We start from the raw sequence: 72,089 nt of genomic DNA, 5'->3' as shown, positions 1-72,089 counted from the left end.
GGGGTCACCAACCGGCTATCTGTACCTGCGGGCATGAAACGCAGCCCTCGAAGAAAGGGGGTCAGTATGGAATATGTACTGAGTATATAAAGCATGAAATACAGTAAAAAGGATCATAACTGAAATAAGAAGTACAGAAAACAAGTACAATGTCCGGAATACCAAAACACTTGCCTTTGAACATAAATCATGCATGTCAATATCGTATATCATACCCGGCCCATTATGGGACTCGGTGACATAATCATATCATCATCATATATATATATACCGTACCCGACCCTCTTGTGAGGGACTCGGTGAATAAAGTCATCATATGCCCTCCTGGCCGCCATAACATATCATCATATCATATACATATATATACCGTACCCGGCCCTCTAGTGAGGGACTCGGTGAACAATACAGTGAAACTGTGCACGATAACATACCCGGCCCGGGACTCGGTGAAAGACATATTGAGGCATGCACGAGCAGAGTAGTGAGCAACCATATGCAATTTAAAACATTATCAAGACTCAAACGGAATAAGAAGAAGGGATTTACACCTGAGTATCAATTGCGACAATCATACCGAATATCCCTCGAACGTCATCATAAATAATATCAAAAGAGCCTTAAGAACCATAGACATATGTCAACATAGAATGAAATAGCCTATAGAAGTCAAGGACATCAGTTATTGTAGAGTTTCTAGGAATAGGAGCTTTTATATATATCGACTATTATCCAACGCATAGGGAACTGAAGAGGGAGGCTCAATCACTTAAGAGTTCTAAATCAAGAAGTGAATAAGAATGATGAATCACACTCAAAACTTATGAATATAATTACCCCAAAGCTCATATCATTCATCACTTAAATCTAAGACATGCCAAAAGAAAGAAGGGGCAGCTTTACATACCTGCTGAAGGTTATTCATAATCTCGTTCCCTTCGTCGCCTCTTTAGCCTATTTAATATAAGAGTAACGTTATCGTTAGTAACTACACCTTCTAGTTCATAAATCTGTAGCCCATCGCTTATAGAACTTATCCTTTAGCTTATACATTCTCATTTAGGGTTTTCCATTAGTTAAAGACTTAACGAAAATCGAGCAGCATTTCCCCTATATATTCGGCTAACCCGAATTTCCAATTCTCCTCCTGTCAACACAAAAATACAAACAACAGCAATATACACATAAAATTCTCACAACTCAGCTCATAACAATTCTAAATCCATTTCAACCCACGATTTCCTATAATATCAATTTTATGCATTTTCTTGCTTCCAATTTCGTCCAATCCAATTTTAATAACTCCATTACAACACTATTAACAGAACTACACCATAAAATAAGAAAATCTTACCACAATTTTCTCGGAGGAATTTCTACGCTCAATTGCTCCAATTTTACAATTTCTTCTTCTCCAACTTAATTTCCAATGTTGCTATCACCTCCTTAAACTTGTATATTACTTGGAACTTGATCAATGAGCAACAAAAACAATTGTTTTCCTCCAACCATGGCTGGCCGAGCAGCCATGGAAATGTTTCTTGTTTTTCTTAAGCTAATTTGTTTTTTGGAAATGAAAGTGAACTTCCAACTTTGAAAATCATTAACCATATCTTATATATGGTTGTCCCCTAAGGGACACGTACTCCCCTCCCTTTATGACTCACTACCTACATCATTTTAATTATCCATTCATTTATCATCTTTTTTTATTTTTTTATTTTATATATGGGTGGGGCCCACAAGTATAACAAAATTAATTAATTTTAACTAATCACTAATCCCTACTTAATAATTTAATCACAATTAATTAATCCCTAATCTTTATTAATATTTTTACACTAAATAAAATTTGTAAACATTTTATGTTCTAATTAATATTGAAAATTAAAAGTTTCTATTTCTTGTCCGAAAGTAATTCCGCCTTTAACTTGAGTCGATTTGCTTGCGAATAATTTGACATATAAATATACGGGGTATAACAATATCGCACTACCATCCTGTCACAACAGCCCACAATAATATTTCCTCACAGGGCTACAACACAATAGCAATATAAGTGGGCCACACACGACCCATATGCATAAAAAGAAACCATACATACCTCATAATCTTGATGTTTCATCGTGGATCTCTTCTAGGGGCTGAAATAAGTGCGGGTATTTGGATTTCATACTCTCTTCTGCTTCCCAAGCCATTTCTTCTCGGTTGTTATTTCGCCATAAGACTTTAACTGAGGCCACTTCCTTATTTCGAAGTTTCCGTACTTGCCTATCTAATATGACAATGGGCACTTCTTCATATACTAGTTTCTCTGTCATTTGAACATCATATATTGGGACAATCATCGTAGGATCTCCAACACACTTGTGCAGCCTTGAGATATGGAAAACTGGATGGACTGATTCAAGTTCTGGAGGTAAGTCTAATTCATAAGCCACTTGACCCACCTTGTGGATAATCTTATAGGGTCCAATGTATGGAGGACTTAGCTTTCCCTTCTTGCCAAACCTCATCACACCTTTCATTGGTGACACCTTTAAGAATACCCACTCATCAACTTGAAATTCTAAGTCTCGCCGGCGGTTGTCCGCATAAGATTCTTGGCGACTTTGGGCTGTTAATAATCGATCTCGGATCACCTTGACTTTTTCTACTGCTTGTTGAATAAACTCAGGGCCTATTAGTTGTACTTCTCCTACTTCAAACCATCCAATTGGAGATCTGCACTTCCTTCCATATAGAGCTTCATACGGAGCCATTTGGATACCAGAATGGTAGCTATTGTTGTATGCAAACTCGATTAGAGGTAAATGGTCATCCCAACTTCCACCAAAATCTAGCACACACGCCCGTAGCATGTCTTCCAAGATTTGAATAGTACGTTCGTCTTGCCTATCAGTTTGCGGATGAAATGCCGTGCTAAGCCTTAATTGAGTACCTAGAACTTCTTGGAAAGATTTCCAAAACTTGGCTGTAAATTGTGCTCCTCTATCTGTGATAATGGATATCGGAATACCATGGAGTCGCACAATCTCCTTAATATACAACCTTGCATAATCTTCAGCTGAGTATATGGTTCTGACTGGAAGAAAATGAGCTGCTTTCGTGAGTCTGTCCATGATCCCCCGTATAGAATCATACTTTCCTCGAGAACGGGGTAACCCCGCAATAAAATCCATGTTGATCACTTCCCATTTCCATGTGGGGATTTCTATTGCTTGCAATAATCCTCCTAGCTTTTAATGTTCGATTTTCACCTGCTGGAAATTTGGACATTGAGCTACAAATTCTGCTATGTCTCTCTTCATGCCATCCCACCAATACACAACTTGAGATCATGATACATCTTCGTTGCACCTGGATGAATAGAATACCGAAAATAATGAGCTTCTTTTAGAATCCGGCGGCGCAATCCTGCAACATTCAGAACACATAGCCTGCCTCGGTATCTGAGAATTCCATCCATCGACGTTTCAAATTGAGACTTCTCTTTTTCATGAAGTGTGTCTCTATAATGGCTCAACTGAGGATCTTCATATTGAAGCTCTTTTACTTCCATATTCAGGGACGATTCTGAGGAATCATTAATACCAATTCCTGCATTACCTGAATCAATCACACGTACTCTAAGATTAGCTAGTTGGTGGAGCTCATGAATCAACTATTTCCTTTCTGGAGGAACTTCACATAGGCTGCCCATTGATCGGCGGCTAAGCGCATCAGCTACTACATTTGCCTTTCCGGGGTGGTATAAAATACTCACATCATAATCTTTTAATAATTCTAACCACCACCTCTGCCGCAAATTCAACTCCTTCTATTTGAAAATGTACTGAAGACTCTTGTGATCTGTATAGATATCAACATGCACACCATACAAGTAATGTCTCCACATCTTTAACACATGAATAACTGCAGCCAATTCAAGATCATGAGTTGGGTAGTTCTTTTCATGTTTCCGTAGCTGCCTTGAAGCATAAGCGATGACTTTACGGTGTTGCATTAACACACATCCTAACCCAACACCAGAAGCATCACAATTTACAACATAACCATCCGACCCTTCTAGGAGTTTCATGACTGGGGCTGAGGTTAATCTGTCCTTCAACTCATGGAAGCTACGTTCACAAGCATCATTCCACTGAAACTTAGTTGACTGTTGGGTTAATTTCATCAATGAGGATGACATGGAGGAAAATCCCTCTACGAACCTTTTATAGTACCTTGCAAATCCCAGAAAACTACAGACTTCTGTAGGCGTCGTAGACCTTGGCCAAGTCTTCACCGCTTCAATTTTCTGAGTGTCAACTCGAATGCCATCATCTGAAATAACATGGCCCAAAAATGTCACAGAATTCAGCCAGAACTCGCACTTTGAAAATTTTGCATACAATTCTCGAGTTCGAAGAATACCAAGAACAATTCGTAAATGATCTGCATGTTCTGGTTCTGTGCGAGAGTATACCAGAATGTCGTCAATGAACACTATTACGAATAAATCCAAGAGAGGCCTGAATACGTTATTCATCAAATTCATGAAAACTGCCAGAGCATTGGTTAACCCAAACGACATCACCTGAAATTCATAATGGCCATATCTCGTTCTGAAAGCTGTCTTGGGAATATCTTCTTCTTTAACTCTCATTTGGTGATAACCTGACCTCAAGTCTATTTTGGAAAACCACTTGGCACCCTCTAGTTGGTCAAACAAATCATCAATCCTTGGGAGAGTATATTTGTTCTTTATCGTCACCTTATTCTACTGCCTATAATCGATACACATCCATAGGGAACCATCTTTCTTCCTCACAAATAGGACTGGTGCTCCCCACGGTGATAAACTGGGTCTAATAAACCCCTTCTCAAGCAAATCTTTCAACTGTGCCTTTAATTCATTCAATTCTGCCGGAGCCATTCGGTAAGAAGGAATAGAAATAGGCTTGGTGTCCGGCAATACATCAATAGCGAAATCAATCTCTATTTCCGGAGAAAGGCGTGGAAGTTCATCTAGAAATACATCTGGGAATTCACTCACTACCTGAACGAATTGGAAAGTTGGTGACTTTGCTTCGGTGTCATGAACTCGGACTAAGTGATAAATACAGCCCTTAGCTATCATTTATCTTGCCTTAAGGTAGGAAATAAACCTACCTCTTGGAGATGATATATTACCCTTCCATTCACGCACGGGCTCTCTCGGAAATTGAAATCGAACTACCTTTATTCGGCAATCAACATTAGCATAACATGAGGCCAACCAATCCATACCCATAATCGCATCAAAATCTAATATTTGCAGCTCAACTAAATCAGTTTTAGTCTGGCGGTCGCATATCACAATTATACAATTTTTGTACACTCATCCACGGGATCACCAAACGGAGTAGATACCTCAAAAGGTTTAATTGGCTCGGGTTTCACCCCAATACGACCAAAAACATACGGTGTAATATAAGATAGGGTAGTACCCGAATCTATCAATACATACACATCATGGGAATATACGAATAATGTACCTGTAACCACATCTGGGAGGACTAAAGATCCTATCGTCCGACTAAAGCATACTTACGGGGCCGAGTGGCACCTGAAGTAGATGCTCCCCCTCTGCCTCTACCTCGGCCTGTTGGAATCTGGGAAGTCTGCCTTACCAGGCGCACTGAAGAAGAACCAGCAGCTGATCCGGTGGGCTGAACCCCAGCTCTACCACTCATCGACGGGAAATCTCGCATCATGTGCTCAACCTGGCCACAGGCATAGCAAGCGTCTGAACCTTGGCTACACTGTCCGGAATGTAGTTTACCGCACTGGCTGCATCGAGGTACTTGGAGTCTCCTCTGGCTATAATCTCCCCTAAACTGAGAACTTGAAGCTCTCGAACTCTGACCCTGTTCTGAACGAAAAGAGCGATCAAACCTCCTACCTGCAAATTGAGGAGGCGCACTAGTCGTCGACTGGCCCGAATGTCTGGGATATGTCTGCCTTGACCCCCCTCTATAATTACTACCTGCCTCCATAGATCTGGCCCTTTTGCTTTGCCCTCTATCAATATCACGATCACCCCTTTACGGATGTTGTTGTCCTTTTAAATTCTGAGTATGGGCTTGAATGCGGGAAATATCCATCCCATCTTGCAACAAATCCGTCAAACAATCCTTGAACAGATGTGGCCCTAAGCCACTCACAAAACTGTGCACTCTATCTCCCATATCGACCACCATAGTCAGGGCATAACTAGTCAAAGAATTAAACTGAAGGCTATACTCCCGGGCACTCATATTTCCTTGTTTCAAATTTAAGAACCTATCCGCTCTAGCTCGGCGGACCTCGGGTGGCAAATAGTGGCGGATGAAGGCATTTACAAATTCTTGCCAAACGGGAGGTGGTGCATTCTATTTTCTTGATGATAGCTAATTATTATACCATAATACCGCCACGTCTCGAAGTCTATAAGATGCTAACTCCACAGATTCAGTTTCGGAGGCATGTATAATCTTCAACGTCCTCAACATTTCATCAATAAAACTTTGCGGGTCTTCATCCAGCTTTGACCCGAAAAACACCGGAGGATTCAAACTCATGAAATCGCGGGCCCTAGTACTAGTTGCCTGATCACTTGGACTCTCATTCTGCCGCTGTGCCTGGGCGGAAACTAACTGTGTCAATAGATGGATAACCTCGATCACTTGTTGACCCGAAGTAGCCGGTAGAGGAACTGCAGCTAAAACTCCTCCTCGTTCTTCTACATTAGGCGGGGTGGAGTAAGTATTAGATGGGGACCCATTACATGATTTTCCCTCTTCTACATTCATTGGCGGCTCTCTTTCGACCCGCCTTTTCATCGTAGTTGTCACGACCCGGCTAGGGGCTGTGACGGGTACCCGGGGCTAACCACCGAGCACCACTCGTTCTACTACTTATCATGCTCATTAAACGTTCTTTTATCAAATTCATACTCAAATCATAAAAAAAAATCATTTTTCTTTTGAGAACATAAATTCTTTTATATATACATAAGCCGTTTGGCCATCAAAATAATATATACATACATACATAATAGGAACCTCATGAGACCGCATAACCCACACTGCGTATCTACGAGCCTCTACTAGAGTACTAGACATAGGGACGGGACAAGGCCCTGTCGTGCCCAAAATACATATACATGAATATACACAAAAGAATGAACTAAGTAGCACCTCCGGAGCAATGGAGTGCTCTCAAGTCAGCTGACACCTACTACGAGTCAGGTTCAAGCTCACCTCCCTTTCTACCTGTGGGCATGAACACAGCGTCCAAAGAAAATGGACGTTAGTACGAACATTGTACTGAGTATAATAGGCAAAAACAATGGAAATATGTCCATGAGATAAATGAAGCATCAATAAGGGAACAACTGTATATGACCGTCACTTATAAAGTAATAACACATGCTGGCTTGCTTCATAATCATCATCATATCATATATGCATAAATGCATAAGTGTATAAGCATAAGCTGCCTGTCCATATAGGTATGGTGCGATAATAATTAACCTGCGTATAGGCCTCCCGCGTCTGGGGTATAAGCTTCCCACTATATTGGTGTGTGTCTGCCCGTCCATAGAGGCACGGTGTAATGTCATGAACATCTACTCATCATAATGCATGTATAATAACTAAAAGATAGTTATACTTTATCGGGGTGACATAAGGTCGTGAACCCCCGATTCCAATATGGAACATTCATAAGTATTCTGCCTCACCTTGAAGAAATAGTATATATATATATATATATATATATATATATATATATATATATATATATATATATATAAGGTGAGTGTATACAATATACGACATCATTAGCTTTATGGTTTTCTGCCTCACCTGGAAGGAAATAGTAAATAAGGTGAGTATATACAACATACGACATCACAAACTTTATGGTACTCTGCCTCACCTGGAAGGAAATAGTATATAAGGTGAGTGGATACAATGAATGACATCATTAACATCATAGGAACATCATATCATGAGCTCTAGAACCTTTCAACGTAAGCTCATCATTATCATTATTGAACTCATAATATGTCTCTTGTCTCGTATGGCTACTCATGATCCTAGACTCTTAGCTTACTGAAATATATAGAGGATTTATAAGTAAGAAGGAGAAATCATGCTATAGGATCATGCCATAGAAAGAAAGGACTAGCCTCACATACCTTTTGCGTTAAACTAATTTATTGCTTGCTTGTTCTCCGTCAATGCCCACGTTTCTACCTTCAAGAGAATTCGCATTAACATTAGCTAATTGATTACTTAAACGTACTTACTAGAGTTAAAGAAAATTGGGCAGCATTTCCTTTGTTTATACAACTTTCCCCATAACATATATCAACTCCCAACATCCATGACAACATTCACAATATCGCGAACAACAACCATCATTCGTCTACATTACCCACATTTCACTATTTCACTCCAATTTCTCCAAAATCATGGTCATAGTTTATTATTGCATTTTCTCACATATAATACTTATTCCATATTATAAATGTCATTCATAACATATTTACAATCATAACATACCAATAATCATACTTCATCCCAAACTACTACTCAACAATGACACTATTCACTCATTCATGACCCATTTACTATATCTTCTACAATCCATGTGTTTCAACCTTTCAAGTACCTCAAATAATATGTAAATACCATAAAACTCACCTTAAATGGTGTAGGAATAAGCTTTGGGTGGAAATAATTCACTTGAGCAAAACCCTAGTTTAACTTTCCATGGAATTTCTTGACTTTGATGAACTTTGATGTGTATCCCACACTTAGTTTTGTTAATTTGATGAAGTTGATCATCAATTTCACTTGGATTCTTGTATATGAGGAGTTTGGAAAGTTCTAGAGAGCTATTGGGTCGTGGAGAGAGAAAATAAAATGAATTAAATGAACTTGGGACATTATTTTATGAATGCAAAAGCTATCGCGACATCATTATACGGACACTTATACGGTCCGTATAAGTGACCGTAAAACTGCTCCAGTGATCATCCCATTCGGTGTCGATTTCACGGCACATTACACGGTCCGTATAAATTTATACGGTCCGTATAAGTGACCATGAAATCACCCCCCTCAACAAATTTATTCTGTGACAATCCTACGGTCTATTATATGGATCGTATAATCGACTGTATAATTCATCCTTTCACTGATCTTTTTGTTGTCACTTCGTTTGATCTCCAATCCTTAGGGAACCTTCTTAGCACTTGTTTATCACCTCTTTAACAATCTAAGGGATGTTATAACGCTTCTCCAAAGCACCTTTTGGTTATCATTAACTCGTTACTCGTAATTTCTTTCCGATACACATCGTATGCCTTGCCTTCTCTCGGAAACCTTTCTTATCTTATCTCAAATGCCTTTGAAATCTTAATTAGGGCCATCAAATGTTATTCCTTCCTTATTAAAATATAGTATACGTCGTGCTCTTCGCTAGCATATTCACTGTACGTTAACGGGGAATTTTTCCAAGGTGTAACATTCTTCCCCCCTTTTGGAACATTCGTCCTCGAATGTTAAACACTCGGGAATTCTATGAAAATTTCGAAAGAGTTTCCCCTGTAATATGGCACTACCATCCTGTCACAACAACCCATAATAATATTGCCTCACAGGGTTGCAACACAATAGCAACACATTTATGGCCACACACGACCAAAAGCATGAAAAGAATACAAACATCCCTTATAGTGTTGGTGTTTCATGTTGAATATCTCCTGGGGGTTGGAATAAGTGCGGATACTTGAACTTCATACTCTCTTCTGCTTCCCAGGTCATTTCTTCTCGGTTGTTGTTTCGCCACAAAACTTTGACTGAAGCTACTTCCTTATTTCAAAGTCTTTGTACTTGCCTGTCTAAGATGGAAATAGGCACTTCTTCATATGCTAGCTTTTCTGTCACTTGCACATCATCTATTGGAACAATTTTTGTGGGATCTCCGACACACTTGCGGAGCATTGAGACATGAAAGACTAGATGGACTGATTCAAACTCTGAAGGCAAGTCCAATTCATAGGCTACATGGCCCACCTTGGTGATAATTTTATAGGGTCCAATGTAACGGGGACTTAGCTTTCCTTTCTTGCCAAATCTCATCACCCCTTTCACTGGCGACACCTTCAGAAATACCCAATCATCAACCCGAAATTCCAAGTCTCGCCGGCGGTTGTCCGCATAAGATTTTTGGCGACTTTGGGCTGTCAGTAATCGATCTCGGATCACCTTGACTTTTTCTACTGCTTGCTGAATCAATTCAGGGCCTATTAGCTGTACTTCTCCTATTTCAAACCATCCGATTGGGGACCTACACTTCCTTCCATATAATGCTTTATACGGAGCCATTTGGATACTGGAATGGTAGCTGTTGTTATACGCAAACTCAATCAAAGGTAAATGACCATCCCAACTACCACCAAAGTTTAAAACACGTGCTCTTAGCATGTCCTCCAAGGTCTGAATAGTACGTTCGACTTGTCTATCAGTCTGCGGATGAAATGCCGTGCTAAGTTTCACCTGGGTACCTAGACCTTCTTGAAAGGATTTCCAGAACTTAGCTGTAAACTGTGCTCCTCTATCTGTGATAACAGATAGTGGAATACCATGGAGTCGCACAATTTCCTTGAGATACAACCTTGCATAATCTTTAGCCGAGTATATGGTTCTGACTGGAAGAAAATAAGCTGCCTTCGTGAGTCTGTCCACGATCACCCATATGGAATGATTCTTGCCTCGGGAATAAGGTAACCCCACAATAAAATCCATGTTGATCACTTCCTATTTCCAAGTAGGGATTTCCACTGCTTGCAATAATCCTCCTGGCTTTTGATGTTCGATCTTTACTTGTTAGCAATTTGGTCATTGGGCTACAAATTCTGCTATGTCTCTCTTCATGCCATCCCACCAATATATCAATTTCAGATCGTGATACATTTTGGTTGCACCTGGGTGAATAGAATACCGAGAATAATGAGCTTCTTCCAGAATTTATCGGCGCAACTCTGCCACATTCGGCACCCATAGCCTACCTCGATAGCAAAGAATTCCATCCATGGAAACATCAAACGGGGACTTCTCTTTTTCTTGAAATACGTCTCTATAATGGCTCAACTGAGGATCTTTATATTGTCGCTCTTTTACTTCCATATTCAGGGATGAAACTGTGGGATCATTAATACCAATCCCCGCACTACCCGAATCAATTACACGCACTCCAAGATTAGCTAGTTGATGGAGCTCATGAACCATCTCTTTCCTTTCCGGAGAAACTTCACATAGGCTGCCCATTGATTGGTGGCTAAGCGCATCAGCTACTACATTTGCTTTTCCGGGGTGGTATAAAATATTCACATCGTAATCTTTCAATAACTCTAACCACCGCCACTGCCGCAAATTTAACTCCTTCTGTTTGAAAATGTACTGAAGACTCTTGTGATCTGTATAGATATCAACATGCACTCCATACAAGTAATGTCTCCACATCTTTAATGCATGAATAACTGCAGCTAATTCGAGGTCATGAGTTGGATAAATCTTCTCATGTTTCCGCAACTTCCTCGAAGCATAAGCAATGAATTTACCGTGCTGCATTAACACACATCCTAACCCAACACCGGAGGCGTCACAGTACACAACATAACCATCTAGCCCTTCTGGAAGTGTTAGGACTGGAGCTTAATCTGTCCTTCAACTCTTGGAAGCTGCGTTCACAAGCATCATTCCATAGAAATTTAAATGAATTCTGGGTTAGCTTCGTCAATGGGGCTGAAATAGAGGAAAATCCCTCTACGAATCTTCTATAGTACCCTGCCAATCCCAGGAAACTACAGACTTCTGTAGGAGTCATAGGCTTCGGCCAAGTCTTCACAGCTTCAATTTTCTGAGTGTCGACTCGAATGCCATCATCCGAAATAACATGGCCCAGAAATGTCACAGAATTCAGCGAAAACTCGCACTTTGAAAATTTTGCATATAATTGTCAGGTTCGAAGAATTCCAAGAATGATACGTAAATGGTCTGCATGTTCTAATTCTGTGCGAGAATACACCAGAATATCATAAATAAATATTATCACGAATAAGTCCAAGAGTGGCCTGAACACATTATTCATCAGATTCATGAACACTGTCGGGGCATTAGTCAGCCCAAACGACATCACTTGGAACTTATAGTGGCCATATCTTGATCTAAAAGTTGTCTTGGGAATATCTTCTTCTCTAAGATGATAACCCGACCTCAAGTCTATTTTAGAAAACCACTTGGCACCCTGTAGTTGATCAAAAAAATCATCAATCCTTGGGAGAGGATACTTGTTCTTTATTGTCACTTTGTTCAACTGCCTATAATCGATGCACATTCGTAGGGAACCGTCTTTCTTTCTCACGAACAAGACCGGTGCTCCCCACGGTGATAAACTCGGTCTAATAAACCTCTTTTCAAGCAAATCATTCAACTGTGCCTTTAGCTCTTTCAATTCTGCCAGAGCCATTCGATACGGAGGAATAGAAATAGGCTTGGTGTCCGGCAACACATCGATGGCAAAATCAATCTCTCTTTCTGGAGGAAGGCCTGGAAGTTCATCTGGAAATACATCCGGGAATTCATTCACTACCGGAACGGATTGGAAAGTTGGTGACTTTGCTTCGATGTCATGTACTCGGACTAAGTGATAAATGTAGCCCTTGGCTATCATCTTTCTTGCCTTAAGGTAGGAAATAAACCTACCTTTTAGAGATGCTGTATTACCATTCCATTCAAGTACGGGCTCCCCCGGAAATTGAAATCGAACTACTTTCATTCAACAATAAACATTGGCGTAGCATGAAGCCAACCAATCCATACCCATAATCACATTGAAATCTAACATTTCCAGCTCGATTAAATCAGCTTTGGTCTGGCGATTGCATATCACAAGTACATAATTTTTATACACTTGTCTAGCTATCACGGGATCACCAACTGGAGTAGATACCTCAAAAGGTTTGATTGGCTCAGGTTTCACCCCAATACAACCACCAACATACGGAGTAATATAAGAGAATGTAGAACCTGAATCTATCAATGCATACACATCACGGGAAAATACGGATAATGTACCTGTAACCACATCCGGGGAGGACTCAAGATCCTGTCGTCCGGCTAAAGCATACACACGGGGCTGAGTGGCACCTGGAGTAGATGCTCCCCCTCGGCCTCTACCTCGACCTGCTGACATCTGGGGAGTCTGCCCTATCGGGCGCATTGAAGACGGACCAGCCACTGATCCTGTGGGCTGAAACCCAACTCTACCACTCATCGACGGGAAATCTCGCATCATATGCCCAACCCGACTACAGGCATAGCAGGCATCCAAACCCATACGACATCGTCCGGAATGTAACCTACCACACTGGCTGCATTGCGGTACTGGGGGTCTCCTCTGGCTATAATCTCCTGCCCCTCAACTGGGAATCTGAGGCCCTCGAACTCTGACCTGGTCCAGAACGAAAGGAGCGGTCAAATATCCTACCTACAAACCGTGGAGGTGCACTACTCACCGACTGGCCCGAGTGTCTAGAATGTGTCTGCCTTGATCCCCCTCTATAATCACTGCCTGTCCCCATAGATCTAGCTCTTTTGCTTTGCCTTATATCACTATCATGATCACCTCTCTGTGGTTGATGTCGTTGTCCTTCTATATTCTGGGCATGGGCTTGTATTCGGGAAATATCCATCCCATCTTGCAACGAAGCCGTCAAACAATCCTTAAATAAGTGTGGCCCTAAGCCACTCATAAACCTGTGTACTGTGTCTCCCATCTCGGCCACCATGGTCGGGGCATATCTAGCCAAAGAATTAAATTGAAGGTTATATTCCCGAGCACTCATATTTCCTTGATTTAGATTTAAGAACCTATCCGCTCTAGCTCGGCGGCCCTCAGGTGGTAAATAGTGGCGGATGAAAGCATCTACAAATTCTTGCCACACGGGAGGAGGAAAATTTTATCTTTTTGATGCTAGTCAATTATTGTACCACAATACCGCCACATCTCGGAGTCTATAAGATGTCAACTCCACAGATTCAGTTTTGTAGGCATGAATAATCCTCAATGTTCTTAGCATCTCATCAATAAAACCATGCGGGTCTTCATCCGGCTTTGACCCGAAAAACTCCGGAGGATTCAAACTCATAAAGTCGCGGGCTCTAGTACTAGCTGCCCGATCACTTGAACTCACATTTTTCCGCTGTGCCTGGGCGGCAACCAACTGTGTCAATTGTTGAATGGCCTCGGTCACTTGTTGACCCGAAGCAACCATTGGAGGAACTGGAGCTGAAGCTCCTCCTTGTTCTTCTACATTGAGCGGGGTGGAGGAAGTATTAGATAGGGCCTCATTATGAGACTCGCCCTCTTCTACATTCATCGGAGGCTCTCTTTCCATCCGCCTTTTCGTCGTAGTCTTGCCTTTCTGGGCGACTGTAGCTTTTCCCTTTGGCGGCATTTCTGAAATCATAGCACACTATTAAGAGGGGAAAATCTTATAACACAGCTCTATCGTACGATCTCTTAAGATGAAAGATGGTCATTTTTCCTAAATGCCCTGTAGCCTGTTGTTTATTGATGTGGCGCGCAACACACCATAAACAAAACTTTACTAGACACGGCTCGTAGACACTTCCTAGGACTGAGCTGCTCTGATACCACTTTTTTCACGACCCGGCTAGGGGCCGTGACGGGTACCCGGGGCTAACCACCGAGCACCACTCATTCTACTACTTATCATGCTTATTAAACGTTCTTTTATCAAATTCATACTCATATCATAAAAAAAAATCATTTTTCTTTTGAGAACATAAATTCTTTTATATATACATAAGCCTTTTGGCCATCAAAATAATATATACATACATACATAATAGCAACCTCGTGAGACCACATAACCCACACTGCGTATCTACGAGCCTCTACTAGAGTACTAGACATAGGGTCGGGACAAGACCCCGTCATGCCCAAAATACATATACATGAATATACACAAAAGAATGAACTAAGTAGCACCTCCAGAACAATGGAGTGTTCTCAAGTCAGCTGACAGCTACTACGAGTTTGGATCAAACTCACCTCCCTATCTACCTGTGGTTATGAACACAGAGTCCAAAGAAAACAAACATCAGTACGAACATTGTACTGAGTATGAGAGTCATAAACAAAGTAAATATGTCCATGAGATAAAGGTAGCATCAATAAGGGAAAAACTGTATATGACCGTCACTTATAAAAGTAATAACACATGTTGGCTTACTTCATAATCATCATCATATCATATATGCATAAATGTACAAGTGTATAAGCATAAGTTGCCCTTCCATATAGGTACGGTGCGATAATAATTAACCTGCGTCCAGGCCTCCCGCGTCCGGGGTATAAGCTGCCCACTATAGTTGTGTGTGTCTGCCCGTCCATATAGGCATGGTGTAATGTCATGAACATCTACTCATCATAATGCATGTATAATAACTCAAAGATAGTAATGCTTTATCAGGGTGACATAAGGTCATGAACCCCCGATTCCATTATGGAACATTCATAAGTATTCTGCCTCACCTTGAAGAAATAGTATATATATATACATAAGGTGAGTGTATACAATATACGACATCATTAGCTTTATGGTTTTTTGCGTCACTTGGAAGGAAATAGTATATAAGGTGAGTATATACAACATACGACATCACTAACTTTATGGTACTCTGCCTCACCTGGAAGGAAATAGTATATTAGGTGAGTGGATACAATGAATGACATCATTAACGTCATAGGAACATCATATCATGAGCTCTAGAACCTTTCGAGTTAAGCTCATCATTATAATTATTGAACTCATAATATGTCTCTTGTCTCGTATGGCTACTCATGATCCTAGACTCTTAGCTTTCTGAGATATATAGAGGATTTATAAGACAGAAGGAGAAATCATGCTATAGGATTCATGCCATAGAAAGAAAGGAATAGCCTCACATACCTTTTGTGTTAAACTAATTTATTGCTTGCTTGTTCTCCGTCAATGCCCACGTTTCTACCTTCAAGATAATTCGCATTAACATTAGCTAATCGATTATTTAAACATACTTACTAGAGTTAACGAAAATTTGGTAGCATTTCCTTTGTTTATACAACTTTTCCCCATATCATATATCAACTCCCAACATCCATGACAACATTCACAATATCGCGAACAACAACCATCATTCGTCTATATTACCCACATTTCACCATTTCACTCCAATTTCTCCATAATCATGGTCATAGTTTATTATTGCATTTTATCACATATAATACTTATTCCATATTCTAAATGTCATTCATAACATATTTACAGTCATAACATACCAATATTCATATTTCATCCCAAACTACTACTCAACAATGACACTATTCACTCATTCATGACCCATTTGCTATATCTTCTACAATCCATGTGTTTCAACCTTTCAAGTACCTCAAATACTATGTAAATACCATAAAACTCACCTTAGATGGTGTAGGAATAAGATTTGGGTAGAAATACTCCACTTGAGCAAAATCCTAGTTTCACTTTCCATGGAATTCTTGACTTGGATGAACTTTGATGTGTTTCCCACACTTAGTTTTGTTAATTTGATGAAGTTGATCATCAATTTCACTTGGATTCTCATATATGAGGAGTTTGGAAAGTTCTAGAGAGCTATAGGGTCGTGGAGAGAGAAAACAAAAAATGAATTAAATGAACTTGGGACATTATTTTATAAATGCAAAAGCTGTCCCGACATCATTATACGGACACTTATACGGTCCGTATAAGTGACCGTAAAACTGCTCCAGTGATCATCCCATTCGGTGTCAATTTCACGGCACATTATACGGTCCATATAAGTGACCGTGAAATCACCCCCCTCAACAACTTCGTTCTGTGACAATCCTACGGTCCATTATACGGACCGTATAACATTATACGGACCGTATAACATTATACGGACCGTATAATCGACCATATAATTCATCCTTTCACTGATCTTTTTCTTGTCACTTCGTTTGATCTCTAATCCTTAGGGAACCTTCTTAGCACTTGTTTATCACCTCTTTAACAATCTAAGGGACGTTATAACTCTTCTCCAAAGCACCTTTTGATTATCATTAACTCGTTACTCGTAATTTCTTTCTGATACACATCGTATGCCTTGCCTTCTCTCGACAAACTTTCTTCTCTTATCTCAAATGCCTTTGAAATCTTAATTAGGGTCATCAAACGTCATTCCTTTCTTATTAAAATATTGTATACGTCGTGCTCTTCGCTAGCCTATTCACTGTACGTTAAAGGGGAATTTTTCCAAGGTGTAACAGTAGTCTTGCCCTTCTGGGCGGCTATAGCTTTTCCCTTTGGCGGCATTTCTGAAATCATAGCACACTATTAAGGAGGAGATAATCTTATAACATAGCTCTATCGCACGATCTCATAAGATGAAAGATGGTCATTATTCCTAAACGCCCTGTAGCCTTCTATTTATTAGTATGGCATGCAACACACCATAAACAAGACTCTACTAGACACGGCTCGTAGACACTTCCTAGGACTGAACTGCTCTGATACCACTTTTGTCACTACCCGACTAGGGGCCATGACGGGTACCCGGGGCGAACCACCGAGCACCACCCATTCTGCTACTTATCGTACCCATTAAGCGTACATTCATTAATTATATACTCAGTCATAGGATAGCCATTTTTCAATTGGAAACATAATTACTTTTATATACATTAGCCCTTCGGCTATCGAAATAATAATAATACATATACAATAGTAACATCTTGAGACCATACTACCCACACATGTGTATCTACGAGCCTCTACTAGATTACTAGACATATGGATGGGACAGGACTCCGTCGTGCCCAAAATACGTATATGTACACAAAAGAATAACCCAAATAGCACCTCCGGAATAATGGAGTGCTCCTGTAAATCTGTTGATGGCTCCTATGGATCTGCACCGTCTCGCTGTCTACCTGTGGGCATGAACACAGCGTCCAAAGAAAATGGACGTCAGTACGAATGTTGTACGGAGTATGTAAGGCATAAACAATAATGATATATCAATAAAATACGGAGACATCGAGTGAAGAGCTATCTGTAACTGACTGTCACTTAAAACTGAAATAATGCATGCTAACTTACTTCATAATCATCATCATATCATGTATGCATATATGTATAAGCTGCCCGACCATATAGGTATGGTGTGATAATGATTAGCCCGCGTCCAGGCCTCCCGCGTCTGGGGTACCATCTCATGCCGCCCACTAGTGGTGTCTGCCCATGCCACTAGACATGGTGTATACGCTGCCCGCCTTAGCGGTGTCTGCCCGGCCATGTAGGCACGGTGTAATATCATCATCATATGCTTATTATAAATCATGCATAAGACTCAAGACTGACTATACATCTATCGGGGTGACAAAAGGTCGTGAACCCCCGATTTCATTATGGAGTATTCATGAGCATTCTGCCTCACCTTGAAGGAATTAGCATATAAGGTGAGTGTATACGATGAACAACATCAATGGATCATAATAAGAATCATTAGCTTTGTAGAAACATAGTATCATGGGCCTTAGACTCTTTAGACTTAGTCTCATCATTATCATGCTCGTAACATATCTCTTATCTTATCTCATATGAAGGTCTTTACTAAGATTGACTCATAATTTTCGGGATGTAGGAAATTCATGAAGAAGGAGGAAATATCATATCATAAGATTCATGCCTTAGAAAGAAGGGGCTAGCCTTACATACCTTTTTGTTTAGCTACTCTATCGCTTGAAAGTTCCTCTCCAATATTCACGTTTCTACCTTCAAGAGAGTTTATACTCATATTAGATAATTGATAACATAAGCGTGTTTGAACTAAAGCTATAGAAAATTGAGCAACATCTCCTTTGTTTCTACTACTTTCTCCATATCATATATAAACTCCCAAACGTCAATAATAACATTTATAATATCATCATCAATGACTTTAGTCAAATTCATCATTATCTAATCCCCACAATTTCCTCTCAAGGTCATCCATAATCATAATCATAATACAACGTTACATTCATTCTCATCTAATGTTTCTCTCATACTCTTAAAATCATTCATAATGTAATTACATCACAATCCTATCAATATTCATGATTCATATTAATCTACTATTCACAATTACCAAAAATTCCATATTTTGTAACCCCTTTTTCCATCTTCTTCCATAATCCAAGTGTTTCAACTTTTCAACACCTTAAACAACATGGAATAATCATAAAACTCACCTTTGAATGTGTAGGAACGGGTTTTGGTTGAGGTTGCTTCACTTGGAAAAAACCCTTGCTTCAATTCCAAAGGAAATTTCTAACTTCCATAACCCTAGAAAGCTTCTATATGGCTGATTTCACTTGATTTTGTCGTTTGATCCTTGGTTCCCTTTGATTTTATGTTGAAGATGTGTATAGAATAGTCTAGATGTTTGGAGAGAATTGGAGAAGTGGAAAGAATGAGAAAATAAAAGTGGGAACATGTATTTATAGTTACAACTTAATCAGTCTGTCGGGCATTATACGGACCACTTATACAGTCCGTATAACATTATACGGTCCGTATAAGTGTCTGTGGTTCACCACCATGGAAAACATTGTTGCTGTTGGGTTATATGGACCCTTATACGGTCCGTATAAAGTTTCACGGTCCGTATAAGGTGGTCGTGTAACTCACAGTTTTTCCGAAGTTGTCCTCGTCTATTTATAACTAAGGCATGCCAAACGAAGGAAGGTTTGAGCTTTACATACCTCGTACGCACTCCAAGCTAGCCCAACTCAAGCTAATCCCAACCTACGCCTCGGGCTCCCCAAGGTCTACAAATACGTCAACGAATATCAAACATTAGACATAGGCACTTGGGCGATTTATTCCAAACTAACACTCAATTCTACAGAACTTTGGGCAGCATTTCCCCTGTAAATAGGCCAACCCCGAGAATTTAACTCGGCCAAATCAACAATCACAACAACAATAACCAACCTAACAACTCCAATGACCAATCCGAAAGGCAATATAACATTAATAACTCTCTTTTACATCATTCAACAACATTCACAATATTCAATTCGACGGCTTACATTCAAGCCACATTACCGCTCATACATTCAATTACCAACCCGAACCCATACCAACAATATTCAAGGACATTTTAAACAATTTACAGAATATTTCCAACAATCCAACAATTGCTCCAATTTTCCCGAAAACAATCCCAAACCCGAGAACACAACCATAACCCATTCTTGTCATGAAATATGACCTACATTCGGTCACACTACACATATACATATATTGATGATTCTTATTCTTTTCTCCACACTACACAAATAATATGCTACATAGAATGAATTCATCAACCCAATCACAACACACACATCTACACGATCATACACACCATACACGGCTCACCTCCAACCTACTATATTTCACAAATTTCATCCATATTAACATACTACAACATGCGTAAAACATTCACAACACATAAAACAAGATCAAATCTTACCTTTCTTCTTCAACTCTACAATAGGCTAGGGTTTGCGATCTACTAGACGGATGGTTTGATCGCTCCAACAACACTTCCACGTTACTTAGGGACCTTCAATTAGTGGATTTGCACCAAAGAAATATTTTTGGGATGGCTAAAATTGGACTTGGTTTTTCTTAGGCTTGGCCGAATGGTTGTTGTTGTTTCTCTTCAACTTCTTGATTTTTTTCTAAGTGTGGAATGCTAGAAAATGACTTAAAAGTCATCTTTTAAGCTCCTAGGTGAAACCTCCATGTGTCCATGGCCCACACATGTGTTGGACCATTTAAAATTTGCCACAAAGTGTGTGGGACCACTTTCAAAGCCACACGGCCAAAGGGCCTCTTTTTGCAAGATTTACAACTCCCAAATATATGACTTTTGGTCCCAACTTTTCCTAAGTGTTTCATTCCAACAATTTCATGTACAACTTATGTCTCAAAATAAAATCAAAGGTCAAAAGTCCCGACTTCATGTCCCGGAATGGTCTTGGCCCTAACTTATCATAGTTAATCCAGATTGTCCCAATGTATAAAATACGGGACGTAACATCCTCCCCCACTTTAGAACATTCGTCCTCGAATGTTGGATTAATTCTTCGGGTCTTACTAACAATTCGGGGGAGTTTCTTTTATAGCCATCACATACAAGTCATTCACAAATCAACATATTCAAATAAAGGATTTGGATTACCTGTAGGTACCAGAAATAGGTGAGGATACTTTTTCTTCATCTGCTCCTCAGCTTCCCAGGTCATTTCTTCTCGGTTATTATTCCGCCACAACACTTTAACAGAAGCCACATCTTTATTCCGCAATTTTCTTACCTGACGATCCAATATGGCTATAGGCTGCTCTTCGTAAGATAGCTCCTATGTGACCTGTATATCACCTGTAGGAAAGGTTCTAGAAGGGTCACCAATACATTTACGAAGCATAGAAACATGGAATACCGGGTGCACCGCTCCCAAATCAGCTGGCAGATCTAATTCATAGGCAACTTTGCCTATTTTACGAATAATCTGATAAGGCCTAATATATCTCGGACTGAGCTTTCCTTTCTTGTCAAATCTCATAACACCTTTCATAGGTGACACTTTCAGGAACACCCAATCGCCAATCTGGAACTCTAACGGTCGACGTCGTTTATCAGCGTAAGATTTCTGTCGACTCTGGGCCGCTAATAGTCGCTCTCGAATCAGTTTCACTTTATCGACTTCCTGCTGGACCACATCTGGACCGATTAATTGAATTTCACCCACGTCAAACTAACCGATCGGAGATCTGCATTTCTTGCCATACAAAGCCTCGTATGGTGCCATCTGAATACTGGAGTGGTAACTGTTGTTGTAAGCAAATTCAACAAGCGGCAAATGATCATCCCAGCTACCCCTGAAATCCATAACACAGGCACGCAACATATCCTCCAGCGTCTGAATAGTGCGCTCGGCCTGTCCATCGGACTGAGGATGGAATGCTGTACTCATACTCACCTGGGTCCCCAATCCCTCCTGAATTGATCTCCAGAAATTAGCTATAAATTGGGCACCTCTGTCGGAGATAACAGACACGGGAACTCCGTGAAGTCTCATAATCTCCTTAATATATAGCCTGGCCTAATCTTCAGCTGAGTATGTAGTCCGAACTGGAAGAAAATGGGCTGATTTTGTCAGCCGATCAACGATAACCCATATGGAGTCGTACCTCCGTGGAGTGCGAGGCAAACCTACAATAAAATCCATGTTAATTATCTCCCACGTCCACGTCGGAATCTCCATCTCCTGCAATAACCCACCGGGCTTCTGATGCTCAATCTTCACTTGCAGACATTTTGGGCACTGGGCAACGAACTCTGCTATGTCCTTTTTCATACCGTCCCACCAATACAGGCATCTAAGATCATGATACATCTTCGTCGACCCTGAAGGAATAGAATATCTGGCATAATGTGCCTCGCCCATAACCTGTCGCCGCAGTCCCGCAACGTCAGGTACACATAATCTGCCCCTGTATAATAATACTCCATCGGATGTAATCTCAAACGGGGTCTTCTCCTTTTTCACGTGCTGCGTCTCTGTACTGTATCAGAACAGGATCGTCATATTGACGCCGCTTTATCTCACCCAGAATAGAGGATTCGGCCACTCCTCGAACAGAAATACCAGCATCTCCAGAAGCGGCCAAGCGGACTCCAAGACTAGCCCGCTGATGGATATCGCGAACCATTTCTTTCTTTTCTGAAGGCGTGTCCGCTAAACTTCCCATGGACTTACGGCTGAGTGCATCTGCCACGACATTAGCTTTCCCTGGATGGTATAGATTATCAACATCATAATCTTTCAGCAACTCTAACCACCGCCTCTGCCGCAAGTTCAGCTCCTTTTCCTTGAAGATGTACTGGAGGCTCTTATGATCTGTATAAATATCAACGTGAACCCCATATAAATAATGTCTCAACAGTTTCAAAGCATGAATCACCGCGGCTAGCTCCAAATCGTGAGTGGGATAATTTCTCTCGTGCTTTTTGAGCTGTCGGGAAGCATAAGCTATAACCCTACCGTGCTGCATCAATACACACCCCAAACCCATACTAGAGGCATCACAATAAATAACATACCCGTCTGGACCTTCAGGAAGAGTCAGGACTGGAGCTGTAGTCAACTTGTCTTTCAGTAACTGGAAGCTACGCTCGCAAGCATCAGACCACTGAAACTTAGCTCCGTTCTAAGTCAGCCTTGTCAAAGGAGCTGAAATTGAAGCAAATCCCTCTACAAATCTCCGGTAATAACTGGCCAACCCCAGGAAGCTACGCAACTCCGTAGGCGTCGTAGGTCTAGGCCAACTCTTTACGGCCTCGATCTTCTGGGTATCCACCCGGATGCCGTCCACTCCAATAACATGCCCCAGGAATGCCACTGAAGACAACCAGAATTCACATTTAGAAAATTTAGCATATAAATTCTGGTGCCGGAGTGTGCCAAGTACTGTCCTCAAATGATCTGCATGCTCTGCTTCTTATCGTGAATAAACCAAGATATCATCAATAAACACAATCACGAACATATCAAAAAATGGTCGGAATACCCGATTCATTAAATCCATGAATACCGCTGGAGCATTAGTCAGCCCAAAAGACATCACTCTGAATTCATAATGCCTGTAACGGGTCCTGAATGCTGTCTTAGGAATATCAGCCTCTCGTACCCGCACCTGATGATAGCCTGACCGCAGGTCTATCTTCGAAAAACACCTAGCACCCTGCAACTGATCAAACAAATCATCAATCCTGGGGAGGGGGTATTTATTCTTGATGGTTACCTTATTCAGCTATCTGTAATCAATACACATCCGCAGCGAGCCGTCTTTCTTTCTCACAAATAATACCGGAGCTCCCTAGGGAGATGTACTGGGTCGAATAAAGCCCTTCTCTAATAAATCTCTTAGCTGCTCTTTTAATTCCTTTAATTCTGCAGGTGCCATTCTGTACGGAGGAATAGATTTGGGCTGCGTATCTGGCAACAAATCTATAGTGAAGTCTATCTCCCGCTCGGGGGGAAGACCTGGAAGCTCGTCTGGGAATACATCTAGGAATTCATTAACCACTGGGACTGACTGAAGAGTCGGTGCCTCTGCCTCTAAATCATGTACACGGACCAGATGATAAATATAGCCCTTTCTGATCATTTTTCTTGCCTTGAGGTATGAAATAAACTTACCCCTCGGCGATGCTGTATTACTTGCCCACTCTACAACTGGTTCACCTGGAAACTGGAAACGGACTACCCTCTTTTGACAGTCAACATTAGCATAACAAGAAGCTAGCCAATACATACCCATAATAAAGTCGAACTCAATCATATCAAGCTCTACCAAATCTGCCTTAGTGCAGCGGCCACAAATAACCACCGAACAACCTCGATAAATTTGTCTGGCTATAACAGAATCCCCTACTGGTGTAGCTACCTCAATAGGCTCTATCGGCTCAGATTCTATCCCAATTTTATTAGCAACAAGTGGAGCGATATACGATAAAGTAGAACCAGGATCAATCAGTGCGTATACAGATCGGGAGAAAACCAGTAAGGTACCTGTAACAACATTTGGCGAAGCCTCCTGATCCTGACGGGTAGCCAATGCATATATGCGGTTCGATGGACCGCTAGAACCTGAAACACTGCCACGGCCTCGACCGCGGCCCGCCGGTGCCGACAAACCTCGCCCCACAGGGCGCATAGCTGAGGGAGTGGAAGATGAACCCGCGGCTGATCCCGTCGGCTGAACTGTACTACTAGAACCACTCGCAATCAGACAATCACGCATAACATGGCCCTGACGGCCGCAAGAAAACAGGCTCCGGTAGCTCGATAGCACTCCCCTAGGTGTGATCTCCCGCAATAAGAACAACGGGGCCTGGGTGGTCTGGACTGGCTGGGACCCGTGGCTGTCTGCGAACCTGATGCCCTGGAACTCTGACCGGCCCCAGATGGTCCTGTACTGTCAAATCGCCTACTGGCGGACTGTGTACCCCGGCCTGACGGAGGAGGATATCTACCTGACTGCTGCGACTGGGGCAGCCCGCCTCGAAAATCTCCAGAACATCCCGCGGATCTGGCCCTCTTGGGCGGCCTCCTGTCACGATCTCTGCCCGACCGGTCCTCTCTGTGCCGGTCCTCCATACCCTGCGCGTAGGCCTGTAACCGGGCGATGTCCATATCAGTCTGCGATGCCATCGCCATGCAGCTGTTAACTAAGTAACGATCCAGCCCTATCACGTACCGGTGCATCCGGTCAGCCATGTCAGCCACTATAGCAGGTGCATATCGAGCCAAGGAATCAAACTCCAAATTATACTCACGAACACTCCGACCTCTCTGCTGCAGCTGTAAAAATCTATCAACCCGCGCCCGTCGTAACTCCGGGGGCAAAAAGTGGCGGAGAAAAGCGGCCACAAACTCATCCCAAGTAGCTGGGGGAGCACCCTCACCTCTGGACAGCTCCCAGGACTCATACCAATTAGCCGCAACATCTCGTAATCTGTGCGAGGCTAACTCAACGGACTCGGTCTCTGAAGCCCTGACCAGTCCCAATGAGCGCCTCATCCCCCGAATGAAGTCGTGGGGGTCCTCCCCGGGCTTAGACCCGAAAAACTCTGGGGGACTACATGTCAGAAAATCACGAACCCTCAGGCTATCACGCCTGTCATCATCATCATCACCTCTCAGCCCGCGTCTGCGAGTCTGTCCCGCTACCAAAGTCGTCAGTAACTGTACGACCTCCCTCAATGTCCTATCCTCCGCGCCTGGCTGAGGAGCCGGAGGCTCGGGCGCTGGAGCGTCTGGAGCTAATGATGGATCTGCTCCAGGATCTTCCGGTGGTGTAGCAGAACCCCCCGACTGGGGCACAACATCAGGCAAATCCTGAGCACGAGCCCGGGTAACCCTCTGCACCTGACTAGTCCCTCCTACCACCGCCTTGACCTTCTGGGAAGCCGTTGCCTTCTTCGGAGGCATCACTGAAAAATACAACAATCGGTCAGAAAAGAGTCATCCTAATAGCACATCTCTATCGCACGATCTAAGATTCAAAGAAAAGTAACACCCTAAATGTCCTGTAGCCTCCTGTTTATAGACGTGGTGCACAACACACCGTAGGCCGTGACTAGTGCTCGAACTGGGCACCCGAACACACTCATCCAATTCGAATCACATACAAATAGCGTATACAGGCACAAATATCACACACTACCTCAAATTATATCAAACTGTCTCAGATACATTTCGACACAACCATATATATATATATATATCAGAAGCCGACAAGGATATCAAATGGCGCAACGGCCCAAAACATATACAAGTGCACGCCGACAAGGCTGCCATGGCGAGTGGGATCATACAAACACATCAGTACAGAAGTAGGCACAAACCCACATATACGTCTACAGACCTCTAAACAGACCAACCGAAACATATGGCGGGACAGGGCCCCGCCGTACCCCTGAACAAATATATACATATGCAACGAACGAATATATATACCAAAATGTAGGCTCCGGGAAAAGGGGAGCACTTCAAACAGCAGAAGCGGGTGTCCTAAACTGGTGGATCACCAAACTGTGCGTCTCTACCTGCGGGCATGAAACGCAGCCCCCCGAAGAAAGGGGGTCAGTACGAAATATGTACTGAGTATGCAAAGCAGAAGATACAGAAAACAAATCTGAGGCATAAACGAAATAGAAGTACAGAAAATAAGTGCAAGTCCAAAATATCAAAATGTTTACTCTCAAAATATAAGTCATGCATAGGGCACAGAAAATATGGTCGCCCGCCCGTCGATGGCGCCATAACACAGCATAACACCAGAAGGTTTCACATCTCCGTGTCCCCGTCACACATCACAACACAACATAACGCCATACATAGCATAACACCCAATATAAGTGGAACCCGACTCTCTAGTGAGTGGCTCGGTGAACCATAAACACAGCATAACACCGGAGTAAATCAAAGTGCGCACGACAACAGAACCGGCCCGGGACTCGGCGAAAGATATAACAGAACGCACGAGTAGAGTCGTGAGTAACCATATGCATAAAATCATTATCATGGACTCAAATATATGTAAAATGACCAAACTTGAGAATCAAAATAATAGTCATACCAAATTCATTCAACAGTCTTCCGAATTACATAAAGGAAAGTCGCGGGACCCACGGACGGGTATCGACCCGAGCCGGGCCCGCCTATGGGGAACATACTCATCATATGCCATGCAAACTCTTACGAAAATATCGGAGCAATCCGAACGTCATCACATCAAACATACGAATGCCACGAAATATATATAAGAGTCATAACGTGCTCGGATTGCGAATTTAGAATTTCCTCAAGGCTCGTGACATAATCTATTTATAACTAAGGCATGCCAAAAGAATGAAGGTTTGAGCTTTACATACCTCGTACGCACTCCAAGCTAGCCCAACTCATGCTAATCCCAACCTACGCCTCGGGCTCCCCAAGGTCTACAAATACGTCAACGAATATCAAACGTTAGACATAGGCACTTAGGCGATTTATTCCAAACTAACACTCAATTCTACAGAAATTTGGGCAGCATTTCCCCTGTAAATAGGCCAACCCCGAGAATTTAACTCGGCCAAATCAACAATCACAACAACAATAACCAACCTATCAACTCCAATGACCAATCTGAAAGGCAATATAACATTAATAACTCTCTTTTACATCATTCAACAACATTCACAATATTTAATTCGACGGCTTACATTCAAGCCACATTCCCGCTCTTACATTCAATTACCAACCCGAAACCATACCAACAATATTCAAGGACATTTTAAACAATTTACACAATATTTCCAACAATCCAACAATTGCTCCAATTTTCCCGAAAACAATCCCAAACCCGAGAACACCCATTCTTGTCATAAAATATGACCTACATTCGGCCACACTACACATATACATATATTGATGATTCTTATTCTTTTCTCCACACTACACAACTAAATATGCTACATAGAATGAATTCATCAACCCAATCACAACACACACATCTACACGATCATACACACTATACATGGCTCACCTCCAACCTACTATATTTCACAAATTTCATCCATATTAACATACTACAACATGCGTAAAACATTCACAACACATAAAACAAGATCAAATCTTACCTTTCTTCGTCAACTCTACAATAGGCTAGGGTTTGCGATCTACTAGACGGATGGTTTGATCGCTCCAACAACACTTCCACGTTACTTAGGGACCTTCAATTAGTGGATTTGCACCAAATAAATATTTTTGGGATGGCTAAAATTGGACTTGGTTTTTCTTAGGCTTGGCCGAATGGTTGTTGTTGTTGCTCTTCAACTTCTTGATTTTTTTCTAAGTGTGGAATGCTAGAAGATGACTTAAAAGTCATCTTTTAATCTCCTAGGTGAAACCTCCATGTGTCCATGGCCCACACATGTGTTGGACCATTTACAATTTGCCACAAAGTGTGTGAGACCACTTTCAAAGCCACACGGCCAAAGGGCCTCTTTTTCCAAGATTTACAACTCCCAAATATATGACTTTTGGTCCCAACTTTTCCTAAGTGTTTCATGCCAACAATTTCATGTACAACTTATGTCTCAAAATAAAATCAAAGGTCAAAAGTCCCGGCTTCATGTCCCAGAATGGTCTTGGCCCTAACTTATCATAGTTAATCCGGATTGTCCCAATGTATAAAATACGGGACGTAACATAAATGAGGAGAGGGAATTGTAAATAAGAAGAGAGAAGTGAGGGTGTGAATGAATAAAGCAAATCAGATTTTTGGCCATGAAAGGCCCCTTTTTGCTTTTGTTTATTCCCAACAAATCTGATCATTTCCTTTTTAAGTAGGTAGGCGATGCACCAACTTGTCACCAACTTTCTTAATTAAATAGGTGTCAGTTGCTGGTCCATTGAATTTAACACGTGTCTCGTCCTTACTTCGTAGTTAAGATATGTATTAAGTAGCTCAAAGCAAGTAGGACGGGAAGTAAGTTGGTGGGCAGGCACGTCGAGTTAGCAAGCAGCTCATTTTTATTTGCCCAAAATCTTATTTCTTGTGTTTAGGTGCATTCTTCCACCTCAACTTAGTCGTGTATATGTTGAACGAAAATACGGGATGTAACATGTGGTGTATATGCCTAGTTGTGAACTTAGAAGTCTGTTCAGGAGAAGTTATGGGTTAATGGTCCCACTTAATATTGTTTGGTATGGTAATTACTGCAAATTGTTCATCAAGGCTTGATATAGGATTGGTTAGAAGCTGTATTTTAGTTTATGACTGATTGTTACCCCATTTTCCCAAATCTCGTTATTATATCGGTATGGTAGTATTAGAGGCAAACTTGGTATACTTAGTTGTGGATGTTACTGTCACACCCGAACCATGACCTGGATGTAACACGGCACTCGGTGCCTTACTGCATGTGATCGAGCAAACCACATGGCTTGCTGAATCATCATGAGGCATAACATGAGCGGAATATAACATGAAACATGATGAGCCTCACTAAAGTATGAGAAGTCATAATATTTAAGAAAAATACTTGTATAAATCGTTAATGCGAAAATATCATAAACTGAGCCAAAGGTGGCTACATAAATCTGAGTATCTGACATAACTAACTGACTAGTCTATGAAACCGCTATCATGAATCTGAACAGTAATGACGGAGAAAATCATCAAAAAACTCTTACCATACCGGGGGAGGTGCATTTGCTCCCCGTGAAGCCATCCATACCGTATACCACTGAATCGAGACAACTCTCAATATATATGACGCTAACTCCACTGACTCGGTGTCCGAAGCATGTATCAACCGGAGTGTCCTTAGCATGCCATTAATAAAGTCCTGGGGATCCTCCTCCGGTTTTGACCCAAAGAATTCCGGAGGGTTCAAAGTAATGAAATCACGGGCTCTTGCACTAACAGCCCTATCACCATACCCTGAACTATGCCTCTGAGCCTGGGCCGCAACCAATTGAGTCAATAAAGTAATGGCCTCTTTTACATCTTGGCCCGAAGCATTTGGTGGAGGAGCTGGAGGTGCTGGAGCTGGGGCTGAGGCTCTCTCACGCTCCACAGTAATAGGCACTGTCTGGGAGGATTGAGATTGAGCCGCACTCTGGGACTCATCTTCCTCTACTACCGGTGGCGGTGCTCTTTCAGCCCGCGTTTCTTCCACCGTCTTGCCCTTTTGGGTTGCTGCAGCCTTTTTCTTTTTAGGCATCTCTGAAATACACAACACACGATTTAGGAACAAGAATTTCTTACATCATAGCTCTATCGCACGACTTTTATGAAGAAAGAAGGTCATTTATTCCTAAACTGTCTGCAGCTTCTTGTTTATAAGTGTGGCGCGTAACACACCCATAACCAACACTCTACTAGACACGGCTCGTAGACACACCCTAGGATTGAACTGCTCTGATACCACTTTTGTCATGACCCGACTCGGGGCCGCGACGAGCACCCGGTGCTAGCCCACCCGGGCACCCTCTTAGCTTACTCTTATGCATACATCTAGGTGAACCACATAATTATACATGCATTTCCATTCATTCGTCAACTAGTCCCATTTGGACAACAACACATTTATATCATCATAGGCATCTATGCTACATCAATGTACATGGACCAACGTGGCCGACAAAATGATATACAAAACATAGGCCGACAAGGCCGGACATATCTAACCATATACACGTGACTACGAGCCTCTAAGAGTATAACATATCACATGAGCGGGACAAGACCCCGCTATGCCCATAATTATATACACAAAAGAATAAGTACCCAAAAGCTACGGCTCCGAATGAAATGGAGCTCTGCTATGCAATCTCTGAATAAGCAGCTATGGATCAATTCTGTCTCCCTGTGCACCTGCGGGCATGACGCAGCGTCCACAAACATAAGGACGTCAGTACGAAGAATGTACTGAGTATGTAAAGCATGATCAACATCGATATATAAGCATGATGAACAACATATGAAATAGCATAGGAGGGGGAGACAATAATATCATCGTCATAGCACTTACCTGCCTTTCGTAGGACTTTCTATTTTTAATACGTGTATTTGTACACCTACGTCATCATCCGTATTCCATAATAGTACTCGTACCATACTTGTGCTCATATTCGTATACATGTCCTTATTCGTATTCTTATATGTAGTCTTATCACATTCATATTCATATTATATACATAGCATTTACATAGCATACCCGACCTCATAGGATCAGTGTTTCATACATACTTGGCCAACCAAGGCTCAAGGTTACTCATACCTGGCCCTACCAAGGCTTCAGGGTTATCCGTACCATCTGCAGAGGTGTGCGCGCGTTTCGTAATCATATACATACTTTATACATATTCATATACATATATCCTACCCGGCGTTATAAGCTCGGGGTGTCATTATAGCCCTTCATAGGCACATGTAAGTATAATATCCCGTAGGCACCTTTAGCATCATTATTATTATCATCGTCATCACTATCATCATCATTTTCGCTACATCTATATCTTATGTTTACTCGTCATATGGGTTGCGTCGTACAATCGTAGCACATATCGAGGATCGTGAGCTTATGAGCTCGGAGTGTCAATCATTTGAATACAACATACTCATCTAGAGGATTTATGAGTTTGGCCAAGGAACCATGCCTTATGAAAGAAGGGTTAGCCTTACATACCTTTTCGTCGGACTATTCTACACTTGCACGCTTCCTTCCAATGCTAGCGTCTATACCTTCATTAATATCATAACAATGGCCATTAGCCATTCATATTATCCACATTATCTAGATTCCTTAATTTGCCTCTAATTCAGTCATATTCATGGTCATAACATCCAACTTCGTCCATTCATCTAAAGTGTCTAGTTCATGATCTTAGTATCATTTATAATACATTCATATCACAACACAACAACATTCATGATTTAATTCAAACTATTCCTCAAAATGACACTATTCATCATTCATGACCTACTTGACCATATTTTCTACAATCCATGTATTTCAACTCTTCAATACCTTAAACATCATGTAAAAATCATGAATCTTACCTTAGAAGTTATAGGAACAAGCTTTGGTTAATAATACTCCACTTTGAGCAAAACCCTAGTTTTTCTCAATTTGGATTTCTTGACCTAAATGATCTTTGATGATGTTCTTACTCTTGATTCACTTTGTTTTATGTTGTTGATCCTCAAATATCCTTGAAAACTTGTATAATAAATGTAGAGAGAGGTTTTAGAGAGAAGTGGTGTAATGTTGTAATGAAATAAAACAAGTGTTGGTCCCTTTATTTAATGACTTGCAAAATCTGTGCTGAGGTGAACAGTGGTCATCCATCATGGTTTACGGCCCGTATTGCAGTTTATGGACCGTCCATCGCGATCGTCTTTAACCATTTCTAGAACCAAAAGCTTTGGCTGCTTGCATGGTGATTTATGACCATGGTTTACGGGCCGTAAATCACTTTACGGTCCGTCCTCCAGGTCGTATTTTACCATTTCTCGGCTGGCAGAAAGTTGAAGCCTTGCATGACAGTTTACGACCTGCTAGTTTACGGACCGTATACCAGTTTACGGTCCGTCCTAGCACTTTACGACCACTGGGCAGTTGCAATTCTGCAACTTCCCATATTTCTTAGAATTCTCATTTTAATCACCTACGTCCATGCACATGCATTGCTAACCTTATATCTCATCTTAATTTAGCCAACTTTCTCATCTCACATCGGATACCTTCGAAATCTCGCCTAAGGTCATCAAACGTCGTTTCTTGCTCATGGACATCATGCACTCATACTTATCACTAGTTCGTTCACTTACGTACCAACGGAAAATTTTTTCGAGGTGTAACATTCTTCCCCCCTTAAGAACATTCGTCCCAGAATGTTAAGGTGCTCGGGAATTCTACCAAAATTTCGCCAGAGTTTCCCTTATAATATGGCGCTACCATCCTGCCACAACAACCCATAATATCGATGCCACACAGGGCCATAACATAACAACATAAAATTTTGGCCACACATGACCCAAAAGCATAAAAGAAAAATATACATACCTTATGATCTTAACGTCTCATCTTGGGCTTCTTCCAAGGGCTGAAATAAATGTGGGTATTTGGATCGCATACTTTCTTCTGCTTCCCATGTCATCTCCTCTCGGTTACTGCTTCACCATAGAACCTTAACCGAGGCCAGCTCTTTGTTTCTAAGCCTCCGTATTTGCCTGTCTAATATGGAAATGGGTTCCTCTTCATAAGTCAATTTCTCTGTCACTTGCACATCATTTACTGGGACGATCCTAGTGGGATCTCCAACACATTTTCGAAGCATCGAGACATGAAATACTGGATGGACTGACTCCAATTCCGGAGGTAGATCTAACTCATAGGCCACTTTGCCTATCTTTCGTACAATCTCATATGGCCCAATATACCGGGGACTAAGCTTTCCCTTTTTGCCAAATCTCATAACGCCCTTCATCGGCGACACTTTCAAGAACACCCAATCTTTCACTGTGAACTCTAAGTCCCTTCGACGATTATCCGCATAGGACTTTTGACGACTTTGGGCTGCTAACAACCGATCTTGTATGAGCTTAACTTTCTCTATAGCTTGCTGGACCAAGTCTGGCCCTATTAACTTAGTCTCTCCGGTTTCAAACCACCCGATCGGGGATCTACACTTCCGCCCATATAAAGCCTCATACGGTGCCATTTGAATGCTGGAATGATAACTATTATTGTAAGCAAATTCAATGAGTGGCAAATGATCATCCCAATTTCCTCAAAAATCTATCATACATGCTCGTAACATATCCTCAAGAGTCTGAATAGTACGTTCAGCTTGTCCATCGGTCTGGGGATGAAATGCCGTGCTAAGGCTAACTCCGGTCCCTAAAGCCTCTTGGAAAGACCTCCAAAACTTAGCTGTAAACTGGGTCCCTCTGTCGGAGATAATAGATACCGGGACGCCATGGCTGGACGCTAAGATCTTGAGTCTTCTCCTGACGTAGTCACAGGTATATTGTCGGTATTCTCTCATGATGTATATGCTTTTATTGATCCGGGCTCCACATTGTCCTGTGTTACTCCATATATTGCGGGTCGATTTAAAGTCGAGCCGGAATCGATCAAACCCTTTGAGGTGTCTACACCCATGGGTGAATCGGTAATAACTAGCCGAGTATATCGAGATTGTGTAGTTGTGATATGTGACCGCCGTACTATAGTTGACTTGCATGAACTAAAGATGGTAGATTTTGACGTCATTATGGGCATGGACTGGTTGGCTTCTTGTTATGCGAATGTTGATTGTAGAATGAAAATAGTTCGTTTCCAATTTCCGGGAGAACCAGTTTTAGAATGGAAAGGGAATACGACATCACCAAAAGGTAGGTTTATTTCCTATCTAAAGGCAAGTAAAATTATCACGAAAGGGTGCATTTATCATTTAGTGCGAGTTCAACATGTAGAAGCTGAGTCGCCCACTCTTCAATCATTCCCTGTAGTAAACGAATTTCTGGATGTGTTCCTGGGAGAGCTTCCAGGCTTTCCTCCCGAGCGGGAGATCGACTTTGCTATTGATGTGTTGCTAGACAATAAGCCTATATCTATCCCTCCTTATAGAATGGCACCTGCAGAACTGAAGGAGTTGAAGGAGCAATTGAAAGACTTGCTTGAGAAAGGTTTCATTAGGCCTAGTTCGTCCCCGTGGGGAGCGCCCGTATTGTTTTTCCAAAAGAAAGATAGCTCCTTGAGAATGTGCACTGATTATTGGCAATTGAATAGAGTGACGATTAAGAACAAATATCCTCTTCCGAGGATTGATGACTTATTTGATCAGTTACAAGGTGCCAAGTGGTTTTCAAAGATAGACTTGAGGTCCGGGTATCACCAGGTTAGAGTTAGGGAGAAAGATATCCCTAAGACGGCCTTTAGGACAAGATATGGTCATTTTGAGTTCCGGGTAATGTCATTTGGGCTAACCAATGGACCGGCGGTGTTTATGGGTTTAATGAACAATGTGTTCAGGCCCTTTCTGGATTTGTTCGTGATTGTATTCATCAACGATATCTTGGTGTGTTCTAGATCCAAGGCAGAGCATGCGGATCATTTGCGTATTGTCCTTGGAGTTCTTCGGACTCGAGAGTTGTTTGCAAAATTCTCCAAGTGTGAGTTTTGGCTAAACTCAGTGTCATTCCTGGGGCATATTGTTGCAGCCGATGGTATTCGAGTGGATAGTCAAAAGATTGAGGCCCTGAAGACATGGCCAAGGCCCACGACTCCTACAGAGGTTCGTAGCTTTCTAGGCTTAGCAAGATATTACCGAAGATTTGTTGAAGGTTTCTCTTCTATTTTAGCCCAAATCACAAAGTTGACCCAGAAATCGGCAAAGTTTCAATGGATAGATGTTTGTGAACATAGCTTCCAAGAGTTGAAAGATAGGTTGACTTCTGCCCCAGTCTTGACACTTCCAGAGGGATTGTAAGGATATGTTGTATATTGCGATGCTTCAGGTGTTGGGCTAGGCTGTGTATTGATGCAACATGGCAAGGTGATTGCGTATGCTTCAAGGCAGTTACGGAAGCATGAACAGAATTACCCGACCCATGATTTAGAATTAGCTGCAGTGGTTCATGCATTAAAGATATGGAGACATTACTTATATGGTGTCCATGTGGATATTTATACAGATCATAAGAGTCTCCATTATATCTTCAAGCAGGAAGAGTTAAATTTGCAGCAACAATGATGGTTGGAGCTGCTAAAGGATTATGATGTTGATATCTTGTACCACCCCGGAATGGCGAATGTGGTGGCTGATGCTCTTAGTCGCAGATCTATGGGAAGTTTATGTGATGTACGACAAGAAAAGAGAGAAATGACTCGTGAGCTCCAGCAGTTAGCTAGTCTAGGAGTCCGAGTGATGGATTCGGGTAGCCGGGGAACTACCATTCAGAATTCGGCAGTTTCGTCGCTAGTGGCGGAAGTGAAAGCGCGGCAATATGAGGATTCCATGCTAATGCAATACATAGATTCACTCCCTCAGAAAGAGGAATCATTATTTGATATTTCGGGAGACGGAGTTCTCCGATGTCGAGGCAGATTATGTGTTCCTGACGTGGCAGGTCTACGCCACCAGATTTTGAGAGAAGCTCATTGTTCCCGTTATTCTAATCACCCCGGAGCGATGAAAATGTATCATGATCTTAAGTCTATATATTGGTGGAATGGAATGAAGAAAGATATAGCAAGTGAAAATAGAGCACCAAAAGCTGGGCGGATTGTTGCAGGCTATAGAAATCCCAACTTGGAAGTGGGAAGTAATTAACATGGATTTTATCACAGGCTTACCCCGTTCTCGACGTAAGTATGATTCTATATGGGTGATTGTAGATAGACTCACAAAGTCAGCTCATTTCTTACCGGTCAGAACGACCTATGTGGCAGAAGATTATGCAAAGCTGTATGTTAAAGAGATAGTGAGGCTCCATGGTGTTCCAGTATCTATTATCTCAGACAGAGGAACTCAGTTTACAACTAAATTTTGGGAGTCTTTCCAAGAGGGTTTAGGGACCCAAGTAAGCCTTAGCATGGCATTTCATCGATAGACCGATGGACAAGCTGAATGTACTATTCAGACTCTTGAAGATATGTTACGGGCATGTTTGATAGATTTTGGAGGTAGTTGGGATGACCATTTGCCACTCATTGAATTTGCCTACAATAATAGTTATTATTCTAGCATTCAAATGGCACCGTATGAGGCTTTATATGGGCGAAGGTGTAGATCCCCAATTGGGTGGTTCGAGATAGGCGAGACTAAATTGATAGGACCAGACTTGGTCCAGCAGGCCATAGAGAAAGTCAAGCTCATACAAGATAGGTTGTTGGCCGCTCAAAGTCGTCAAAAGTCCTATGCGGATAATCGTCGAAGAGACTTAGAGTTCCAAGTGAAAGATTGGGTGTTCTTGAAAGTATCGCCAATGAAGGGTGTTATGAGATTTGGCAAGAAGGGGAAGCTCAGTCCCCGATACATTGGGCCTTATGAGATCGTGCGCAAAATAGGCAAAGTGGCCTATGAGTTAGATTTACCTCAGGAGTTAGAGTCCGTTCATCCAGTGTTCCATGTCTCGATGCTTCGAAAATGCGTTGGAGATCCTGCGAGGATCGTCCCAGTAAATGATGTCCAAGTGACAGAAAAGTTAACTTATGAAGAAATACCCATTGCCATATTAGATAGGCAAGTACGGAGGCTTAGAAACAAAGAAGTGGCATCAATCAAAGTTTTGTGGAGGAATAATAACCGAGAGGAAATGACATGGGAAATGGAAGAGATCATGAGATCCAGATACCCGCAATTTTTTCAGCCCTTGGAAGAGATCCAAGACGACATATCAAGATCATAAGGTATGTATGCTTTCCTTTTATGCTTTTGGGTCGGGTGTGGCCAAATGCTATTATTGTTATGTTGTTGCCCTGTGAGGCAGTGTTATTGTGGGCTGTTGTGACATGATGGTAGTGCCATATTATAGGGGAGACTCTGGCAAATTTTTTATAGAATCCTTGAAGACCTTAACATTCGAGGACGAATATTCTTAAGGGGGGGAGAATTTTACACCTCGGAAAAATCCTCCATTGTTACCCAAGTGAATGGACCCGCGAGGGGTACGAGTATCCGATATTTTCATAACTAAGAAATAACATTTGACGACCCTAAGTGAGATTCCGAAGGTAATTGGAATAAGCGATAGGTTATGCCCCATGGTGACTAATTATAGGTTCTGAAAAAATGTGGGAATTTGCAGATCTGCATTTTGGCCAGTTGCACATAAAATGAAATACGGACCTTAAAGTGGTATACGGTCCGTAAACTGTCATATCATATTTTGGCTTCCAAAACTTCAACTTTCTGCCAAATGATCAAATGGCTAAAAACGACCTGGAATACGGACCGTAAAGTGGTTTATGGCCCGTAAACTGAGACCGTAAATCACTATGTCTTCAGCCTGCCTTTCTAGATTTTGATACGCTTAAATACGGTCACGAAATACGGTCCGTAAATTGGAATACAGACCGTAAACCCAGTTTACGACCACTGTAGTGTTTATTCCGGATCAGATTTAAGTCATTAAATAAGGGATCCACGTTTATTATTTAATTTCCACATTTCATCCCTTCTCTCTAAAAACATCTCTCTACATTTATTTCCACAAGTTTTCAAGGGGTTTTAGTGACCAACAACATAAACCAAGTGAATCAAGTGTAAGAAAACCCATTAAAATCATTCAAGTCAAGAAAACTCATCAAAGGGAAAACTAGGGTTTTTGTTCAAGTGGAGTATTTTGACCAAGGCTCGTTCCTACAACATCTAAGGTAATATTTATGGTATTTATATGATGTTTAAGGTATTTGAGAGTTAAAATTGTTGGAAATTAGATGAGTATAGGAAAATGGGTCATGAATGATGAATAGTGACGTTTTGAGAAATAGTTTGAATTGAATTGCGATTCTTATGGTTAATGTAAACGATTAATGGCCATTGTTATGGTATTGTGAATGTATTGTTGACGTTTGGGAGTTGAATTACGATATGGAGGAATGTTGCATAAATAAAGGAGATGATGTCCGATTTTCTCTAGCTTTAGCCATGTGTGCTAGTTGTCGATTCTAATGATAGCATGATTTTAATGAAGGTAGACACATAAGCTTCGGAGGAGAACAAGCATGTATAGAATAATTGAACGGAAAGGTATGTAAGGCTAACCCTTCTTTCATAAGGCATGGTTCTTTGGCCAAACGTCTAAATCTTCTATAAGACTATGATTTCTTCAAATGACTTGATCTTCCGAGCTAGTAAGCTCACGATCCTCGATACACTATGATTGTACTAGATCCCTCGTATGACGAGTACGCCTAGAAAGATAGACGTGACGAATGACGATAATAGTGATAATAATAGTAATGATGATGAGAATAATATGATGCTAAAGGTGCCAACGGGCTATTGTATGTACATGTGCCTATGAAGGGCTATAATAAGACCCCGAGCTTATGATGCCGGGTAGAATATATGTTTATGAATATGTATAGAGTATGTATATGAATATGAAATGCGCGCGCACTTCTGCAGAAGGTATGGATCACCCTGATGCCTTGGTAGGGCCAGGTATGTATGACCTTGAGCCTTGGTTGGCCAAGTATGTATGAAACACCGAACCCTCGTGGTCGGGCATGCTATATTTGTATATATAGATATGTTATGTATATGACATCTATATGAGTACGAATATGTTATGTATATGAGATGTAAATGATATGAATGTGAGTAAGGATATGTAAATGGTTACGGGTATGGGGATGGAGCTATGTACACAAATACACATTAGAAATGAAAAGTTCCTATGTAAGGTAAGTAATTGCCTGTGACGATGAGATTACTGTTTCTCATCTTATGCTAATTCTCATGATTGTTCATTTTTCTTCTATATCGATATTGATCATGCTTTAAATACTAAGTAAATTCTTCGTACTGACATCCTTTTGTTTGTGGACGCTGCGTCATGCCCGCCAGTGCACAAGGAGACAGACTTGATCCTTAGCTGCTTTATCAGAGATTACATAGCAGAGCTCCATTTCATTCGGAGTCGTAGCTTTTGGGTAGTTATTCTTTTGTGTACATAATTATGGGCATAGCAGGGTCCTGTCCCGCTCATGTGATATGTTATACTCTTCTTAGAGGCTCGTAGACATGTGTATGTGGTTAGGTGTGTTTGGCCTTGTTGGCCTATATTTTGTATATTATTTTGTTGGCCTCGTCGGCCCATGTACATTGTTGTGGCATAGATGCCTATGATGATATAAGAAATGTTGTCGCCTAATGGGACTAGTATGATGGATGACTAGAATGCATGATTTGATTTATGGCTCACCTAGATTTTATGTGAAAGTATGTCAAGGGGGTGCCCGGGTGGGATAGCATCGGGTGCTCGTCGCGGCCCCCTAGTCGGGTCGTGACATAGAGAAAATTGGGAAGCATCTCGTTTGTTTATACAACTTCCTCCATATCATATATCAACTCTAAACGTCAATAATAACATTCACAACATCATAACAATAGTCTTTATTCACCTACATTATCCTTACTTCTCAATTCACTTCCAATCATCCATATCCGTGGTCATGGAACACTATTACGTTCACTCATATACAATGTCTATCCCATGTTCTTAACATCATTTATAACATAATCATAATCACAACATATCAAGAATCATGACTCAATCCAAGCTATTACTAAAAAATGACACTATTCCCACATTCATGACCCATTTTCTATTTCCTTCTACAATCCAAGTCTTTCAACCTCTCAAAACCTTAAACAATATGGAAATACCATAAAACTTACCTTAGATTGTGTAGGAATGAACCTCGACTCGAAACACTTCACTTGAGCAAAACCCTTGTCTTGGATGAACTTTAATGAGTTTCTTACACTTGATTCACTTGGATTGATGAAGTTGATCACTAATATCTCTTGAATTCTTATGGGAGAAGAGTGGAGAAATATTCTAGAGAGTTCTAGAGAGAAGGGGAGTGAAGAGGAAATAAAATGAAATGAACTTGGTCCCTTATTAATAATACTCCATCTGGCCCGACCAATTTCTACGGACCAACATACGGTCCGTATAAATTATACTGACCGTATGTCTGGCCGTAGATTTGGTCCAGTGAGGCTTGCCATCTGGGCTAATTATACGGCCAAACATACGGCCAGTATATTTTATACGACCAGTATGTTGGGTCGTATAATGCCCAGTTACTCCGAACTCATTCCCGTCGACTCGTTTGATCTCCAATCCTTATGGAACCTTCTTAACATTTGTTTATCACCTTATTAACAATCTAAGGGACGTTATAAATCTTCTCCAAAACATCGTTAAATCATCATTAACTTGTTACTCGTAAATCCTTCCCGATACATATCGTATGCCTTGCCTTCTCTTGGCAAACTTTCTTCTCTTACCTCGAATGTCATTGAAATCTCAATTAGGGTCATCAAATGTCATTCCTTACTTATTGCAACACCGTATACTTCGTGCTCTTCTTTATTCTATTCACTGTGCATCAACGAAATTTTTTCCGAGGGGTAACATATTCATGCTTCGTATTTGGGTTCTAGACTTGAACCACATTAAAATTCATCTTGTGATCGCATGCATACATACATACATATATATATGTATGTATGTATGTATGTAGGCACATTTGACAGGGGGTGAGGATGTGGCCTAGTTATGGGCTCATGATCCGAGGTCAGTTCCGAAATAAATGGTACATAGATACCATGGGTCCCCTGCAGATCATGCTATTATACGAACAGTGCCCTTAGCATGTATTTACGGTTGTGTTACTTATCGTTGTTTTCATTGTACTAGACACCATTATACTTTTGAGATTATTATTATTGATTGGTCGTAGTTGATTTACTTGTTGCTGTGTGGTGTGTGTGCCTACTTGTGAACTTAGAAGTCTGTTCAATTACTAGGAGAAGTTTATGGGTTAGTGGTCCCACTTAATATTGTTTGGTATGGGAATTACTGTGAGTTGTTCATTAAAGCTTGGAATAGGACTGGTTAGAAGCTCTATTTTAGTTTATGATTGATTATTACCCCATTTGGCAGAATCCCATTATCATATCCGTATTGTAGTATTAGAGGAGAACTTGGTATACTTAGTTGTGGATGTTACCTTATAGTTAGGATTCATAAATGTGTGTACGAAGGTACTTGTCTGTTTATCTTGATTGATTCTATGCCTTATGCGTGAACTAAGCTTAGTCAGCCTATGATACTTACCAGTACGTATGGTGTACTGATACTACTCTTGCCACATTCCTTTTGGGGTGTAGATGTGTTTCAGGTTATTGCTTGAAGTCTCGCTAGCTGGAGTAGCGGATGTCTTCCTAAAGCTTATGTATATCTCATTCTAACAGCAGAAGTTGTGTTACTTTATTTTTGGTTATTTCCTCTGTATTGTAGAAGCTCTTGTACGAGTCTAGACCTAGTCTTTGGGAATTTTTAGTTAAATAATAAAAGTGTCAGTTTTACTTTTGTCTTATTGACTATTTTCACTTGTTATTTACTTGTCAACTGAAATTTTTAGTTGGTTGGTTATTAAGGGTTTCCTACTAAAGGGATAAGGTAGGTGCCTGCACGAACCGTGAATTCGGTCGTGACATTTACTATCTATGGATAAATAAATAATTCATGGGACAAATTCTCTTCTCAATTATTAAATTCTCTTGACTGATTATTTGAAGTTTCAAATGGTGAATATGACTAGAAGACTCATTAGCTGAAAGATAAAAGCTAGAAACCGACTGAAGGTAATCGCAAAATTTCAATATTGTAAAAGTGAAGCTGGACCTTTTAAAGACAGCATCAACGAAGGTCTGATGTGACAATTGTTTGGATAAAGATCTGATGCGGGAGGTATAAGAAGAGAACAAGAAGCTGAAGGATGTTCTAAAGTTGGAATGAAGTCTGCAATCTTCATATGCCCTTATTTGCACACGTAATGTAGAAAATTTGAAACCTTAATCAATCTATTTTATTACAATGTTCTATTTCAATTGGGAAGAATGTTTCAATGTGCTTCCGTTTATATCCAAGAATAATATTTGTCAGTGTGGTCTTCTTATTAGTGTATATATACCTTTTCAAACCCAAGCATTGATTAGAAAGAGCCTGATATAGCTGCTTTGTGACATAAAAACAACAAATTTCTCAGAAAAAAACAAACATTAGTTGAATGCATTAGAGTACATTGGTACAAAATCAGCAAGAGCTCTTTTTTCTGTGATTATAGAGTTGAAATTAAATTATGATGCTTCAGGTATTAAAAGAATAGTGTCACTAACTTTTACTACATTTAAAGAAAACGTAAGACACCTTCAGATTTGACTTTTGTTTGAGATGTGGCTATTTTTCTAATAAGACATGGAGCAAATGTGAATGTAGAGGATAAGAAAGGATGCAGGGTGCTTGAACAAGCTTCAGATGAGCCCAGCGTTAGTTGATGCTGGTAAGAAAATTTCTGGATGTAAAACCACCTAGTGTCATTAGCCACTCGATATATTCAAGGGCATATTCTATAAATGGGTTATGCAAGGATTGCTCAATTTTTTTTTGAAGTTGGCTGATCCTGATCCTTCTTTAGTTCTTTGGTAAATATTTTGTAGAGTAATAGGCTGATTAGTGTTAGACTAACTTTGAGAATTCTATGATTTTCCTTTATGGAAAAAGAGTTAAGATGATTTGTAACTTCCTAATTTAGCTTAGAGTTTGGATTGGAGAGTTGATCTCCTAAGTCAGCTTCTTTAAACATCCTTTGATCTTATAATTGTAAAGATGATTACTTTATAACCCACATGTCCATTTTTACTTTTGCAGAATTGAAGTTTTAATTTCATTTAAGTTCATTTCTCTCATCTTTATATTCGATCAGAACTAAACAATACATACAAACAATAATGTTGGTGTAACGACCCATTTCGTCGTAACTGTTAAATTCTAAGGAAGGCGACAACTATGGGGCTTAACGATGTCTCCGCCTTCTCGCATCTTGCAAACCTTTCAAGACAAACCAAAATCGTCGTACGCATCGCGTAAGCAATAGAAGTGTGAGCAAACAAATAGAGCCAGACCGCTATAGCGGTCTCGTGGATGCTACAGCGGTGCCGCTATGGCGGTATACCAACTGCCATAGCGGTAATTGCATGGGACTGTTCGATCGCCAAAGCGGTGTGTTAGCCGCCTTGGAGGTACCGCTGCAGCGGTACACCTACCGCTGGGGCGGTTTCGCACAGAGAATTCCATCTATTTAAGTGACATTTCGGGAATTGACTTCATTTCTCAAATCCCTAGAGAGTCCAGCCGTCTTTGGAGTAATTTTGGAGCCAAAAATGATACTTCATTGGGAAAGGTTATTTCCCTAACCTCTTCCATCCATTCCCCCAACATTGATTCTCATTAAGGATCCTTGTCTAGAGTCACAAATGGGAATCTCAAATATCTCAAGTTCCAAAATGATGAACCCTTGTCCTTCCAGATATAAAGTCCTTGGAATACTTTCTTATGCTCATCATCCTAAATGATTTCCCAACCAAATCCTTCACTTATCCCATTAAAATACCTATGGGTCCCTATTTTAGATCTTGAAAATGGGTTTCTTGAAACAAGCCTAAAATGGCCATATGACAAACTAGTGACTTTGATATGGTCATGAATGTCCGAAAAAAGGGTTGATTGACCAACTAGCGTTGTCATAGTGAACTTTTAGGTAGGATAAAACTCCATATCTACCTTAGAAATTTCGAAGTCCTTGGGCAGGACTCTAATGATGAATTCTACTCTTGGGTCTCATAGTTGTCTTCGAGCTTTTCATATGGATTACGCGGTGGTGATTAATTGAGGTATCATTAGATGTTCGTGGCACCTGCTCGGTCATGAGGTAGGTTATGGTTTTCTTTCGGTAGACTCCGGATAGTTTTCCGTATTGTGGTGTAGAAGAAATGGAGAATGCATGTATAAGAATCGGAGATTTAGGATGGAACTTTAGGATGGCATTGTTGTGTGTGACATATTTGTTTGGGCTCGTGGCTTGTAGACTCCTTAGGTATTGATGTGGCCTTGTTGATTATCGGTGGATTTATGTGACTTGGGAGTAGCAGACAGAATCTAATTATGCCTATCGATGAGATTATTGTAGTGAATCTAAGCGCTAGCTGGAAATATAAATGAATCACGGTAGTGAATGATGTCCTAATTAAATGGTGACGACTGACTCGAGTGTAGTGTGAGATTCTTATCCTAAGCAAATATGCTTATTAAGGAAATGGTAATACCGTATGTTAAATTATTGACTTGATGTGTGTTGGGGCTAGCCACATCATTATGTGTGTTTGATTGTTCAGTTGTGTCAGCTTGATGCCAAGTGTAGTTGGTTGATATTAAATGTTGCTTGTTGTCCTGGTTCGGATAGGATTGACATACCCATTGTTGGTATTGGTACTCAGATATATTGTAAGCGTACCCACTTTTGGTACTTGCGTTATTGATACATGTTGGCATATCGACTGTGGGTATTGTGATGTGATACGTTGTGGACATAACCGTTGTGGTATTTGTGATATTAAGCTCGATTGTTGATGATTGGCATATGCATTGTACGCATTCTCTCATATTTATCATGTATGGCTGATATCCGGTGATGATCCGATATCTTTGATGAGCGAAACTGATATTTGATAAACTCTTTTACTTGAGTGTCTTGTGAAAAGTCTGATGTCCGAAGATCCATTCTGGAATCGTTGTTTATATGAAACTGACACTTGATAAACTCTTTTATTGGAGCGATTATGAGGGGGCCGATGTCCGAGGTTCAATTCCGGAATCGTTGATTTATGAAACTGATATTTGACAACTCTTTTGAGTGATTGTGAGGAGGCCGATGTCCGATGGTTATATTCGGGCATCATTGTTGCATGGCTGATTCCAATGTTATTCCGAAATCGATTGTAGTGCATGGGCTCCGTGAGTCCCCCAGAGTGGTGCCGGTGAGATTCCCCCCGTGAGCAATTAGCCAGGGTTCTGTCTGTCTGTTTGGCAAAGATCTGAGATGGGTGGCACTTAGACTTCGAGAGTCATACTGGGTTGTGTTACCGAGACGTCGATATTTCCGTCCAGAGTGCATGTGTACACCTCATTTGCATAGCATGGCATGGCATCACATTCATACCATTATTGCCTTACATTGCATTATGACTTGAGTGAGATGTCGTGATGACTATATTGTGACGATTGTGTTGCTGATGATTGGACAGTGATGATTCTATTGTGGTGATTGTTTCAAGATTAGATATACTCAGTCTTATCTTATGAGGTTTAGATGCCATACATAGGTAATGATGAACATTTGGACTCGACTCTTGTGACTTATATTGTTGACTTTTGTGCCTGTTAAACGAACCTAAAACTAGTAGTGTATCGTATGTCACGACCCAACCCCGTAGGCCGTGACTAGTGCCCGAATTGGACACTCATTTCACCTGTTAACTATAATCAGTTACAGCTAGCATGTCGTGACCTTATTTGTTTAAAAAGGCAGGACGTTATTTTAAAGTTATCACAATTCTGTAAGTCATAGGCACCTGTCTCCTGAGGAGTTACAATTTTTCAGCAGCAACATATATATATACACGCAAGCCGACAAGGCTGCCACTACACGCAACATTCCAAACATACATACATATGCAAGCCGACAAGGCTGCCATCACGAATGGGTACGCCCCAAACATAAGTCATGTTCATACAATGCAACAACAACTATATACAGACCCACACAGATGTCCACAGACCTCTAAGAGTAATGATAGTATCATATGACGGGACAGGGCCCCGCCGTACCCCGAATAAACACATACATATACGACAAAAGGGAGTTATACCACAAGCTAGGCTCCGGAACAAAGGAGCACTTCAAAGTAGCTGAATAAGTATCCTAAGTTGGCGGATCTCCAAAATGAGCGTCTGTACCTGCGGGCATGAACGCAGCCCCGCGAAGAGGGTCAGTACGGAATATGTACTGAGTATGTAAAGCATGAAATATAGTAATGGACTCATACTGAGACAAGGTGTATAGGACCCAATGCAACAAACAGAATTTCATAAAATTTGCCTTTGAACATATTTCATCTGTATCATTCTCATTTCAATATCAATGTAGAGTGTTGTAATCAAAGCTACATAATCATTCTGTATATAACATATATAACATGTCCCGGCCCTTTAGTAAGGGACTCGGTAATTAAAATCATAGCATCATAAACATAAATAAATACGTGTCCCGGCCCTTTAGTGAGGGACTCGGTAATTAAGGAATATATGCCCTCCTGGCCACCATCTCCATATCATATCATCATATCATCATCATATTATCATATATATATATATATATATAGCGTGTCCCGGTCCTCTAGTGAGGGACTCGGTGAGTAATATAGTAAATATGCGCACGAAAACGTGTCCTGGCCCGGGACTCAGTGAAGGATATAGCGGTAAGCACGAGCAGAATAATAAGCAACCACATATATGCAATTCATCTTTTGAGACTCAATAGATAAGCAACTAACCAGCTCTATAGTAATGGGATAATAATCATATTCAATTCTTTTTAAATCTCATAAGCAACTACAACAAGAAACGTTTCAGATTTCATGTACATGTATCAATTTAACATAGTGTGGCTTTTGAAAGTCAAGTATACCTCTAGTTGTGCGATTCTTTAAGAGTAGGAACTTCTATACATCATTCATTAGTCAATCATATAGTAGGCTCGTGACAATAACATTACAGAATGAAAGAATCACAAATCATGCTTGGAACTAGAGAGTAGAGTTTACCCCAAGGTTCATATAATTTCATACTTACGTCTAGGACATGCCAAAAGAAAGAAGGAACAGGCTTTACATACCTTTAGCGTTTAGTCGTATTATAACTTGTACTTGCTGCCCAAAAACACTTATCCTATATCAAGATATCAAGAGCTACAATCAGTCTAGAAAAGAATTTAATACATATTTTGACGCTCACAATCCCTTTCTAACATTTAAACGACGTTTCGTTCGCATTCAAACCAACTAGTGCTACAAGCTAACATTGCTAATCATTCTTTCATATATCAATCCAAACTTGTTTAACATGACTTAGGGGACTTTGGACAGCTTGCACATCATTCAAATCAGTCCCAAACTCATGGACAAACAGCACATACCACAATACCATTTTCACTTAGCAATTTTTCAATTTTAACTTACAACGACAACAACACGTTTAATAACACTACTTTCACGATTCTTGGAACTGTTTTAGCATCATTTTTATTCTTACAACAGCCCACAAATCATTTCAATTTTAACTTGAATCATTGCACTTCACTTTCACTATATGTTCATAACAACATTCAACATTCAACATACACTAATTCACTTCTAACTTTAAAACAGTCCACGGTTTTGGACTGCTTGTATACTTCAACATGATTCGTTTCATTAACACCTCAATTCACATATTCAACATGCATACAATATACCACAATGTCCATAACAACAACAATCAAAACTTGGCACAAAACAGTCCACAATCCCCCTAAAACAATCCCCTTACACGGCTTCAACACCACTCCAACAACTTCATGATTTTCATCCATTTATCCATACTACAACACATTCAATCCACTTCCAATACATGTACAAGAAGATTAAACATGATTCCATTAAAGCCTACAACACACGGCTCATTTAAATTTTAAGAAAAACAGTCCAATACCAACATGCAACATCATAAACCAACTTCTACAATCTTTGTTCATTTACATATGTTGACACACATTAAATTCATCAACAATACATGCAAAATGAAACCAACCATGGCTTCACCAAGCTCACGGCTCACCCCCTACTTCAACCACAACAAAAATCCAACAACAACATGCATGAATTATACATTCAAATCATGATGCAACACAAGAACAATGATCATTCTTACCTTGTAACTACACTTCAATCGGCTAGCCTTCACTTTCACTTCTTGAATTTTAACACTTGTTCTTGCTATATCAATGGATGCTACACGTTAATATACCTTCAATGGAGTTGGATTGCTTAGGAAAAACTGAATATTTTGGAGAAATTTGGACCCTCACTCTCGGCTAGCTCTAGGCCGAGAGTTTCCCTTTTTCTCTCTATGTGTTCTTAACTTGTAATTGTTGAAATGATGTAGTGAGTTGTGGAGTGAATCATATTTTCACTATATGTATTCCCTACAAGACTTGGACATGTGTCCACTCAAGTTTTTGGGTCAAAAACCATTGACCATTCCACTATTATGCACGGCCACACATGGTTTAAAAAAATGGGCACATTTTTGTTCCCAATCCCACTTAATAATCCACTTATGGTTAGTTTAATCGCAATTTTCTATTAATATTTCAATGCCAAACGAAATTTCTAGTTAAATTGACTTGAAACAAAACCGGAAGTTAAAGTCTCTACTTCGTATCTTGAGATAGTCTTGTCTTTAACTTGTCGCGTTTATTTTAAAACGTCCCAATGTATGAAAATATGGGTTATAACATCGTGTTAAGCGAGTTTAGACATGAAGGTGTCATACTAATGAGTTCGCTCCTAAAACACGGACGGGTAACCCGAGAATGGTCAAGATGTTGAGAATCTGTATATGTGTTTGGCCAACTTATAATTTATGATAGATTAGTTGTGACTTAAGTTAGATTGAAGTTGTGACCTGTTGTTTGGGAATATGTGACTTGATTTAGTGATTATCATCATTATTCATGAATTCTTTTCCAGTAAGTGTTACTAACCATTGTCGGCCTATGATAGTTACTCAGTATGTATGGTTCTACTGATATTTAACTTGCTACACACCCTTTTTGGGGTGTAGATTGTTTCAGGTGATTGATCAGTATATGCGGAAGTTATGCGGTGCTTGTTTGGAAGGCCTCCTCCTGTTTCATTCCGGGATTGGAGGTTGAGTCTTAGAATATGAAGTTGCTCTGAAATTTACTTAGTCGCTCTTGTATTAGTCTAGACCAGGTCATGGAAAATTGTATGGAGTCTGCAAAATGTATTGTCAAATTATGTAACATGCGAGTTTGTATTTATAAACGAAATTCCGCTGTTTTGCTTAATTTCCAAATGCTTTTGAAAGGAAAGTTATGTGATTGAAGCGTTGTATAAGAGAGAGGGTTTGCCTACCAAGGTGGGAAGGTAGGTGCCCGCACGAGCCCAAAACGGGTCGTGACAAGTTGGTATGAGAACCTAGGTTACCGGTCTACTAGGTACAAGAGCAATTTCTAGTAGAGTCTCGTAGAATGGTACGTAGACGTCCATACCCGTCCACGGGAGGCTATAAGGCATCAAGGAAAATTCCCCTTCTTTCTTTCAAATCGTGCTACTGCGATCAAATTGGTATCTCAGTGAACCCAATTGGTATCTAGCTGATTCCAATTGGTATCTACGTGCAAAAAGTAAGTTATATTTCAGAGTTAGATATAGCTGCATTGTAAGAGGTGAGTTAGATTTTGGATATGAGATAAATTGGGCATGCCACTGCCAGATGCACCGCCCCAGCGGCCAGCCCACCGCTGCGGCGCCGCCGCCATAGCGGTGGCACAACTGCTGAAGCAGTGATCCATCTTCCCAAAGGGACCGCTCCTGCGGCCCCCTTGCTGCCAAGCGGCACTGCTGGAATCAGAGACCTGCACTTTACCTGTTACTAGGCCAGTTCCCTGTTAACCCTCAACAGATCAGATAGAAACAGTAGTATGACCAACCAACAAGCTGTATAAAAGAAAGCCGACAAGGGCAACAAACAATCAAGTCACTATCGCGAAACCAACTACCATTACTAAAAGCAAGGAAAGTAAATAGTTCAACATCCAAACAATTATCCAGACAATGGCCATAAACCAGGCCAACCAAAAACCAAAACAAAATTATCTAAAAATAAAGAGGCAAACCAACAAAAGATTGTCCAGAAATAAAGGCCTTACAAGGGCAACCGAGCATAAAAAGAGAGGGAAATGTTACAACTCGAAAATTTTTCCATTGATGCACAGTAAATGGACTAACGGAGAGTAAGATTTTACAATCTTTCACTAAGTAAGGAAGGGCGTTTGATGACCTTAATTAAGATTTCGAAGACGTACGAGGTAGGAGGAGAAAGTTTGCCAAAAGAAGGAAAGGCATACGATAAGTATCGAAAAGGAATTATGAGAAACGTGTTAATGATGATTTAATGATGCTTTGGAGAAGAGATATAACGTCCCATAGATTGCTAATGAGGTGATAAACAAGTGCTAAGAAGGTTCCCTAAGGATTGGAGATCGAACGAAGTGACAAGAAAAAGTTCAGTGAAATGATTAGTTATACGGTCGATTATACGGTCCATATAATGGACCGTAGGATTGTCACAGTGAAGCCCCTCATGGGTGAGATTTTACGGTCACTTATACGGACCGTATAAAATTATACGAACCGTATAAAGTGCCGTCAAATGGTCACAGAACCGAGTGTTAAAGGGGACGATTTCACGGTCACTTATACGGACCGTATAAGTTTATACGGACCGTATAAGTGTCTGTATAATTTGCCCGACAGATCAGATTTCACGATATTAAAAAGAGACCAAGTCGTTATTTTCATTTAATTTTTCATCAACACTTCAAGAACTCTCTAGAAACCCTCTCGACTCTTTATCTACAAGAACACAAGAGAAATCTATGATCTACTTCATCAAACTAAGCAAACCAAGTGTAAGAAACTCATTAAAGATCATCCAAGTCATGAAATCTCATTGGGGGTGAAACTAGGGTTTTGCTCAAGTGAAGTATTTTCACCCAAAGCTTATTCCTACACCATCTAAGGTACGATTTATGGTATTCCCATGTTATTTAAGGTATTTGAAAGTCAAAACACTTGGATTGTACAAGGATGTAGGAAATGAGTCTTGAATGTGAGAATAGTGATGTTTGTGAATAGTAGTTTGGGTTAAGTAGTGATTCTTGATATGCGATGATTGTAAGCACGTTATAAATGATATTGGGAACATGGGATAAACATTGTACATAAGCGAATGTAATAGTGTGCTATACCCGTGGATATAGGTGACTTGAAGTGAATTGATGAATATGGATAATGTAGGGGAATAAAGACTATTATTATGATATTGTGAATGTATTATCGGCGTTTGGGAGTTGATTTACGATATGGAGGAATGTCGTTTAAACAAAGGAGATGCTGTCCGATTTTCTCTAGCTTTAGTCGTGTATGCTAGCCGTCAATTTCTAACGATAGTATGACTTTAATGAAGGTAGAAACGTGAGCTTCAGAGGAGAACGTGCAAGTGTAGAATAGTTGAACGGAAAGGTATGTAAGGCTAAACCCTTCTTTCATAAGCCATGGTTCTTTGGCCAATCATCTAAATCTTCTATAAGTCTATGACATATTCAAAATGATTCTATCTTCAAAATCTACTAAGCTTATGACTCTCGATATGTATTACGACTGTACTAAGTTCCTCATATGACGAGTAATCCTATAAGGATAGATGTAATGAACGACGATGATAGTGATAACGATAATGATAACGATGATAATGGGGATGACGATAATGATAGTGATGATAATAGTAAAATGCTTATGAGCTATTATGTATGTGTATCTATGTATGGCTATTATGGAACCCCGACCTTATGAGGCCGGGTAGGATATGTATCTATTTACGTAACGCGCTCACACTTCTGTAGATGGTACAGATAACCCTGAAGCCCTGGTAGGGCCAGGTAGATGTAACCCTGAAGCCTTAGTAGGGCCAGGTATGTGTAACCTTGAGCCTTGGTTGGCCAAGTATGTATGAAACACCAAACCTTCGTGGTCGGGCATGCTATGCAAATGCTATGTATATGCTATGGTTATGTATATGATATAAATATGTTTATGATATGTATATGTACATAATGTGGATACGTATATGATATAGATATGAGTATGAATAAGGATATGTATATGAATAGGAGCATGAATGTGAAACGGATATGGATACGGATGTATGTACACAAATACGCGTTAAAATGGAAAGTACCTATGAAAGGCAAGTAAGTGCTTATTACGATGATTCTACTTTCTCCCATCTTATGCTATTCCTTATGTTGCTTATTATGCTTCCATATTGATATTGATCATGCTTTACATACTCAGTACATTCTTCATACTGACGTCATTTTGTTTGTGGACGCTGCGTCATGCCCGCAGGTGCCCAGGGAGACAGACTTGATTCGTAGCTACATTACTCAGGGACTACATAGTGGAGCTCCATTTCATTCGGAGCTAAAGCTTTTGGTACTCATTCTTTTGTGTATATATTTATGGGCCTAGCGAGGTCCTGTCCCGCCTATATGATATGACATACTCTCCTTAGAGGCTCGTAGACATGTGTATATGGTTAGATATGTTTGGCCTTTTCGGCCTATATTTTGGATTTCATTTTGTTAGCCTCGTCGGCTTATGTACATTTTTATGGGCATAGATGTCAATGATGATACAAAAGGTATTGTTATCCAATGGGACTAGTTTGATGGATGAATAGAAATGTATGTTTTAATATGTGGTTCACCTAGCTGTAAGTGTAAAGCTGTCACGACCCGTCTAGAGGGCCGCGACGAGTGCCCGGTGCTGGCCCACCCGGGTACCCCTTGGCTTCACTTATACTTACTTCTTGGTGAGCCACATGATTAAACATACATTCCTATTCATCATTCATGCTAGTCCCATTGGACGACCATGCTTTTATATCATGGTTGGCATCTATACCACGTCCATGTACATGAGCCGACAAGGCTGCCAAGATGATATACAAAATATAGGCCGACATGGCCAGACATATTTAACCATATACACATGTCTACGAGCCTCTGAGGAGAGTATAATATATCATATAGGCGGGACAAGACCCCGCTATGCCCATCATTATGTACACAAAAGAATTAGTACCCAAAAGCTATGGCTCCGAATGAAATGGAGCTCTGCGGTGTAGTCCCTGAGAATGTGCCAATGGATCAAGTCTGTCTCCCTATGCCCCTGCGGGCATGACGCAGCGTCCACAAACAAAAAGACGTCAATACGAAGAATGTAATGAGTATGTAAAGCATGATCAATATCAATGTGGAAACATAGTAAGAAACATAAGAAATAACATAAGATGGGAGATAGTAATGTCATCGTCATAGGCACTTACTTGCCTTTCATAGGGACTTTCCATTTCTAGCACATAATTGTGTACATACATCTGTATCCGTAACGGTACTCATATTCGTACTCCTTTACATTTCGTATCCATAATCGTGTTCGTATACATATTCTAATTCATATTAATATTCATGCTCATATCTGTATCATATACATAATCATATCATACACATATCGTTTGCATAACATACCCGACCTCGAAGGTTCGGTGTTTCACGTACCCGATCCTACGTAGGCTCGGTGATCATACATACCTGGTATTAGACCTCGGAAAAATCAATTGTTGTCCAAGTGAATGGACCCGCGAGGAGTACGAGTATCCGATGTTTTCATGAGTAAGAAATAACATTTAACGACCCTAAGTAAGATTTTGAAGGGAATTGCAATAAGGGATAGGTTATGCTCCATAATGAATAATTATAGGTTTTGGAGACGTGAAAAGTTGCAGGCTTGCATTCTGGCCAGCTGGTCGTAAAATGAAATACGGACCGTAAATTGGTATACGGTCCGTAAACTGCCATGTCGTATTTTGGCTTCCAAAACTTCAACTTTCTGCCAAATTATCAAATGGTTTAATACGACCTGAAATACGGACCGTAAAGTGGTTTACGGCCCGTAAACCGTGATCGTAAATCACCATGTTTCAGCTTGAGTTTCTGGTTCTGATATGATTAAACACAACCATGAAGGATGGTCCGTAAACTGAAATACTGACCGTAAACCAAGTTTACGACCACTGTGATGTTCATTTAAGATCAGATTTTGGGTTATTAAATAAGGGACCAAGTTTATTATTTCATTTCCACATTTCATCACTTCTCTCTAAAACATCTCTCTACATTTATTCCACACGATTTAAAGGATTATAAGTCATCAACAACACAAATCAAGTGAATCAAGTGTAAGGAAACCAATTAAGATCATTCAAGTCAAGAAAATCTTATTGAAGGAAAACTAGGGTTTTTGCTCAAGTGGGGTATTTCGACCAAGGCTCGTTGCTACAACATCTAAGGTAAAATTTATGGTATTTATATGTTGTTTAAGGTATTTGAGAGTTAAAATTCTTGGACATTAGATGAGTATAGGAAAATGGGTCATGGATGATGAATTGTGACATTGTGAGAAATAGTTTGAATTGAGTTATGAGTCTTGATGTATTGTGATGTAAATGTGTTATAAATGATGCTGAGAACATGAGATGAGCAGTGTATGTGAATGGACAAAGTTGTGTGTTTTAGCCATTGATATGAGTAATTGAAAGTAAGTCTAGAAAAGTGGATAATGTGGATGAATAATGATTATTGCTATGGTATTGTGAATGCACTATTGACGTTTTGGAGTTGATATACGCTATGGAGGAATGTCGTATAAATAAAGGAGATGCTGTCCGATTTTATCTAGCTTTAGCCATGTGTGCTAGTCGTCGATTCTAACGATAGTGTGACTTTAATGAAGGTATAAACGCAACCGTTGAAAAAGGACGTGCAAGTAGTAAATAGTCGAACGACAAAAGGTATGTAAGGCTAACCCTTCTTTCACAAGGTATGGTTCTTTGGCCAATCATCTCCTCTGCAGATGGTACGGATAACCCTGACACCTAGGTAGGGCCAGGTAGATGTAACCCTGAAGCCTTGGTAGGGCCAGGTATGAGAAACCTTGAGCCTTGGTTGGCCAAGTATGTATGAAACACCGATCCTACGTGGTCGGGTATGCTATGTTAATGCTATGTATACGATATGATTGTGTATATAATTATGGGCCTAGCGGGGTCCTGTCCCGCTCAAGTGATATGTTATACTCTTCTTAGAGGCTCGTAGTCACATGTATATGGTTAGATATGTCTGGCCTTGTCGGCTTATATTTTGCATATCATTGTGATAGCCTTATCGGCTCATGTACGTTGATGTGGCATAGATGCCAATTACGATATAAAGGCATTGTCGTCCGATGGGACTAGTATGATTGTTCAATAGAAATGTATGTTTAACCATGTGGCTCACCTAGATGTAAGAGTAATAGTAAGCTAAGGGGTGCCCGGATGGGCTAGCACCGGGTGCTCATCGCGGCCCTCGAGACGGGTCGTGACAAAATTGGTATCAGAGCAGTTCAGTCCTAGGGTGTGTCTACGAGCCGTGTCTAGTAGATTCTTGGTTATGGGTGTGTTACGCGCCACACTTATAAACAAGAAGCTACGGACATTATAGAAATGAATGACCTTCTTTCTTCGTAAGAATCGTGCGGTAGAACTATGATGTAAGAAATTCTTGTTCCTTAATCGTGTGTTGTGTATTTCAGAAATGCCTGTAAAGAGAAAGGATACAGCAGCCCATAAGGGTAAGACGGTGGCAGAAAAGCAGACTAAAAGTGCACAGCCACCGGTAGTAGAGGAAAGTGGGTCCCAGAGTGCGCCTCAATCTCAGTCCTCCCGTTCAGTGCCTATATTAGAGGAACGTGAGGGAGCCTCAGCCCCAGCTCCAGCACCTCCAGCTCCTCCACCGGATGCTTTGGGCCAAGATGTGAAAGAGGCCATTAATTTGCTGACTCAATTGGTTGTGGCCCAGACTCAGAGGAAACGTTCAGGGCAAGGTGATAGGGCTGTTAGTGCAAGGGCCCGTGACTTTATTACTTTGAACCCTCCGAAAATCTTCGGATCAAAGCCGGAGGAGGACCCTCAAGATTTTATTCATGGTATGTTGAGGACGCTTCAATTGATACATGCTTCGGACACCGAATCGGTGGAGCTAGCGTCATATAGATTGAGAGATGTCTCCGTCCAATGGTTTACGGTTTGGATGGCTTCACGGGGAGCCAATGCACTTCTCTCGGTACGGCAAGAGTTTGTGGATGCTTTTCTCCGACATTACATGCCTCCAGAAGTTCGGCGAGCTAGAGCCGATAAGTTTTTAAATTTGAGGCAAGGTAGCATGAGTGCTCTAGAGTAGCCTCCGGTTCAATTCTTTGGCTAGGTATGCTTCGGCCATGGTAGCGGATATGGGTGACCGGGTGCACCAATTTGTTAAAGGCCTCGGGCCACATTTGATGGATAGATGTTTGACTGCGTCCCTTCAGGACAACATGGATATTGCACGTATTCAGGCCCATACTCAGAACTTAGAAGAAAGCCTACAGCAGCAGAGAAGTGAACGCGAGCATGATAGGGGTCATAGTAAGAGGGCCAGATTTTCGGGTTCGGTGAGTGAGTTCAGAGGCGGGCATAGACAGCAGATGTCCAGACACTCAGGCTATTCTGTGACTAGTGCGCCTCCATGATTTTTAGGCCAGAGATTTGATAGATCCACTCGTTCCGGGCCGAGTCAGAGTTATTTGGGGTCTCAGTTTAGAGATTATTCTGATCAGGCAAGGCCAACCGCACTACGATGTTCCCAGCGTGGGAAGTTGCATTGGGGACGATGCCAAATGGGCTTAGATGTTTGCTATTCATGTGGTTGACCAGGCCATATCATGCGTGACTGCCCCTCAGTTCATGGCAGAGGTAGGACCCAGCCTTCAGGGTCGATAGCTGGATCTTCAGCATCTGTACGCCCTACGGGGCCAGGTTCACATGCGCCCATCGGCCATGGTAGAGGTAGAGGGAGAGCTCCCAGTTCTAGCGGTCTTCAACACCGTGTTTATACGTTGGCTGGACGCCAAGACCTTGAGTCTTCCCCTGACGTGGTTACAGGTATAATATCGGTATTCTCTCATGATGTATATGCTTTGATTGATTCGGGCTCCACCTTGTCATATGTTACTCTGTATGTTGCGGGGCGATTTAGAGTCAAACTGGAGTCGTTTAAACCTTTTGAGGTGTCTACACCCATGGGTGAATCGGTAATAGCTAGTCGAGTATATAGAAATTGGGTAATTATGATTTGTGATCGTCGTACCCTGATTGATTTGCATGAGCTAGAAATGGTGGATTTTGATGTTATTATAGCCATGGATTGGTTAGCTTCTTGCTATGCCAACATTGATTGCCGAACGAAAATGGTTCGTGTCCAATTTCCGGGGGAACCAGTCCTAGAATGGAAAGGGAATACAGCGTCACAAAAAGGTAGGTTTATTTCCTATCTAAAGGCAAGGAAAATGATCACAAAAGGGTGTATCTATCACCTAGTTCGAGTTCAAGATGTAGAAGCTGAATCGCCGACTTTTTTCAGTCAGTTCACGTAGTGAATGAATTTCCGGATGTGTTCACGGAAGAGCTTCCAGGCCTTCCTCCCGAACGGGAGATTGATTTTGCTATTGATGTATTGCCAGGCACTAAGCCGATATCTATCCCTCCTTATAGAATGTCTCCCGCAGAATTAAAAGAGTTGAAGGAGCAATTGAAAGACTTTCTTGAAAAAGGCTTTATTAGGCCTAGTTCATCCCCATGGGGAGCACCCGTATTGTTAGTCCGAAAGAAAGATGGCTCCTTGAGAATGTGCATTGATTATCGGCAATTGAATAAGGTGACAATTAAGAACAAATATCCTCTTCCGAGGATTGATGACTTATTTGATCAATTGCAAGGTGCCAAATGGTTTTCAAAGATTGATTTGAGGTCCGGGTATCATCAAGTGAGCGTTAGGGAGAAAGATATCCCTAAGACAACCTTTAGAACAAGATATGGTCATTTTGAGTTCCGGGAAATGTCGTTTGGGCTAACTAATGCGCCAGCGGCATTTATGGATCTGATGAATAATGTGTTCAGGCCTTTTCTGGATTTGTTTGTGATTGTATTCATCGATGACATCTTGGTGTATTCTAGATCCGAGGCGGAACATGCGGATCATTTGCGAACTGTCCTTGGAGTTCTTCGAACTCGAGAGTTGTTTGCAAAGTTTTCCAAATGCGAGTTTTGGTTGAACTCAGTGGCATTTCTGGGGCATATTGTTGCGGCTGATGGTATTCCAGTAGACAGTCAAAGGATTTAGGCCGTGAAGACTTGGCCAAGGCCCACGACTCCTACGGAGGTTCACAGCTTTCTGGGCTTAGCAGGTTATTACAGGAAATTTGTTGAAGGTATTTGTTTTATTTCTGCACCACTCACAAAGTTGACCCAGAAATCGGCAAAGTTTAAATGGACAGATGCTTGTGAATGTAGCTTCCAAGAGTTGAAAAGTAGGTTGACTTCCGCCCCAGTCTTGACACTTCCAGAGGTACTGGAAGGATATGTTGTTTATTGCCATGCTTCAAGTGTTGGGCTAGGCTGTGTATTGATGCAACGTGGTAGAGTGATTGCGTATGCTTCAAGGCAACTACGGAAACATGAGCGGAATTATCCAACCCACGATCTAAAATTGGCTGCAGTGGTTCATGCCTTAAAGATATGGAGACATTATCTATATGGTGTCCATGTGGATATTTATACAGATCATAAGAGCCTTCAGTATATCTTCAAGCAGAAAGAGTTGAATTTGCGGCAACGACGATGGTTAGAATTGCTAAAAGATTATGATGTTGATATCTTGTATCATCCCGGAAAGGCAAATGTTGTAGCTGATGCTCTTAGCCGCAGATCTATGGGAAGTTTATGTGATGTACTACCAGAGAGAAGAGAAATGGCTCGTGAGCTCCAACAGTTAGCTAGCCTTGAAGTTCGAGTAGTGGACTCAGGTAGTAGAGGAGATACTATTCAGAATTCAGCAATCTCGTCGCTAGTAGTAGAAGTGAAAGAGCGACAATACGAAGATCCCATGCTAAGGCATTACAGAGATACACTCTCTCAGAAAAAGGAGTCATCATTTGAGCTTTCAGGAGACGGAGTTCTCCGATGTCGAGGCAGATTATGTGTTCCCAATGTGGCAGGTCTACGCCACCAGATATTGAGAGAAACTCATTGCCCCCGTTATTCTGTTCACCCTGGTGCGATGAAAATGTATCATGATCTTAAGTCTGTATATTGGTGGAATGGAATGAAGAAAGATATAGCGGAATTCGTAGCTCAATGTCCTAATTGTCAGCAAGTTAAAATCGAGCACCAAAAGTCGGGTGGATTGTTGCAAGCTATAGAAATCCCAACTTGGAAATGGGAAGTGATTAACATGGACTTCATTTCAGGCTTACCCCGTTCTCGACGTAAGTATGATTCCATATGGGTGGTTGTGGATAGACTCACCAAGTCAGCTCATTTCTTACCGGTCAGGACGACCTATGTGGCAGAAGATTATGCAAAGCTTTATCTTAAAGAGATAGTGAGACTCCATGGTGTTCCAGTATCTATTATCTCAGATAGAGGGACTCAATTTACAGCCAACTTTTGGAAGTCTTTCCAAGGGGGTCTGTGGACCCAAGTGAGCCTTAGTACGGCATTTCACCCGCAGACTGATGGACAAGCCGAGCGTACCATTAAGACTCTTGAAGATATGTTGCGGGCATGTATGATAGATTTTGGAGGAAATTGGGATGACGATTTTCCACTCATTGAATTTGCTTACAATAACAGTTATCATTCTAGATTTCAAATGGCACCGTATGAAGCTTTATATGGGCGAAAGTGTAGATCCCCAATTAGGTGGTTCGAAACATGAGAGGCCAAACTGATAGGGCCAGACTTGGTCCAGCAAGCCATAGAGAAAGTCAAGCTCATACAAGATTGCTTATTAGCATCCCAACGTCGTCAAAAGGTCTATGCGGATATTCGCTGAAGATACTTAGAGTTCCAAGTGAAAGATTGGGTATTCTTTAAAGTGTCACTGATGAAGGGTGTTATGAGGTTTGGCAAGAAGGGGAAGCATAGCCCCTGGTACATTGGGCCTTATGAGATTGTGCGCAAAGTGGGCAAAGTGGCCTATGAATTATATCTACCTCCGGATTTGGAGTCAGTCCATCCAGTTTTTTATGTCTCGATGCGTCAAAAATGTGTAGGAGATCCTACAAAGATCGTGCAAATAAGTGATGTGCAAGTGACGGAAAAGTTAACTTATGAAGAAGTACTCATTGCCATACTAGATAGGCAAGTACGGAGGCTTAGAAGCAAAGAAGTGGCCTCAATTAAGGTTTTATGGAAAAGCAGTAAACGAGAAGAAATGACATGGGAAGCGGAAGAAAGTACGCGATCCAGATACCCTCATTTATTTCAGCCCTTGGGAGAGATTCATGATGAAACACCAGCGGTATGAGGTATGTATGATTTCCTTTTTCATGCTTTTGGTCGTGTGTGGCCATAGATATGTTGATATTGTGACGTAGCCATGTGAGGCGATGATATTTTGGGTTGTTGTGATAGGATGGTAGTGCCATATTATAGGGGAGACTCTGGCGAAGTTTTTATAGAATCCCCAAAGACTTTAAACATTCGAGGACGAATGTTCTTAAGGGGGAAAGAATGTGACACCTCGGAAAAATCCTCCATTGTTGTCCAAGTGAATGGACCCGTGAGGAGTACGAGTATCCGATGTTTTCATGAGTAAGAAATAACATTTGACGACCCTAAGTAAGATTTCGAAGGCAATTGCAATAAGGGATAAGTTATGCTCCATAATGAATAATTATAGGTTTTGGAGATGTGAAAAGTTGCAGGTTTGCATTCTGGCCAGCTGGCCGTAAAATGAAATACGAACCGTAAAGTGGTATACGGTCCGTAAACTGCCATGCCGTATTTTGGCTTCCAAAACTTCAACTTTTTGCCAAATGATCATATGGTTAAATACGACCTGAAATACGTATCGTAAAGTGGTTTACGGCCCGTAAATCGTGATCGTAAATCACCATGTTTCAGCCTTAGTTTCTGGTTCTAATATGATTAAACACGACCACGAAGGACAGTCCGTAAACTGAAATACGGACCGTAAACCAAGTTTACGACCACTGTGCTGTTCATTTAAGATCAGATTTTGGGTTATTAAATAAGGGACCAAGTTTATTATTTCATTTCCACATTTCATCCATTCTCTCTAAAACATCTCTCTACATTTATTCCACAAGTTTTCAAGGATTATTAGTTATCAACAACACAAATCAAGTGAATCAAGTGTAAGGAAACCCATTAAGATCATTCAAGTCAAGAAAATCTTATTGAAGGAAAACTAGGGTTTTTGCTCAAGTGGGGTATTTCGACCAAGGCTCGTTGCTACAACATCTAAGGCAAGATTTATGGTATTTATATGTTGTTTAAGGTATTTGAGAGTTAAAATGCTTGGACATTAGATGAGTATAGGAAAATGGGTCATGGATGATGAATAGTGACATTTTGAGAAATAGTTTGAATTGACTTATGAGTCTTGATGTATTGTGATTTAAATGTGTTATAAATGATGTTGAGAACATGATATGAGCTATGTACGTGAATGGACAAAGTTGTGTGTTATAGCCATGGATATGAGTAATTGAAAGTAAGTCTAGAAAAGTGGATAATGTGGACGAATAATGATTATTGTTATGGTATTGTGAATGCACTATTGACGTTTGGGAGTTGATATACGCTATGGAGGAATGTCGTATAAATAAAGGAGATGTTTTCCGATTTTATCTAGCTTTAGCCATATGTGCTAGTCGTCGACTCTAACGATAGTATGACTTTAATGAAGGTATAAACGCAACCGTTGAAAAAGGACGTGCAAGTGGTAAATAGTCGAATGGAAAAGGTATGTAAGGCTAACCCTTCTTTCATAAGGCATGGTTCTTTGGCCAATCATCTAAATCTTCTACGAGTTTATGATGTTCTCCGAATGTGTCACACCATAATTTTGCTAGGGTGTGATGGGCACCCGACCCTTACCTAGGGCCGAGCGAACCCTCAGACTCTTGCTGCACATAAAATCATGTCAAACTTTTCAAATCAAATGAGATGAAATACATCGTAAATTTTTTTTACCAGAAATATTCTTTCACGTAGTTTCCAAGCATAACGAATCTATAATCATACAAAATTCAGTACATAACACAGACCGACATTTTGGCTGACGGAACCGCTTACAGACTGACAACCAATACCCACGACGCTGTCTGCAAAGTCTCTAACGTAATCCAGAAAGCATAACATACCAACTCTGACTCGGCAGCACTCCGGGAACAAATGGAGCTTGCCATCTGCACTGGAACATCTTCTATACTGTATTCAACTCACCTGGGAGTACCTGCACAGCATGAAACGCAGCCCCCGAAGAAGAGGGGGTCAGTACGGAATATGTACTGAGTATGTAAAGCATGAAGCGTAGAAAACGAAGTCATAACCGAAGTAAATTGTATAGAAGGTGAGCACAATAACCAGAATACCAAAGTGTTGCATCTGACGTACAAATCTTACATAAAAGGTTCCGGAAGACAAATACGGCAATCAAAATGCCAAAATACTTTGCTTTCTTTTGAAAGAAAACATTTCCGTTTCATACACACAGAAGATCGAACACACAATTACCGCGGCCAAAAGTCCAGCGGTCACTATCACACATACCGTGGCCAAGTATCCAGCGGTTAACATCCCAAATGCGACATACCACGGTCAGGGGTCTAGCGGTCAATGTCGCACACACCGCGGTCAAGAATCCAGCGGTCAACATCACAAATGCGGCATACCGCGGTCAAGAATCCAGCGGTCAATGTCGCACACACCGCGGTCAAGAATCCAGCGGTCAATGTCCCATAGTACGCACAATAATATAAATGCCAAAATCGTATATCAGAAAAATACAGAAGGTAAGTAGCTTATCCAGAATATCAGAATACATACTTTCCAATCACAAATGATGCATATCAAAGTCATGCAAAGGGCACAGGAACATGGTCGTCACTCCCGTCTCTGGCGCCATAACACACCATACTCCAGAAGAATCCATAACATGTACACGGTATCTCGGGAACCGAACAAATAACACGAGAACCTGAGAACCAGTCACATCATAATCCATATAAACAGTAACTGGGGACTGACATATACCACAGTACCCCAGAGCCGGATACATCATAGTTCGAAATTACATACATGGAACCCGACCCCTAGACAAGGGACTCGGCGAACCATACGCACGATACATACCGGCCCGGAACTCGGTGAAAGGGATCATAGCATATATACGAGCGGAGTAGTAAGAAATTAGGTGCACATAAGTTAAAACTCGGTAAAAGAATCGAATGTATTATCAGGATATTCGTAACTGAATACTTAATTCGGATACTTATATCAGATTACTCATAGCAGACTCCTTGTATCGAATTGCATGCTCACATCAGGATATTCACATTAAGGAGCTTTCCAATGACTTATGGAACGAATCAAACGGAGTCTTAGATTCATAGACGAAAGTCTTACTTTTATATCATACAAAAATAGCTCAAGTGAGACAAATGAAGGAAATTTCGGAACTTGTGGGCCCACCTCGGGTCAAGTCGAGGTGGCGGATATAAATTACAAACATTGGACTCTATGGAGTCATCCAAGAAAGTTTCAAAGCAATCCGAATACGCTTGTGGAAGTTATGGATGTTTAGACACTTTTCCAACAAAACATAAGAATTATAGTTCAATTACATTGAACGAATAGTATTCAAAATCAAACTCGGGTTTCAATGGACAGAATTGTTCCCGAGGCTCAAGTCTTGACCTAGTATACATAGGACATGCCAAAAGAAGGAAAGAGTGAGCTTTACATACCTTTCGCGCTACTCACGCTTGTCCAAACTCAATCTCCGTTTCGCCCAAAACCTACAAATGGTCATTTTTACCAATTGTTATCTATAAGGCTTTTGGTATTCAATCTTTAACTCATCACTTGTCTACAAAAATTTGGGCAGCATTTCCCCTATAATTTCGCCGCCCCGAGAATATAACTCGGCTCAAAACAACCAACAACAACCCAACAGCAACAGCAACAACAACAACAATAACTACAAAACACGATATAGCATAACTAGTCCTCTTCCAACATAGTGCAATGACTTTCATTCCAACTTCACATTTCCAAACCAATTTCAATGTTTTCACATTCCTTACTAATCAAAATCATTGCATTACCATTTGGGAACATTTCATACCATTTCTACAAAATATTCACGAAATATACAAAATGTACAAACTTTCCGCCAAAGCCATAATGCCTCCAAAACTTCTAATCTTTAACATACATATTCATAGCATGTTTCCATCTTCCAATTTTCATCAACAACTACCAAAGTTCACAATTAAATTCTTATTTTCACAATTATACAAAAATCATATAAAAATCACATAAATTCCCCATAACGACATACAACCCATTTCAACCAAATTCATTCAACTTTCACTTCCAATATAAATTCCACCATAGCCACAACTAAATTACCACATAAAATTCAACTCATATTACTTACACAACAATACACACACACGGCTAACTACATACATACACACCCACTTTGCAAACTTCCATATTTCCATAATTTCTACTCATTTCCACATACTACAACACAAACAAACCTTCATAACATAGTAAAAAGGAATTCATTCTTACCTTTTTCTCCAATCTTTCTCAAACTCCCACTTGCCAACACAAGCACTTTCTTGCCTTAAAACTTATACCATGTCGGAGAGCATCCTTGAGTTAGTAGAAATGCATGAAGAAACAAATTTTCGGGACAAAATTTCCCATGGCCAAATTTCCAAGGAGTTGGCCGAACCCCATGCCTTCTTGCTCTTTTTTTTTTTTTTTTTTATTGTGTTCTCTTGAATAGTCTAGAATGAACCATGGCCCCTTTATTTATTATCACATGGTTTTTAATTAACATGGGCTTGGGCCCCCTTTTTATTGGACCATGGCCGGCCACCCTTCAATATTGGGCCTTTGTTTTCATTTTTTTTTTAGCCCAATCTCTTTTGGTTCGCATTCCGTAATTCACGAAACTAATTTTCCAAATTCCAATTTTTACCCTTGGCCTCCCTCAACACTTCCGCATCCATATTCTTCATAAGCAACATACATATTGACTAGAGTAAAAACATTGTTCTATCTCATCCAAGTCACACTTATTTCAATTTATTCGAATGTTCAAAATTACGGGATATAACAGAATGCCTCTATCTTCAAAGCTACTAAGCTTATGATTTTCGATATGCTACGATTGTACTAAATTCCTTGTATGACGAGTAGGCCCATTAAGGAAAATGTGACGAATGACTATAATAGTGATAATGATATCGATGACGATAATGATGATGATGATGATAATGACGTTAATAGAAATGATGCTTATGAGCTAGTATATGTATGTACCTATGTATGACTATTATGGAACCCCGAGCTTATGAGGCCGGGTATGATATGTAAATAAGTACGTATACGATAACGAAACGCGCACACACCTCTGCAGATCATACGGATAACCCTGACGCCTAGGTAGGGCCAGGTAGATGTAACCCTGAAGCCTTGGTAGGGCCAGGTATGAGAAACCTTGAGCCTTGGTTGGCCAAGTATGTACGAAACACCGATCCTACATGGTCGGGTATGCTATGTAAATGCTATGTATACGATATGATTGTGTATATAATTATGGGCCTAGCGGGGTCCTGTCCCGCTCATGTGATATGTTATACTCTTCTTAGAGGCTCGTATTCACGTGTATATTGTTAGAGATATCTGGCCTTATCGGCTTATGTACGTTGATGTGGCATAGATGCCAATTATGATATAAAGGCATTGTCGTCCGATGGGACTAGTATGATTGTTCAATAGAAATGTATGCTTAACCATGTGGCTCACCTAGATGTAAGAGTAATAGTAAGCTAAGGGGTGCCCGGGTGGGCTAGCACCGGGTGCTCGTCGCGACCCTCGAGACGGGTCGTGACACCTGGCCAACTAAGGCTCAGTATTACACATACCTGGCCCTACCAAGGCTCAGTGTTGTCTATACCCAACTGCAGTGGTGTGCGCACGTTACGTAAACATACATACATATACATTTGTACATATACTGCCCGGCCATATAAGCTCGGTGTTTCATAGTAGCCATACAAGGGCATATATACATATAGCTCATGAGTATCTTTACTATTATCATTACTATCATCATTGTCATCGTTATCATCATCGCTATTACCATTATAGTCGTCATCAATATCATCATTACTATTATCCTCATTCGTCACACATATCTTTATAGGCTTACTCGTCATACGAGAAACTTTGTATGATCGTGGCGTATCAAGAATCGTGAGCTTACTAGCTCGGAAGATCAATCATTTGAAGAATATTATAGTCTTATAGAAACATTAGATATTTGGTCAAAGAACCATGCCTTATGAAAGAAGGGTTAGACTTACATACCTTTTCCGTTCAACTATTTTACACTTGCGCGTTCTCCTCGAATGCTAGCGTTTCTACCTTCATTAAAGTCATAGTGTCATTAGAATCGATAGCTAGCATATATGACTAAAACTAGAGGAAATCGGACAACATCTCCTTTATTTATATGACATTCCTCCATAACGCATATCAACTCCCAAACGTCAATAATACATTAACAATACCATAACATTAGTCATTATTCATCCACATTATCCACATTTCTAGACTTACTTTCAATCATCCATATCCATGGTCATATCACATGACTATGTCCATTCACGTACATTGTTCATCTCATGTTCTCAACATCATTTATAACATATTTACATCACAATACATCAAGACTCGTAACTCAATTCAAACTATTACTCAAAATGGAACTATTCCCATTCATGACTCATTTTGCCATACCTCTCTACAATCTAAGTATTTCAACTCTTAAATACCTTAAACAACATAGAAAAATCATAAATCTTACCTTAGATGTTGTAGGAACAAGCTTTGGCTGATAATACTCCACTTGAGAAAAACCCTAGTTTATCTCCAATGAAATTCCTTGACTTGTATGATCCTTAATGGGTTTCCTTATACTTGATTCACTTAGTTTGTGTTGTTGATCACCAATTATCCTTGAATTCTTGTGGAATTTATGTAGAGAGATGTTTTAGAGAGAAGGGGTGTCATATAGAAGTGAAATGAAATGAAATAATAAACTTGGTCCCCTTTTTTTTTAATAACCCAAAATCTGATCTGAAATGAACAGTCGTCGAACGTGCTACAGTGGTCGTAAACTCAGTTTACGGGCCGTATTCCAGTTTACGGTTCGTATTCTGTGGGCGCGTTTAAGCATAACAGAACCAGAAAGGTATGCTGGAATCATGGTGATTTACGATCACGGTTTACGGGTCGTATTTCGATTTACGGTCCGTATTCCAAGTCGTATTTAACCATTTGATCATTTGGCAAAAAGTTGAAGTTTTGGAAGTTGAAATACGGCATGGAAGTTTATGGGCCATGTACCATTTTACGGTCCGTAATTCATTTTACATTCAACTGGCCAAAGTGCAAATCTGCAACTTTCCACATTCTTAGAATCTATTGATAGTCCTCATGGAGCAAAACCTATCTCTTATTGCAATCGCCTTTGGAATCTTACTTAGGGTCATCAATGTCATTTCATACTCATGGAAATATTGTATACTTGTACTCCTCACTAGTTCATTCACTTGTGCAACAACGGAGGATTTTTCCGTGGTGTAACATTCTCCCCCTCTTAAGAACATTCGTCCTTGAATGTTAAAGTCCTCGAGGATTCTATAAAAAAACATCCAGAGTCTCCCCTATAACATGGCACTACCATCCTATCACAACAACCCATAATACCGATGCCTCACAGGGCCACAACATAATGGCAATAGAATTTTGCCAAATACGACCCAAAAGCATAAAAGGAAAACATACATACCTTAAAATCTCGACGTCTCATCTCGGATCTCTTCCAAGGGCTGAAATAAATGCGGGTATCTGGATCACATACTTTCTTCCGCTTCCCATGTCATTTCTTCTCGTTTACTGCTTTTCCATAAAACCTTAACTGAGACCACCACTTTTTTCTAAGCCTCCGTACTTGCCTATCTAGTATGGCAATGGGTACCTCTTCATAAGTCAACTTTTCTGTCACTTGCACATCACTTATTGGCACGATCTTAGTAGGATCTCCAACACATTTTCAAAGCATCGACACATGGAAAACTGGATGGACTGACTCCAAATCCGGAGGTAGATCTAATTCATAGGCCACTTTGCCCACTTTACGCACAATCTCATCAGGCCCAATATATCGGAGACTAAGCTTCCCCTTTTTGCCAAATCTCATAACACCCTTCATTGGCGACACTTTCAAAAATACCCAATCTTTCACTTGGAACTCTAAGTCTCTTCGACGATTATCCGCATAGGACTTTTGATGACTTTGGGTTGCTAACAACCGATCTTGTATGAGCTTGACCTTCTCTATGGCTTGCTGGACCAAGTCTGGCCCTATAATCTAGCCTCTCCTGTTTCAAACCACCCAATTGGGGACCTACACTTTCGCCTATATAAAGCTTCATACGGTGCCATTTGAATGCTAGAATGGTAACTATTATTGTAAGCAAATTCAATGAATGGAAAATGATCATCCCAATTTCCCCCAAAATCTATCATACATTCCCGTAACATATCTTCAAGATTCTGAATGGTGCGCTCAGCCTGTCCATCGGTTTGCGGGTGAAATGTCGTGCTAAGGCTCACTTGGGTCCCTCGACCCTCTTGGAAAGACTTCCAAAAATTGGCCGTGAACTAAGTCCCTCTATCAGAGATAATAGATACTGGAACACCATGGAGTCTCACTACCTCCTTAACATATAGCCTTGCATAATCTTCTGTCACATAGGTCGTTCCGACTGGTAAGAAATGAGCTGACTTGGTGAGTCTATCCACAATCACTCATATGGAATCACACTTACGTCGAGAACGGGGTAAGCCTGAAATGAAGTCCATGGTAATCACTTGGCTTGCAACAAACCACTCGGCATTTGATGCTCGATTTTCACTTGTTGACAATTGGGACATTGAGCTACGAATTCCGCTATATCTTTCTCCATTCCATTCCACCAATATATAGACTTAAGGTCATAATACATTTTCGTCGCTCCGGGGTGGACAGAATAGCGGGAACAATGAGCTTCTCTCAAAATCTGGTGGCGTAGACCTGCCACGTTGCGAACACAAAATCTGCCTCTACATCGAAGAACTCCATCTCCTGAGATATCAAATGATGACTCCTCTTTATGAGGGAGTGTATCTCTATACTGCATTAGCATGGAATCTTCGTATTATCGCTCTTTCACTTCTGCTACCTGAGTCCACTACTCGAACTCCTAGGCTAGCTAGCTGCTGGAGCTCACGGGCCATTTCTCTCTTCTCTGGTCGTACATCACATAAACTTCCCATCGATCGACGGCTAAGAGCATCAGCTACAACATTTGCCTTTCCGGGGTGATACAAGATATCAACATCATAATCTTTTAGCAGTTCCAACCATCGTCGTTGCCGCAAATTCAACTCCTTCTGCTTGAAGATATAGTGAAGGCTCTTATGATCTGTATAAATATCCACATGGACACCATATAAATAATGTCTCCATATATTTAACGCATGGACCGCTGCGGCTAATTATAGATCATGGGTTGGGTAATTCTTCTCATGTTTCCGTAATTGCCTTGAAGCATACGCAATCACCTTACCATGTTGCATCAATACACAACCTATCCCAACGCCTGAAGCATCGCAATAAACAACATATCCTTCCAATCCCTCTGGAAGTGTCAAGACTGGGGCGGAAGTCAATCTACTTTTCAACTCTTGGAAGCTACGCTCAGAAGCATCTGTCCATTGAAACTTTGTCGATTTCTGGGTCAACTTTGTGAGTGGTGCAGAAATAAAAGAAAAACATTCAACAAATTTCCTGTAATAACCTGCTAAGCCCAGAAAGCTGCGAACCTCCGTAGGAGTCGTGGGCCTTGGCCAAGTCTTCACGGCCTCAATCCTTTAACTGTCTACTCGAATACCATCAGCCGCAACAATATGCCCCAGAAATGCCACTGAGTTCAACCAAAACTCGCATTTGGAAAACTTTGCAAACAACTCTCGAGTTCGAAGAACTCCGAGGACAGTACGCAAATTATCCGCATGTTCTGCCTCGGATCTAGAATACACCAAGATATCGTCGATAAATACGATCACAAATAAATCCAAGAAAGGTCGGAACACATTGTTCATCAAATCCATAAATGCCGCCGGCGCATTAGTTAGCCCAAACGACATTACCCGGAACTCAAAATGACCATATCTTGTTCTGAAGGCTGTCTTAGGGATATATTTCTCCCTAACTCTCACTTGATGATACCCGGACCTCAAATCAATCTTTGAAAACCATTTGGCACCTTGCAATTGATCAAATTATTCATCAATCCTCGGAAGAGGATACTTGTTCTTAATCGTCACCTTATTCAATTGCCGATAATCAATGCACATTCTCAAGGAGCCATCATTCTTTCGGACAAACAATACGGGTGCTCCCCACGGGGATGAACTAGGCCTAAAAAAGCCTTTTTCAAGCTAGTCTTTCATCTGCTCCTTCAACTCTTTCAATTCTGCGGGAGCCATTCTATAAGGAGGGATAGATATAGGCTTAGTGCCTGGCAACATATCAATGGAAAAATAAATCTCCCGTTTGGGAGGAAGGCCTAGAAGCTCTTCCGGGAACACATCCGGAAATTCATTTACTACGGGGACTGACTGAAGAGTCGGCGATTCAGCTTCTATATCTTGAACCCGGACTAGATGGTAGATGCAACATTTTGTGATCATTTTCCTTGCCTTTAGATAGGAAATAAACCTACCTTTTGGTGACGCTGTATTCCCTTTCCATTCTAGGACTGGTTCTCCCGGAAATTGGAAACGAACCATTTTCATTCTACAATCAACATTGGCATAACAAGAAGCCAACCAATCCATGCCCATAATAACATAAAAATCCACCATTTCTAACTCATGCAAGTCAATCATGGTACGACGATCACAAATCACAATTACATAATTTCTATATACTCGGCTAGCTATTACCGATTCACCCACGGGTGTAGACACCTCAAAAGGTTTAATCGACTCC

This window comes from Lycium barbarum, chromosome 3, assembly GCF_019175385.1.
Source record: "Lycium barbarum isolate Lr01 chromosome 3, ASM1917538v2, whole genome shotgun sequence".
NCBI lineage: Eukaryota > Viridiplantae > Streptophyta > Magnoliopsida > Solanales > Solanaceae > Lycium > Lycium barbarum.
This window is presented reverse-complemented; position numbering follows the sequence as displayed.